The following is a 60,948-nucleotide window of genomic DNA, read 5'->3' on the forward strand; positions in this document are numbered from 1 at the left end:
GAAGTGAACATGGTTTGAATGTTATGTATCGTTCAGGAATAAATGAATTATCATACCTTCGTGAATTACGAGTTAACAGTTCTCCTGCATAGTGGAATGGCTCGGTAATAAAGACGACTCATCTTCCATCGCTCCTTGCATGTGACGAACTACTTGATCAAATTTTACAAGCATGGATCACATGATCAGATGCTGAAAGTTTTACACAACAGAACTTACAAGTTTGTTGGATGGGACGTTATTTGCATTGCTGATGTAACAATTTTATGATTTGTTTAACTTTTGAGGAACGCACAATGTGTACACTTCCTTCTAAATGTAATACAATGGAGTTTAAATTACGGATATTCCATGTTGTGACAAAGAAACCACAAGCATTATGCATAGATTTTCTGGTGCACTATTCTAAATTGGCTTCGCAAGTTTGGCTAATTGTATCAAAAATATTCTTGCCAAATGCAGATTTTATTCGCATTTTGCGATTTGGCGAGTGGGCAGCAGAAACACTAACAAATACTGTGTTGTAAATTAGAACAATGCGCATACATTTGTAAATGGATAATCATAGGGCAACTGTTCTTTCAACATACATGTATGGCACATTTCCTACTTTATTGGCCATGGTGAATATCATTGAAATTTTATGATAGTCAACGCCACAGAGGCTCATACGAACAGAGGTTACAGACATGACACTGACAGAAGTTCTAAGTATCTGTCAACACTTCATAGCAATGGATCGCGTACACCAAGGGTGGTTGTGTATAGAAATGGATGTGTAATGATGGTACAACGTTGTAACATGTTATAAATTGTGCAGTCAAAGTTTAGAATGTCAGTCTGAACTTGCAGTCAGGATGAGTAAGATGTCAATTATCATCACCGAAGATCAGAGAGAGGCGGTCGAGGCGTTTTTCGCCCATTCTGATTGGGATTGGTCGTTGTGCAAGACACAGAGAATATTCGGATTTGCCAAGTTGATCTGTACCATTTTCAATTTTTTACGATTGTTTTCAAAAAATGATATTTTCATCATCTCCTCAAATCCTACTTGTCAGATTGCTTTGATATCTGGTGTGTTGATGAACAGAGGGTAGCTTACTTAGATTTGTTAATTTCAAGTCAGCACATCATCTTTTCTATTTTTTATGATTTTTTTTTTGTAATTTAACAAAAAAATTAATATGTTAATGAGCATTGTGACCAACGCCACATTTGGAAATCAGTCCGCGAGACTTTAGGTAAAGTGCAACTTTTCAAAAGACACTATTGACGTCAAACAAGCAATGTAATATGTGCTATAGTCTTAATTCTACGCATTGTGCGCCCAAATGACAAATATTTGTTCGAAAAAGGGTTGTAAACTTCAAATCCAATTCTCTCTCCACCCCTCCTACAGAATGGTTCATTCCAGAGTATGCACCTCATGATCATTGTGAGAAGTCTTCCACACATCGTCCGAGAAATCGCAGCGTTCAGAGTGTCATTATTCACAGAATTGTTGTTTTCGAGTGAAACCCCGTCTTGAATTGTATAACTCTAACAAATGAAGACATGTCAAGTTATATTTTGAAAGTTGTATCGCTAGTTTGAGACGATTTTCTCACGTACTATCGGGGCTTACTTGGACTTGGACCTTACTCCAGTTCATCGGGAAGTTTAGCCAGCTCGATAATTCTTTCTGGTTTAGTTTACAACACTTTTGATCGCGCAGATTTTATTGTTGTGATGAAAAGAAATTAAAAAAAAGATCACTTCAACCATTTCGTTGTGTTTTCTTTATGAAAGGTAATCGAACATGAACGAGTGTTACCACTGTAACCAGGAGGGTCTATGCTGTAACATATGGCAAGGGTTCGACGACATACACGCTGGTCCGCTATCCCGCGACTAGTAACTTTCTGTAAGGACCTAAAATGCCCATTCCAGGTAGTCCGACGGGATAGTGACTTTTCGATAGGTATATCAGGGAGCTCAGAATTCAAACCACCGGCTATATGATGAATTCACGGTCATAGTAAAATTCATTTGATTTTTAATTTGCTATTTTGACCAACTCCGGTTGTCTATTCGCGATAAAATTACGATTAGTTTGGAAACGGGGTAGATTTTCTATGATTCCGTGTCATAAAAGCATGTGTTGTGTAGTTTTCGAAAAGCACACCCGGTGGGAAAGTCGCCCAACAGGCGATCTCGCGCCATTGCTGTACTACGTGGCACTTTATTCTGGCGGGGTGTCTCTTGAAAACGGGAATAGCGAAGGATGAGCCAATCAAGTGAGACCTTTCAAATGTAGCTAATATTATAGCCAATAAAATTAGTTGTACGATGATATGTGTATAATAAGGCCTCTACACTGTAACAAGTAAATAGTAAAGTTGAAATCTTTAGTCACATGAATTCGTATTTATGTACGGATGCGTAGTCTTTCTGAACAGTAATTTTTAGATCAGTTAGTATTTAAACTACGTTTCTGAGTTAATTATTCGGTAGGTTATTGACGAGCTCCCTTTGTAAAAACGCTGTACAAATTGGATGTCGGCGTTCGCCCGGCCACGTTCAACGGAACTAGTGAAGCTCAATCCTAACAATGGTGGCTGTCAAAATCGAAGACGCAATTTGACCGTGTTGTTATTTCAGTGAGTTTATTCAGCAAGAAAACAACGTGTTCTATGTTTTTGTACTTCCTACATGATGTGATGATCGTTGTTTTACCGGTACAACTTGCAGCCTACAATGAAACTGCTAACTTACTTAGTAACACTGACCATGCACATCACACGATTCCGTGTTCCGTACGCGTGTTCATGTTTTGGGGCACATTTCTAAATACGCGAAACCAGTTATTGAATGTGTAGTGGATATTGATATTCAGTTTGAAAAATTAAAATCCTGAACTTTATTTTGCGAACGGTTTTGTCATTTCTTAGTAATTATAGGGCCGACTGTACTATCACGTTTAACGTTTATGTCAACCCGGAAGTACATAGACACAAAAATAGACGAAGTGACTTGTACATGTAATTAGTAACAAAATTTTGCTGTAACTGCTGGTAACCTTCAAATTTATTTATTTTTATGTTGTAAATACATTCTAATATGCACTAAGGACAACACTATAAAGACTTGCTCTATGGGAAGGTAATTTTTTGTCTTTTAAAAATGCAATAGTTAGATCAATGTGTATCAGAAATGTTATGTAGTATTTAAGTTAGAAATAAGACCACATAACATCTTATTACTCCTCCCCCCCCCCCCAATTAAGACAAACTACTCACAGAAAGCAACAAAAAAAGAGAAGAAGCTCCAAAACATAAAAAAGAGAATAAAATTACAGTAAGGAGTTGATGATGCACAAACAACTACAAAGATATAGACAGTTCAATTACAACACACGGTTTGAAATAAATATGGGGTTTGGAAAAGTGAATTAGAAGTAGAGCAAAAACTAAGAGAGATGAAGAGCCTAAGTGAACAAGCGAAAGCACTTAAAGATAGGACCACCAAATTTTTTGCAGGACTACTACGTTATCAATTTTACTAGTCCTGTGGGATAGTGCCAAGTACCCGAAAGCGAGAGTCATTCTCAGCCATTATGGCTGAGAATGACTCTCAGCCATTATGGCTGAGAATGACTCTCTTTCGGGTACTTGGGGATTGTCGCCGTACGGAAATTAAGATGGCGATTAATACATTTCTTCCCTATATATATATATCTACTACAACTAGTACAAGTTGAATGTTGTTGACTTGGTAAATTTGTTAGAAAATTGAAATTGAAATTGCCTCAAAATTATTTTAGATCCCTAGTTTATTTCATTCATCATTAAAATTTTCCAGGGTTAAAGCTGTAAGACACTTGAATTATTTATAGCCAACCTCAAAATCCTCTTTTTTTTTCTTTTTCTTGTGTGCATTTCCCAGTCATTTTTTTTCTGAGATTTTGTGCAATTTTTCATAACAGTAGATTGTTGTTATAAAATGGTGACTATGGTATAAAAGTACAATACATTACCAACTTCTGTGTAAAATGTGTTTTATAGTGAGACATCATATATATGAAACCACTAACCACTTTATTGCATCGCTAAAACAAAACTGCATAGTAAAGAGCTGAAGAACTGAACCACTTCTACATGTCACCAAAATAAAAAATAAAATTAAAAAAAAAACAGCGGAGCTATTCTGACCGATAGGTCGCTTGTTTGTGTGTGTGCATTTCTCAGTCATTCTTTTTCTGAGATCGCTAAAACAAAACTGCATAGTGAAGAGCTGAACAACTGAACCACTTCTACATCTTACCAAAATAAAAAATATTAAAAAAACAGCAGAGCTATTCTGACCGATAGGTCGCTTGTTTTTTCATTCTGGAGTTAAACGCAAAAGTAGCTTTTGAGGGCAAACCCCAGAATGATAAGGAGTTAACAATAAACCCCTCACCCAAATCAAAACTCAAAATCAATTAACTATTAAAGGCAGGTAGACCTTACCAAGGAGATTTATGAGAAAACATCCTTGACCTTCGTAGTCAAGGTGACTGCAAATGTCTGTAGACATGCATGTACAGTAAGGATTTACAGACACCCCACCATGCCTATAGCAATATTGAACCTTATCAGTTCAGTTGTGTTCAAAACTGTACAGTTGTGCTACAATGCCATTGGCGCTATTTTTTGTGTTTGTTTTTGAACTTTTAATCCTTGCAGGTTTGCACTCAAAACTAATTTAAAAGTAAACCATGGAACGATAAATACATGTAGCACAAAAGCAAAAATGTCAACATCAAAGTCATAAGGTATTGCAAATGTATGTACAAAATGTACCACATTATATTGAATTTGAAGCGTGCATTCTTGAGATATAGCCTAATTTACCGAAAACCATTAATTACGTAAATTACTCATTAATATTTATGGGATGTTTACCAAAACCTAAACAGTTCTTGCCACTCCCCCACGGAACACATGTACTAAATTTACTTTGAATTGAGCCAGTCGTTTTTTAGAAAATGGTGATACTGTCGCACCACTTTAGATAACATTTCCTGACCAGAAACAATTTTTTTCTTTTGATGGCCTACAGAAATTATGCCAATATCTTATCAAAACTAAAGGCTACATCGATAATATTTTCAGGACAGATGCGCTTAGGTATCTCAAATGTACAGTGTATGTACTAAGTTATAATGTAATGCTACCATTAGTGCAGCTCAGGAACTTAAAGAATACTACATTTGTACTTACCATTCTGTCAGTCCCAATCAGCCTCATCCACTTTTCTTGCAGATATCAACTCTTGAAGAAATCACCAACAGAATGAAACAAGTTGACATGGCAACTGTAGAAGAAGATGCAACTCAGGTGATGAATATGGTGCAAAATTATGCAGATACTGGTAAACAACTACAAGATGTTGGTGACAGTCTATGTAGGCTAGCCTTAGATAACTTCAGCTTTGGATTGGAGGCTGCGCAACTATGTAACAGACTGGCAAATATAGAAGTAGAGGGAGTGAAGTTTCGTAATATTATTTTGAAATTACTACAGGCAGAATTTGGGAGAAGAGAAAATCTAAAGAATGATGCCATTAACACTTGGTTAGGACTTGTGACATTTCTGGTTGAACTCTTTGTTGTGATGAGAACACAAAATGGAGAAATATTGAAGGCTTTGGCTAAACCAGTTTTTGTTTGTGTAACTGAGGTAAGATAGACATGAAGTAAATTTGTTGTTTAAAGGCCCATGATTTAATCCCTGCATCACTGCGATCTTATTGGTGGATCAAGCCATAAAGATTAGACAGAATCATTCTTTCAACTTTTTTTTTGTAGCTCAAAAAAGTCTCAACTGTCGTAAGGAATTCGAAGGTTTTGTATTAGAGGTTGAAATGTCTTTTGTGTGTGTGTGTGTGTGTGTGTGTGTGTGTGTGTGTGTGTGTGTGTGTGTGTGTTACCATTTTCTAAAAAACGACTGGCTCAATTCAAACTAAATTTTGTAGACATGTCCCATAGGGTAATGGCAAGAACTGAATAGGTTTTGGTAAACATCCCATTATGCTAACCATTCACCCATTATGACTCCACTTAGCATGACCGGCTTGGAATCTACAGGTTTCAGGTATGAGCCCTGCAGCTACCTGCTGTTTGATTCTGAGTGGCTAAAGTCCTTGGGCAAGATTTGAACCACAACTGTGCCTCTGTCAACCCAGCTGTATAATTGGGGACCTGGTAGGATGTAGGTTGCAATGTGAAGGCTTTGATCCTATGCGCTTAAATGGCTGCAATGGATTGTATGCTCCCCGGGGAGGTGAGGAAGACTAAAGAGCCATTGTGCCGTTCTGATCTGAGCCAGGGGTAATAATTGTAAAGCGCTTTGAGCACGGCATGGGAAAACGCTATATACAGTGTTAATGAATAATTTGCATAATCAATGAGTTTCGGTAATTAGGCTATATCTTCAAGGGAAAGGATACACTGTGATTGAATGACTTTAAATAAAAATAGGAATGTTAAACATGATAAAATGTGTTGGTTTCATTCACTTTCACTTATTGGTATGGAAGAAGACGTCGATCAAGACGACTTCATACTTCAATTTCAATACAATTTAGTACATACGTTAAACATAACAGAGTGCATATCGCCTACAAAAGTTGTTGATTTCGTGTGAAGATTTAGTGAATAATTTGCATAATTAATTGTTTTCGGTAATTAGGCTATATCTTAAGACTGCATACTTCAATTTCAAGATAATTTACTTCATACATTAAACATAACAAACTTTACATGCCCTATAAAGTTGTAGATGTACCTTACAGTGTTAATAACTAATTTGCATGATTAATGATTTTTGGTAATTAGGACATATCATAAGAATGCATACTTGAATTTCAATATCATTTAGTACATTGTTAACCATAAGAAAGCGGATATGTCCTATAAAATTTGTTGATATAGCTTAGTTTTAATGAAAAATTTGCGTAATTAATGATTTTAGGTAACTAGGCTGTATCTTAAAAATGCAAACTTCAAATTTCGTAAAATATGGTACATATATCAACCATAATAGTGCAAGATCTGTTCATGTTAAAAAGGGAAATTTGCATATCAATGAAATCAACTAATTAAGCAATATCTGCATACTTCAATTTCAATATAATTATAATCGTTAAACATAACAACATACATATGTCCTATAAAGTTTGTTTATGTACCTTACAGTGTTAATGAATAATTTGCATAATTAATTATTTTCAGTAATTAGGCCATATCTTAAGAATACATACTTCAATTTCAATATAATTCAGTACATACCAGAGGTCGCGTTAACGTGTTATTCATGCATATTTGATGCCATATTTGACACTTGGGACGCATTATTTTGGATGTATGCGTCACTGGAGATGCGTCATGAACGGGGGACAAATGGGGCTTACTGTTGGCTTACGGTTATCATCTTTGCTTCGAAGTTGGAGAACAAGGCATCATGGATTTAGTCAGTTCTGATTGTAACTACCTTCAAGTTCTAAATCTCTATGTGTAGTGTGACCTGTGAAATTTGAATATGACCCATCATATGCAAAATGTTTCAACAGTTTCATGTTCCCCATGACCAATTCCTGACGTGGAGAGCACGTCTTGGGTAGTTTAGAAACTATGTGATATTGTCATTACTTATCCACATGATTGGTTACGTATTAACAGACATGGTTAGAATTTAGAAAGTATTTCCATCAATGACAATAGCATGGCCATTACGGCGAAGCTCTTCCCTCATGGGCAAAGCGATGATTAAATAGATTAAATAGACCACATCAGTGGACAGTAGTCTGTGCTGAAAACTTCACGTAGATGAATTCACTGCCACATCACCATTTCATTCTCACTAAAACCGAACTTTTTTTGAGCTTCGTTACGGGATCGAACGCATTATGTGAATTTACAGTTCACGCTGTCGTTCATACTTCATGTCGTGGAACTAATAGTTTGTGGATTGTGGTATTGTATCATAGTGTAATTTTATGTACTCTGTACGGTCCAACTCCAAGAACTGCCGCTCTCCCTAACATAGATTCATCTGGAGTTTGTTCTCGAGTACATAATTTTAGAGAGTGATTACCATAGAAAATTGAAATTCTGGAAAGACGAAATTAAACCACTGTATAGAGTATTGTTGCATATAAATATTTTCTTTTGGAAGGGCAAACTATGTACTTGAATACAGTGTGCGGGAGAATGACACTGATGTGTTCATGTACGTGTATTTACATTTATAACATATTTACATGTAGAGTGCATGCAAATTTGGAAGAGCCGCACCGTAATGGGATTTTGACGCTAATTTTGGCAGTAATGCATTAACCATAACAAAACGGATATGTCCTATAAAATTTGTTGATATAGCTTATAGTTTTAAAATGAAAAATTTGCATAATTAATCATTTTAGGTATTGAACGGTACTCAGTAATTAAGCAGTATCATGCACTCTTAAAATACCGGATAATTTGGCACATGCATAAACCTAAGAAGCACGCTTGTCCAAAAAAAAGCCTGTTACCATAGTTTTTTTTTAGTTTAATTTGCATAATTAGCGATTCCCTTACGGGAGATATTCAGTTTAAATCTGGTTGTAGTTATTTTAAAGAGATTTATATAGTTTTTCCAGTAATAACTAACATGCATGTAGCATGTACCTCATTTTTGAAATTTACCTGCACTGGGCAAAATTATGTGCATAGTAACACAGTGTATCTAATGTATTTTGAGCCTGGATAAGTATTATTGTGTGTTTTGTAAAAGTATGAAAACATGGTTACAAGAAGGTAAATCGATCAGGTCAAACTTGTCAAGGTTTCCATACTTTGTATGATAGTTTTTGGTTGGAAACCCACTTGGTAAAATATACATACATGTATATAGCAACTCAGGTAGGTATTGCCTATAAAACACATTCCAAGTAGTTTGTACTTCCTATAACATGTCATGGTATGCTATGTTACTAGTATGGAGGCAAAGTAATAACTAAGATGACACATTGTATATGAATTTGGTAGTGTCTTAAGGTAGGAGGTGTCAAATTCGAATTACGTCAACGACGCAACTTTTGGCGCAGACTGAAACTCACACTCTTGTCAACATTCGAACGCGAAACAGACCCGGAAGTGTTTTGAAGTGAAGTGAAGTGAAGTGAAGTGTTAGATGTTTTTCTAGCACTGTATGTACTCTTGGAGATTTAAGGGGTGAATGGAAGGTAATCTTGTATAATTGAATTTCAGAAGTCCTTGCGAAGAAAATTAACTTTAGTACCATGCATGACTTAATTTAAAGAGGAACTGTTTTATAAATTTTAGACTTGATGAAATGTATCATCAACCACACTCCCTCGGCTATATTGCCGGTATGGTCTGGAAACATGGCCCACAAACCATTCACACCTTTCATCTGTACAGAGGAAGTTATACTGTCATGAATACCGGTGACGGGTTTTGTCAGTGTGGGTTTTTTGACGTGGGAAGGTGACATATTGACCACTATAAAATTATGAAGTGACGTTGGTACATTATACATATGTGCAAAGATAAACAAGCTCATTTTAATTTTTATCAAAATTCAACAAAATTTCATAAGATATTTCTAGAATTCTAGAATTTAAACGGATGTGGTGACCCCATTTTTTCTTGTCATTGATAAATAGCTGGAATAATACAATGTACACATACAGTGTATTAAAAAAATCTATCACAGACTTTTATCCTTTTTTGCAATTTTCTTACGTTTTTCTTAAAAAATAGTAAAGCAGCTGGAGATAAAATAACATAATATTTTATGAAATAATGAATATAAATGACAAAAAAAGATGTGTCTGGACCTACTATACATTGCACTTAAATACATAAGTTCATTTGGTGTTCTGGGGATAATCTTTAACTGTCAAAAATCATGTTGTAGTTAATTGTTGTAAATCTACTTATTTTGACCCAAACATATATATGTACATGCAAGAAATGGTCATTATACTGAAAACAAAGGTGGTGACATAGTATTTTCTCTGCATTTTTTACATATTCAGATATCAATGTTTAAGTATGCAAAGTATAAGAAAATTGACTTTTTTTAATTTGACACCTCCCCCCTTAAGGTGTCAATATGACATATGACACATTGTTATATGTAAATGGTTTAAATTTGGTAGTGTCTTAAAGTGTCAGTATGACCATTTTCCTGTTTTTAAAGCAAGAAACTTTAATTTCAGGTTTGCATCATAGAAATTTTAAACAAATATTATTTTGCATTTTCAGCTTCTAGGAAACAGCACGGAAGAAGAAGTAGAACACTGTATCCATGAGGTATGGAATAATTACAAGCATTGGTTAATGTTGGGAAGGAGCCGGAGGGAGGGTGGGAGGATGTGAAAAGTCATACAAATTTGTACCAGCTAAGTGGCAAGTGTGAAATTTGTAAAGGTAGGTGGTCGTGTTTGTGGATGATTGTTATTTCCCAATATTTAGTGACCTAAGGGGCTTTGCCACTATGAGTTGATAGACGAGTAATGACAAAACTCGTATAGTGAGTATTTTCAGGCTGAATGAAGACAAATATTGAGGAATAACATAATTACACCAGTGCCAGTAATAAATATCAAAGGAAAATTAGGGAAAGTGTTGGGAATTGTGAATGTTTTGCCTCATATTTTGAACACAGCAGAACCAGTTAAGTAGATACACTTTATAATGACATAGATGCAAGTTGTCATGATGTAGAACTTCAACAACCTGAGTGTATATTCTATATTTTTTGGTCAACTGGGCTATTGCATGGTACATGTATAATAACCTGAATAGCACCCTCAATGGCAAGACAATCCTTATTCACTGCCCAAAAATATCTAGAAAAAAGCAGATCTTTGGCACAGCCCTGTCCAAACATGTACCAAAATAATCATAAAAATGGTAAGAAGTTAGCTATTTAGAAAATGGTAAGAAGTTAACTGAATAGAAAATCGTAAGAAGTTAGCTAAAAAGAAAATGGTTAAGAGTTAGCTAAAAAGAAAATGGTAAGAAGTTAGCTAAAAAGAAAATGGTATGAAGTTAGCTAAAAAGAAAATGGTAAGAAGTTAGCTAAAAAGAAAATGGTAAGTTAGCTGAAAAGAAAATGGTAAGAAGTTAGCTAAAAAGAAAATGGTAAGTTAGCTAAAAACAAATGGTAAGTTAGCTAAAAAGAAAATGGTAAGTTAGCTGAAAAGAAAATAGGAAGAAGTTAGCTAAAAAGAAAATGGTAAGAAGTTAGCTAAAAAGAAAATGGTAAGTTAGCTAAAAAGAAAATGGTAAGAAGTTACCTAAAAAGAAAATGGTAAGTTAGCTGAAAAGAAAATGGTAAGAAGTTACCTAAAAAGAAAATGGTAAGTTAGCTGAAAAGAAAATGGTAAGAAGTTACCTAAAAAGAAAATGGTAAGTTAGCTGAAAAGAAAATAGGAAGAAGTTAGCTAAAAAGAAAATGGTAAGAAGTTAGCTAAAAAGAAAATGGTAAGTTAGCTGAAAAGAAAATGGTAAGAAGTTACCTAAAAAGAAAATGGTAAGTTAGCTAAAAAGAAAATGGTAAGAAGTTACATGTAGCTGAAAAGAAAATGGTAAGTTAGCTAAAAAGAAAATGGTAAGTTAGCTAAAAAGAAAATGGTAAGTTAACTAAAAAGAAAATGGTAAGAAGTTAACCAAAAAGAAAATGGTAAGGAGTTACAATGTACATGTAGCTGAAAAGAAAATGGTAAGAAGTTTGCTATGGTTACAGGAGTGTAAAGAGTATTTACTGTGTGGTTATAGGAGTGTAAAGAGTGTTTAGTGTATGGTTACAGGAATGGAGTGTTTAGTGTATGGTTACAGGAGTGTAAAGAGTGTTTAGTGTATGGTTACAGGAGTGTAAAGAGTGTTTAGTGTATGGTTACAGGAATGGAGTGTTTAGTGTATGGTTACAGGAGTGTAAAGAGTGTTTAGTGTATGGTTATAGGAATGGAGTGTTTAGTGTATGGTTATAGGATTGTAAAGAGTGTTTCGTGTATGCGGTTACAGGAATGGAGTGTTTAGTGTATGGTTACAGGAGTGTAAAGAGTGTTTAGTATATGGTTACAGGAGTGTAAAGAGTGTTTAGTGTATGGTTACAGGAATGGAGTGTTTAGTGTATGGTTACAGGAGTGTAAAGAGTGTTTAGTGTATGGTTACAGGAGTGTAAAGAGTGTTTAGTATATGGTTACAGGAGTGTAAAGTGTGTTTAGTGTATGGTTACAGGAATGGAGTGTTTAGTGTATGGTTACAGGAGTGTAAAGAGTGTTTAGTGTATGGTTACAGGAGTGTAAAGAGTGTTTAGTATATGGTTACAGGAATGGAGTGTTTAGTGTATGGTTACAGGAGTGTAAAGAGTGTTTAGTGTATGGTTACAGGAGTGTAAAGAGTGTTTAGTGTATGGTTACAGGAATGGAGTGTTTAGTGTATGGTTACAGGAGTGTAAAGAGTATTTACTGTGTGGTTACAGGAGTGTAAAGAGTGTTTAGTGTATGGTTACAGGAATGGAGTGTTTAGTGTATGGTTACAGGAGTGTAAAGAGTGTTTAGTGTATGGTTACAGGAGTGTAAAGAGTGTTTAGTGTATGGTTACAGGAATGGAGTGTTTAGTGTATGGTTACAGGAGTGTAAAGAGTACTAGTATTTACTGTGTGGTTACAGGAGTGTAAAGAGTGTTTAGTGTATGGTTACAGGAGTGTAAAGAGTGTTTAGTGTATGGTTACAGGAATGGAGTGTTTAGTGTATGGTTACAGGAGTGTAAAGAGTGTTTAGTGTATGGTTACAGGAGTGTAAAGAGTGTTTAGTATATGGTTACAGGAGTGTAAAGTGTATTTAGTGTATGGTTACAGGAATGGAGTGTTTAGTGTATGGTTACAGGAGTGTAAAGAATGTTTAGTGTATGGTTACAGGAGTGTAAAGAATGTTTAGTATATGGTTACAGGAGTGTAAAGAGTGTTTAGCATATGGTTACAGGAGTGTAAAGAGTGTTTAGTGTATGGTTACAGGAGTGTAAACTAGTGACTAATCTTGCAGTTCTGCTCTGTATTTTTCCAACTAGTTGAAAAGAAGAGGTGGGTTTCTACAAGAACAAGATAACTGTAGCATGGAGAAAGTATTACTATCTGTACGAGACAGACTTCTGGATCCAGATACATCCACATTTGTAAGATGTCTACTATTGGAAGTATTGGAAATGAGTGCCAACGGATGGACTCTCAATGATGGTATCAAAGCATACTACAAAGAAATAATCAGTAGATATTGATTGTAACATATCTACGTATATTACTGAGGAAAGCCAGCTTTCTGTTAACTATGATAGATACAAACTGAAAGTATTGTTATTCAAAGTAGTAGATTACCCAAGTGGATGGTAGTGGTGCCTTGGTTGTTCTGAAGTCATGAAAGTGTAAACACTGGGAGTTGGACATGAGGCTGAATGATTTGGCATCGCTTGGGAAAAACCTTGAAATAAGGAACACTTTCCTCCTGTCATTGTAATCATATGAATACCTTGCGTCTATCTTTAATAGTAATCTGAAAACTGGCTCACCTACTTCGTATCTAAGAAATAAACCAAAGAAAATCCAGGAGTGGACATGGGAAAGGACTGTACTCTTTGCTGGTGTAGTTAAGTTACTATTCTGGTTAGTTGTTTCAAGTCCTGACCTTTAGGTCAAGGGTCAGGCTTCAAAAAAATTTTGCTATTTGACATTTGACATGTATGCAACCACTAGTATTGCAGGATAAGTCAACATTTTTGATATTTATTTATTTATATTATTTTATATTTGTAAGTCATTTTAACAACTCAGGTATAATACGGTTTTTCTTTATATATCAAATTTGTTATTTTCAAATATGTTACCATTATAATGATCTTACTTATACTGCCATGGTTATATTCACTATAATCTGTGTTATATTAGGGTTAGTAATATCAGAGTAGAAAGCTATATGGTGAAATATCTGTACTACTGACTGTATCCAATACAAAGTTTGATAGTATAACTAGGAATGCAGTGACTTCAAGTATAGCCTATAGACTTGTGGTTGTCATTCTAATATACCGGTAGTGATCCTACATCAATTCAAAGCCATGTTGATGAGATTTTTAGCTCTAAAATTATCATGAATTTGAAATTACCATGAACAGCTATAGGTATTAATGGCGATACATACCTTCTATAAAATTACAATTGCTTTCTGGTTTGTCCCTGCGGACGAAGTCCAAAACGGGGACTTATGGATTGGGTTCCGTGCGTGCGTCTGTCCGTCCGTCCGTCCGTCCGCAGCCGTTTCTTGAAGATGCCTGGACCGATTTTTTTCAAACTTGGTACAGGTGCAACATACTATGGCATACATATGCACGTCAATTTGTTTTATGATACGATCCAATATGGCCACCTAGCAACCATTTTGTTTGCGAATTTTCCCTGTCTAAAGCCATAACTCAGACATGCTTTAACAGATCTCATTCAAAGTTGGCATTAGGACAGTGTTCTATGACATACATGTGTATATTCATTGTTGTCATGATACGATCCAATATGGCCGCCTAGCAGCCATTTTGTTTGTGAATTTTCATGTCCAAAGCCATAACTCAGACATACTTGAACAGATCTCATTCAAAGTTGGTATTAGGACAGTGTTTTATGACATACATGTGCATATCCATTTTCATTGTGATACGATCCAATATGGCTGCCTGGTAGCCATTTTGTTTGCAAATTTTCATGTCCAAAGCCATAACTCAGACATGCTTGAACAGATCTCATTCAAAGTTGGTATTAGGACAGTGTTCTATGACATACATGTGCATATCCATTTTCGTCATAATACGATCCAATATGGCTGCCTGGCAAAAATTTTGTTTGCGAATTTTCATGTCCAAAGCCATAACTCAGACATGCTTGAACAGATCTCATTCAAAGTTGGTATTAGGACAGTATTCTATGACATATCCATGTGCATATCCATTTTCGTCATGATACGATCCAATATGGCTGCCTGGCAGCCATTGTGTTTGTGAATTTTCCATGTCCAAAGCCATAACTCAGACTCCATTTTCATCGTGATATGATCCCCCATACCCAACCAATCCTTTATTGTTGGAGGCATATTCCATGTCCAACAAGCACACACAACATATCTAAGTCTGTTTGTTTTAGGTTCACAAATGTTGTTGCGTGATCAGAGTAGTGATAATTCCTTAAAACCCAATTATAGCGGGGACTATGTCATTCTCAATGACTTGTTTTGTTAAAACAGTTGATTGCCAAGTATGGATTTCTAGACATTTTTGATACTGTTTTTATGTATAAAAAAAATTATTGTAAATATTGGATCGTTTATATGTTATTTCTGAATATCAGGTTTGAGTTCAGTTGATTACAAGTGATGGTTACGCATGATTCAGTAAGTAGTGACTTTTAAATACAGCATAAATCTCATCCAAAAATATATAAACTCAGTTTGTGGCCCTTTAAACATAGCATAAAGACTTGAATTCCACACTGGACGTGTACACAATAGGATAGCTGAAATAGTGTAGGAGTGTTAGTCCTTCAACTCTACAGGTAGGCTACAGTTAGGATAGTGGAAGTAGTGTCGTAGTGTTAGTCCTTCAAGTCTACAAGTAGGCTATAGTTAGGATAGTGGAATTAGTGTAGTAGTGTTAGTCCTTCAACTCTACAGATAGGCTATAGTTAGGATAGCTGAAATAATGTAGTAGTGTTATAGTCCTTCAACTCTACAGGTAGGCTAAAGTTAGGATAGTGGAAGTAGTGTAGTAGTGTTAGTCCTTCAAGTCTACAGGTAGGCTATAGTTAGGATAGTGGAATTAGTGTAGTAGTGTTAGTCCTTCAAGTCTACAGGTAGGCTATAGTTAGGATAGCTGAAATATTGTAGTAGTGTTAGTCCTTCAACTCTACAGGTAGGCTACAGTTAGGATAGTGGAAATAGTGTAGTAATGTTAGTCCTTCAACTCTACAGGTAGGCTACAGTTAGGATAGTGGAAGTAGTGTAGTAGTGTTAGTCCTTCAACTCTACAGGTAGGCTAAAGTTAGGATAGTGGAAGTAGTGTAGTAGTGTTAGTCCTTCAACTCTACAGGTAGGCTACAGTTAGGATAGTGGAAGTAGTGTAGTAGTGTTAGTCCTTCAACTCTACAGGTAGGCTACAGTTAGGATAGTGGAAATAGTGTAGTAATGTTAGTCCTTCAACTCTACAGGTAGGCTATAGTTAGGATAGTGGTAATAGTGTAGCAGTGTTAGTCCTTCAACTCTACAGGTAGGCTACAGTTAGGATAGTGGAAGTAGTGTAGTAGTGTTAGTCCTTCAACTCTACAGGTAGGCTACAGTTAGGATAGTGGAAATAGTGTAGTAATGTTAGTCCTTCAACTCTACAGGTAGGCTGTAGTTAGGATAGTGGTAATAGTGTAGCAGTGTTAGTCCTTCAACTCTACAGGTAGGCTGTAGTTAGGATAGTGGAAGTAGTGTAGTAGTGTTAGTCCTTCAACTCTACAGGTAGGCTACAGTTAGGATAGTGGAAATAGTGTAGTAATGTTAGTCCTTCAAGTCTACAGGTAGGCTACAGTTAGGATAGTGGAAATAGTGTAGTAGTGTTAGTCCTTCAACTCTACAGATAGGCTATAGTTAGGATAGTGGAAATAGTGTAGTAATGTTAGTCCTTCAAGTCTACAGGTAGGCTATAGTTAGGATAGTGGAAGTAGTGTAGTAGTGTTAGTCCTTCAACTCTACAGGTAGGCTACAGTTAGGATAGTGGAAATAGTGTAGTAATGTTAGTCCTTCAAGTCTACAGGTAGGCTATAGTTAGGATAGTGGAAATAGTGTAGTGGTGTTAGTCCTTCAACTCTACAGATAGGCTATAGTTAGGATAGTGGAAATAGTGTAGTAGTGTTAGTCCTTCAACTCTACAGGTAGGCTACTGTATATCAATTAAGACATTATACTATCTATCTGTGTGTGTGTGTGTGTGTGTGTGTGTGTGTGTGTGTGTCTATCTGTCCATCCATCTATCTGTCTGTCTATCCATTTATCTATCCATCTATCTCCATCTATCTATATATCTACCTGTCTATCTATCTATCTATCTATCTATCTATCTATCTATCTATCTATCTATCTATCTATCTATCTATCTATCTATCTATCTATCTATCTATCTATCTATCTATCTATCTATCTATCTATCTATCTATCTATCTATCTATCTATCTATCTATCTATCTATCTATCTATCTATCTATCTATCTATCTATCTATGACAAACTTATATAGCACCAAATATCCAAAGTTAAACAATGTTCAGTGATGCTATCTGGGTGTGTGAAGAAGGCATGTGTCTGATGTGCGAATGTTGTTGCGAATATACATGTTGTTACAGGATGCTTCAAGGAAAAATTGAAAGTAGATATGTACAACGTACTAATGGCAATTCCTAGACATTTTGATACAGTTCAGTTGCACTAAAAACCAAGACACACAATACACAAAGTGATAGAAAGAGTTATATTATTAAACTGAATGTAATGAGTCGCCATAATATGGATTTATGCTGTGTACTGACATACCCTGAATAAATTACATGTTCCATTGTTTCCAGATATATATGCACAGTTATAAAGAATAGTTTCTGATACTTGATGGTGCTGTCTTGTAAAGCATGGATTGAGTTATTGCTTGAAAGGGTCTGAATAGCCTAAAAATTGACTTTAAGAGTAAAAATCCTCCAGGGCTTCTAGAGGCAGACCCCCTTGGATCCCCCCACATGAGGTGGACATATCCCAGTCTCAAGCTCTTCCCCTCTTACTGTCAAGATGCTATCAAAGTATATTTCAAAAGTATTTCAACCCTGTGTAGTTGCTTTTTAGTCCCCGCCGGACGAAATCCGGGACGGGGACTTATGGATTGTGTTCCGTCTGTCCATGCACCGTCCGTCCGTCCGTCCGTCCGTTCATCTGTCCGCAGCCGTTTCTTGGAGATGCCTGGACCGATTTTTTTCAAACTTGGTACAGGGGCAACATACAATGGCATACATATGCACGTCAATTTGTTTCATGATACGATCCAATATGGCCGCCTGGCAGCCATTTTGTTTGCAACTTTTCCCTGTCTAAAGCCATAACTCAGACATGCTTGAACAGATCTCATTCAAAGTTGGTATTAGGACAGTGTTCTATGACATACATGTGTATATGCATTGTTGTCATGATACGATCCAATATGGCCGCCTAGCAGCCATTTTGTTTGTGAATTTTCCATGTCCAAAGCCATAACTCAGACATGCTTGAACAGATCTCATTCAAAGTTGGTATTAGGAAAGTGTTCTATGACATACATGTGCATATCCATTTTCATCGTGATACGATCCAATATGGCCACCTGGCAGCCATTTTGTTTGCAAATTTTCCATGTCCAAAGCCATAACTCAGACATGCTTGAACAGATATCATTCAAAGTTGGTATTAGGACAGTGTTTTATGACATACATGTGCATATTCATTGTTGTTGTGATACGATCCAATATGGCCGCCTGGCAGCCATTTTGTTTGCGAATTTTCCATGTCCAAAGCCATAACTCAGACATGCTTGAACAGATCTCATTCAAAGTTGGTATTAGGACAGTGTTTTATGACATACATGTGCATATCCATTTTCATCGTGATACAATCCCCCATACCCGACCCATCCATTATTGTTGTAGGCATGTTCCATGTCCAACATGCAGACACAACATATCTAAGTCTGTTTGATTTAGGTTCACAAGTGTTGTTGCGTGATCAGAGTAGTGATAATTCCTTAAAACCCAATCATAGCGGGGACTATGTCATTCTCAATGACTTGTTACATTAGTGCTGTCTTGTAAAAAACCTCCAGGACATCTAGGGACCCTAGGACCCCCCCCCCCCCACTACATGAGGTGTACACATCCCAGTCTCAAGCGCTTCCCCTACCTCTTACTGTCAAGATGCTATCAAACTTAATATTTCAAAAATATTTTTTTCTTTTTACATATTGGTGCTGTCTTGTAAAGCTTGGAAATTATTGTCTGAAAGGGCCTGAATAGTCTCAAAATTGACTTTTCAGAGTAAAAAACCTTCAGGGCTTCTAGGGGGAGACCCCATAGGACCCCCCCCCCCCCACTACATGAGGTGTACACATCCCAGTCTCAAGCTCTTCCCCTACCTCTTACTGTCAAGATGCTATCAAACTTAATATTTCAAAAATATTTTTTTCTTTTTACATGTTGGTGCTGTCTTGTAAAGCTTGGAAATTATTGTCTGAAAGAGACTGAATAGTCTCAAAATTGACTTTTCAGAGCAAAAAACCTCCAGGGCTAAGAGATATACATATTCCCTGCCCAAGCTTTCCTATACCTTTCACTGTAACGATGCTATTAAACTCCTTTTGGAATATATTTACCCTGTGTAGTCAATAATTATAATTATGATAGTGCTCATCCGGGATCTTATAAAGTAGATGCAAGACAGTCAAGCAGTACACACTGAGTCATGATCAAAAAATACCTGTCATGTGAATATTATATATATATATATGGGGGGGGGGGGGGATGGTCAACATGTTATAGAATTAAGTGATGGGGGGGGGGGGGTCAGCCTGTTTTTGGTTTTACAGATGGGGGGGGGGGGGTCAGTGACTTTTTATCGGCCCAATTTAAGAATCCACCCCACCCCCCTGGCTGAAGAAACTGACCGGTCCCTTATTTCTATGGTGTGCTAAGATCCAATCTGATTAAAATCTGATGTAGAGTAGTATGGTGTGATTTCTTTTATATTTACTGTTGTTTGTTCTTTTGTGAGTTTCTCATTACATAAATCTGACATAGTACCATAGGTTTTCCCAAGCCACATGAGAGTAATGAGTGAATTCACTCAACCAATGAAAATGCATAATATGCTGAAAGATATGGGTACATACTTCACAGTGCTCTTTTCAAACACAGTGTGCAGACAACCATGTTATTATTGTTTGGTCTGTCTCTTTTCAAACACAGTGTGCAGACAACCATGTTATTATTGTTGTTTGGTCTGTCTCTTTTCAAACACAGTGTGCAGACAACCATGTTATTATTGTTGTTTGGTCTGTCTCTTTTCAAACACAGTGTGCAGACAACCAAGTTATTATTGTTGTTTGGTCTGTCTCTTTTCAAACACAGTGTGCAGACAACCATGTTATTATTGTTGTTTGGTCTGTCTCTTTTCAAACACAGTGTGCAGACAACCATGTTATTATTGTTGTTTGGTCTGTCTCTTTCTTTCAATTTTGAATGTAGTGTTATATTGTAAGACGGATTCTGGTTGGCTACTCTTAAGTACGAGATTGGGTTTGGGAAAACCTATGGTATATAAGACGCATTCAGGATACCTTAACGTAACCAACAGCTATTGTGAAATGACATTAGGTGTATCTGAAACAGTAAATAAGGCTGTCCCACGAAATACCAAAATGGCAGTTCATTTAGAATCAAAAGTTTTGTTGTAATGTTAGAAATTCATTATTTATTGTTGACAAGGTCGAGTCAGCCAATTAGCACATACCATTGCTGTTATGTCAGGACATGAGGAAGCCACGAAAAGCTGTCTATTTATGATTCCGTGAACTATTTATCATTCTGTTAACACTATTGAAGTGATCTTTGACCTGTAACGTACCTTCAAGTGTTGGGTCAACTCACATGATGTCAAATAATTAATCTTCCTAGTATACATGTCTGCTTACATGGTTTTGCATTTACAAGTGTGGTGGTCGAAAGTAAACAATAATGACTTTGTTAACTTTCTTGGTTAAATGGATTGGAAAATGACTATGTTATAAGTACTACACTCAAAGTTGCATTTGTATGTGTACATGGCAGCCATCTTGCTTTTCGTATGGCAAGTCATATGCCAAGAATGCACGCCACAGTTTATAGCTTACCTTATTTAAAAATACCGCCAATGGCATTGTAGCACAACTGTACAGTTTTTAAAAAATGTTTATCCATGTGCTAGTACATGCTAACAATAGGTGTTCATTTGCTGAATGACTATCCAGTTGCCTATCCAACCATGTTGCTATCTTTACGATATATGCTATCATTTGGCTGTTGCTATGGGTGTGGTCATGTTGTTAGACATATTTGCATACATTTTTTAATGTTTTTGTTCACTTGTTTATGAATTCCTGATATTATCTTGCAATATACGTGATCATTTAGTAAGACACAATCTGATTCTCACTGAGCAGAATGGCGTGGGCGTGGGCGCCAGTTCAGATGTAGAGACGATCAGGATAAAAAATGTAAACATATACCACGAAGGTCAATTCAGGCAAAATAATGAAGGTAAAATAGCAATGAACGATTAGCCAACATCTACATCGGATTTTAATCAGATTGACACACACACACAGACAGACAGACGCCAGGCGATCCCTATAGCACTACTGAACCTCAGTTCAGTTGTGCTAAAAATGCTCACCGTTAGCCAGTTTCACACTGCATAGTTAATGATTTTCAGTACTTAGGCTATATCTTACGATTATTATTATTATTACAATTTATTACAATTATTGTGTACAGTGTAGGATCAAATATATAATTTAGACACTTTGCCCATATACGGAAGGTATGCAGTTTAAATGTGGTCTATCTTTAGTGATTTTTTTTGATTATTTTGGTCAAAAATGATATTTTCTACTTCTCCAAAACTGATGGTCGGTTGGAGTGCTTTGGTATTTGGTACATGCATGTGCCTTTGAGGGAGTCTATTCATAATTGTTCATGTCAAGTTGATACGAATCAGATTCTATTTTTAGCACATTTCTTTCAGTATTTTGTGATGCTTTATAGCTGATATAGTCTACTTGTGGTGATACACAGCATCTAAGACTAACTAAGGCAAATTGTACTGTACAGTAAATTGTGTATATTTAGAAACATGACAATAGAGACATGTGAACAGTAACAACATTTTATTTAATAATATCTATAGTACATATTATACAATTTAGTAGGTTTAGTAAGTTTTCATTTTTTTGAAAACTGCATGGTATGACAGAATATATATCATTCTGGTCATAAGAAGACAAATGTACATGTGTCACCTTTCCTTCAAGTTATGACTTGTTTCCCAAATCTCCTTAGATAAAACCAGTAAATGTGTATTTAGATTTGAAAGCTTTTAATACTATACACCTGTCTCCTAACAGCGCCATCTAGTGGTGATAACACCTTTCTCATAAACAGTGCCATCTGGTGGTGATAACACCTTTCTCATAAACAGTGCCATCTAGTGGTGATAACACCTTTCTCATAAACAGTGCCATCTAGTGGTGATAACACCTTTCTCATAAACAGCACCATCTAGTGGTGATAACACCTTTCTCATAAACAGTGCCATCTAGTGGTGATAATATCTTTCTCATAAACAGCACCATCTGGGGCGCATTCGATTTGCCCAAACATGATTGTCATTAATCTGACGTAATTTCTCGAAACGAGGTTGTAAACAAAACACTCAATCACGATCATGATTACTTACATGTAAACATTTTTTTAAAGTTTCGTATATTTCCGATAAATTAAATGATTTTACATCGTCAAAATGATTACAATGATAACAAATTACCAATCAGACCGAACACAATTTATTTACATAATGTTTTCCGTCATTTCTAACTTGCCATCACTGAGCCACGGGCGCGCGATCCCCCTATGATTATGTTGTCTGCCATCTTGTAATCATGGTTCGGGGCATGATTACTATGATTACCAATCATGATTGTGATTGGTATTTATCAAACGCAAAATCATGATTGTGCAAATCGAACGCGCCCCTGGTGGTGATAACACCTTTCTCATTAACAGCGCCATCTAGTGGTGATATCAACAATTCATAGGTCTAAATCAACACACCAAAAAAGCTCTGTTTGTGAGATGGTACTGAATGGCGGAAATTCATTCTGTCAGTGAATTTTGAACCTAAAAATAATAACATAGACCTTTCTAATGAACATTGCCATCTAGTGGTGATGTTTGTATTTCACACATCTTGGGTCATCCATTCACCAATCAGGAGGTTGTTTTGGGATGGTTCGGCACACTGTCCAATATATTACCTACAACTCTCCCCGATTGGTATGCTTGGAGGTTCCTTTTTTACCATAATAACTTCTTCAATAACCCATATTTCTCAAATTTTACACCTAATAATTACGTTTAATATCATCTAACAAAAGTACACTTAGGAATCTAAAATAAAGTTCTAAATGTATGAAAATGTACTAAAATCTAAATTAAACATTTACTCTAAATAAAACACTTTTCAATGTCAAAGTATCACTAATTTGGGTAGTGAGTTTGGATGAAGAGATTTAATATGTAAATTTCTTTTGTTATACCTGTTTAGTATAATCTGTATCTTTGGCAGAATCATAATATGTGCATATATTTTCCTTAGTTTCATTGCAAATATTCTGCATGTCTTTCAAGAAAATCTGTTATCTCCTACAATAAATCATTGTTATCATACCTGATGAAAATGGGTATTCAGAGACTCATCAGTGTCAATTCTACACATTGCAAATGTAAAAAATGTTTATACAAAACCCTGTACACTGGTGAGATTTGTCTGACTTTAAGAAGATGATGTCCAACAGTACAAATCAGAGTGAGTTGTGGGTAAAATATTGTACAGTGCAGCATGACTGAAATGGATTTAGAATCTCTCTTACGTAATAAACATTACAATACATAATAAGTAATAACAGATTAACAGTAAAATAAATAGTGAACATAAGTCCTAATTTAATAGTTAAGTGTTTCATTGCAATAAAGATGAACATTGTTATCACAACAAATCATAGAGCTGACTTGGAATTTACAGGAGCTTGGAAAGTACAATGTAAACAAATTTAACATTTTTAATCTGATCATCTGCAAGGGATCAGTTAGTCAGAATATGAAGTGCGCGACAAAGAGGCAAGAATCTACAACTTTTGAAAATACAAAACAAGTACAAAATATTTACATCACAGGGTAATCAGTACACATTAAAATATATCTGAAAGACAAGTACTTTTATTTTACGTCACAAAATTCACAATTTTTGACATTTTTACAGAATAACTTGTAAGTTTTGTCATAAAGACCTACAACTAGTTAAATATTCTATCCTCTACCCCTACATTCACTTTACATGTGCCTGTATGATTCTTCAAATATCAGCATAAAGTTACTTGACAATTACCTACTAAATGACCTTTGACCCAGGGTTCGGTATCACTATCGAGGTGTTTTTGTTATAGATGGCAAATCAAAACAAAGATATTGCTAATAGCTTATATTTCAAATGAAATTTCTACTCACAGAGTCAAAACATTTCTGGAAGCAAATCCCTCAAAACAGTTTTGACTGAGTTGAAATATTTATTTGATACTATGATCCGTGAACTCCACTCTTGTAAATTATATTAAATTTCCAAGTGACAAACTTGTAGAGTTTTTTTTTTTGAATATACAGTTGAACAAAAGTGACATTTCTGCAGGCCAAGTCAGTTGAACAAAAGTGACATTTCTGCAGGCCAAGTCATTTGAATAAAATGAAATAAAAGTATTAAATTGTTGTGCATTCATTCTCTCCATACTCTCTAAGTGAAATAGCTGTGAAAACTTCTAACAATTAGCTGTTTCTTTGAGGTAACATTTATTTCAATTCTCTGGTCTATCACATTCAAATGTATTTGTTGGTTTGATATAGGATATACTAGACCTCAACATCTCTGACTAGCACCAAAATCATAACATTTACATATTACCAAAAATACCAACAAATCATAAATGTCAAGGCACAAGGCAGACTCTACTTATTTCTGTGTTACTCATGACTCCACCAACCCTATATTTCTTTAATTGACCAGAGTAAAAATAGCGCCAATGGCCTTTTAGCACAACTGTACACTTTTTAAAAATGTTTACCCACATGCTGATCCATGCTAGGTATAGGGGTTCATTTGCTGAATGACTATCCAGTTGCCTATCCAACCCTGTTGTTCTCTTTGCAATATATGTGATGATTTGGCTGTTGCTATGGTCATGATGTGAGACATATTTGCATACAATTTTTGAATGTTAGTTCACTTGTCTATGAATCCCTAATGTTATCTTTGCAATATATGTGATCATTTGGCTGTTGTTATGGATGTGGTCTTGTTGCTAGGCATATTTGCATACATTTTTTGAATGTTTGTTCACTTGTCTATTAATCCCTGTTGTTATCTTTGCAATATATGTGATCATTTGGCTGTTGCTATGGCATGGTTTTGTTGCTAGGCACATTTTACATACATTTTTTTGAACTTTATTCACTTTTCTATTAATCCCTGTTATCTTTGCAATACATATGATCATTTGGCTGTTGTTATGGATGTGGTCTTGTTGCTAGACATATTTGCATACACTTTTTGAATATTTGTTCACTTGTCTAAGAATCCCTGTTGTTATCTTTGTGAAATACATTGTTTGGCTGTTGTTATGGGCGTGGTCATGGTTGCTAGGGATGTTTGCATACATTTCTTGAATGTTTATTTACTTGCCTACCAGATGATGTTGTTATTTAACCAAAATATACTGCCATTTGGTTGTTGCTAAGGGCATGGTCATGGTTGCTAGGGCTAATTATGTCAAACTGTTTTGAAGAAAATCTGCAGAATAACACTTTTAGAAACATCTCACCAAGTTTCAGTCTAATTAACGAAGTACTTTTTGAGATGAGTTTTTGACCAAAATTCACATTTCCACACCTAATTTGCATATCACTGATGAAATCACTACATGCTTAATATTCCTTCATCTATACACCCCCAGATGCAGCTCCATTAAATTTCAGCTAAATCTGAAAGATCTTTTACCAAAAAGACACATTTTTATACCTAATTTGCATATCACTGATGGGATCAGCATGTCATGTACAATTCTTAATCTAAACAAAACATCCTTAAGAATGTTCCCACCAAATTTCAGCGTGATCTAACCAGTAGTTTTTGAGTTTAAGTTTTTTTTACCCAGAATCACATTTTTTGACCCAAAACGCATATCTCTGATGTGATCATTTTCATTTGAAAAATTTCACAACTTAACTCCAAATTTAAAATAATGTCCTCATCAAATACCAAGGCAATCAGTTACACAGTTTTTGAGTTTAAGCCATCCACACACACAGAGACAGACAGACAGACACTCACCACACCATGCCTATAGCACTTGAACTTCATTAGTTCAGTTGTGCTAACTTGAGACTGAAATCAACATCCCTACCAAAATATTCTTCCCAGTGTACCATCCCCCCTAGTAGTGTGTGCACCATCCCCCCTAGTAGTGTCTGTACAATCCCCCCTAGTAGTGTGTGCACCATCACCCCTAGTAGTGTGTGCACCATCCCCCTAGTAGTGTGTGCACCATCACCCCTAGTAGTGTGTGTACCATCCCCCCTAGTAGTGTGTGCACCATCCCCCCTAGTAGTGTGTGCACCATCACCCCTAGTAGTGTGTGCACCATCACCCCTAGTAGTGTGTGTACCATCCCCCCTAGTAGTGTGTGCACCATCACCCCTAGTAGTGTGTGCACCATCCCCCTGGTAGCATGTGCACCATCACCCCTAGTAGTGTGTGTACCATCACCCCTAGTAGTGTGTGCACCATCCCCCTAGTAGTGTGTGTGCCATCACCCCTAGTAGTGTGTGCACCATCCCCCTAGTAGTGTGTGTGCCATCACCCCTAGTAGTGTGTGCACCATCACCCCTAGTAGTGTGTGTACCATCACCCCTAGTAGTGTGTGCACCATCACCCCTAGTAGTGTGTGTACCATCACCCCTAGTAGTGTGTGCACCATCACCCCTAGTAGTGTGTGTACCATCACCCCTAGTAGTGTGTGTACCATCACCCCTAGTAGTGTGTGCACCATCCCCCTAGTAGTGTGTGCACCATCACCCCTAGTAGTGTGTGCCATCACCCCTAGTAGTGTGTGCACCATCACCCCTAGTAGTGTGTGCCATCACCCCTAGTAGTGTGTGCACCATCACCCCTAGTAGTGTGTGCCATCACCCCTAGTAGTGTGTGCACCATCCCCCTGGTAGCATGTGCATATGCCTCTGTAACAACCATTCCCCTAGTAGTAGTGGTAGTAGCGTGTGCGTGTGCGTGTGCGTACAAATGACACTATAACACTGTATAGAGGGCCGCGTGATGTATCTTGGAACTGGCAACAGATCCACTGGGCTTTGGATGTGAAAGTCATGGCAAAGTTTGAATCAGAAGAGCTTGCTAAAATATTCAAACTTTATCATCAAAAAAATCAAAATCATCCACAAATATCTTACAATAAAAGTTGTCATACATGGAAGTTACTAGGAAATCATATAAAAATATGAAATATACAAAAAAAAATTATGATTATAGTATTTATGTTAGCTAATATTAGAAGGCCAATGAGAAACAGAATATTTATTTTAATACCTGATTGTACAGTCACAATATTATGTCTAAAGGCAATGAACAATACAAACAGAAGCTGAATGACTCTGAGTGTAATGAAAGCAACAGATCAAAATGAAAACAAAGAAATAAACACATGACGAGAAACAAATGAGTAGCTGGCTTGCAATCTACAAGTTACCAGTTACTGCCTTGCTGATGTCATTGGTTTCTGAATCATCAGGGTAAAGTCCTGGGTCAAGATTTGAACCACAATTGCAACCCAGTCAACCCGGCTGTATAACTGGGGACCCGATAGAATAGAGGTTGTTTATGAAGGATTTGAACCTATGTGCATAAAGATGTTGTTACTTTTATGCTCCCCAGGCAGTTGAGGAAGTTATATTGATGGCAAAATTTCTCTAAAATCCAGACATTTTTTATGTAAAGTTTGATTGTTATAAATAAATAAAAATAAAATACAACTGAGACTTAGTTTGTCAATGAATAGAAACACGACTTCAGGGTTCCTACACTTAAAGCAAAACAAAATTCCAGGGTTTTTTCATCAGTTTTCCAGGGGTATTCGTATTGATTTGGCCATTTTCAAGGGCTGTTGACCACTAAAGTATATCTTTGAATGACATCTAATTGTCTGATGTGGACGAGAAGAAATTAACAAGGGTTCCCATAATATGTCACAAAACATTAAAAAGACAATCGACACTAAGCAAGTCGTTGGTTTCAAAACCATGTTTGCACACTAAGATTAAACGGAGAAACCTCTGTCCTATCCCCTAAGTAGTCGTTTCGTCAAGCTGGTGCATTGATTGTGTAAGATTTGAGTTGCAGCATTCGTCAGTCTAAGTCAGACATATCCAGAAAAAAAAATTAAAAACTAAAGTTTGTCCTCATTATTGTACGGTTTGATATGACTAGATTTAGACGTCACCAAAAAAATATTTTCTTCAAAATTTTGAATGTCATTTACGTAACGAAATTTCGAGTTATGAATAACTGAATACGTTCAGCCCTTGCGTCTCGATGTTTATGTACGGACGCCAAGTGTTGTAGAACATCGCGATTTCTCAACTCACCATTTAGGAATGTTACTGTACTGTACTGACAAACATAAAAAAGTAGTCTATTCTTTTAGAACATGTAAAACAAATACCCATTTATCGATGACATAAAAGTCAAAACCGTACTTCCACAACCCGGAAATTCAACTGCACTTCCCAAGGCCCTAGTATTGCCATGCGTGAGCTTGTAGTATGTCGACTCGTGTGCCAAACTTGTAACAATTTCTAATCGTGGTTGGTGATGCTTTGATACTCACTACAATGTTACAATAATCTTGCTAACAGACCTACTGTTACCCCCTGGACTGTTAAAATATTATGTCGCTGAAATGACAACTGGACTCAGAGTAGCAACAGGCAAGATCAAAACAAACATTGTGGTGCCCATTCAACTACGCATAGGCACGGCCTGTGGGTAAAGTGTCTTGTGGAACGATCGGTTGTCTATCTGGGTTTAATCAGCATGATTCATCGTGGTGGCGAAAGACTTTGAATATATTTTCACCATTTCACATTTACGAGACTCAGTGCAGTGAATCATATGAATGGGTGGCTCAAGCACAGACATGTTGATCGTCAATATTAATCGATCACGATCATTTTCCAGGGTTTTCCAGGGGTAGGGAGCATTTTTCCAGGGTTTTCCGGGGGGGGGGGGGGGGGGGGGGTTGAAATTCCAAGTTGACAGTGTTTTCAGTTAGAGAGATTTTCAACAAGTTGACAGTGTTTTCAAACAGACAACTCTAGTGTTTTAAAAATAAAAGTTTAATATTTTGTTAAATTAAGTCATATTATGTAATTTAAGAACTGAGTTGTGAAGTTACTCTGTGTGGAATTTAGTACTGGATACTTGCTATGTTTACTTTGGGCAGTCATTGACACCAAAGTCAATCTTGCAGCTTTTCTGAAAAAAAAGCACTGTGGAAAACCAATTAATAATATGGATATCTCAACAAAAAATATAAAATATTGTCAATTTTTTATCACTTTTTTCTCCCTATGGGACAAATTTTACATTTTAGATATCTGTTTAAAAATTCTGCAAAAAAAATGACTTCTAGAATTGGTCACTCTATAAAATTCAACAAAAAACACAAGAAATAACATATATAACATTAGAAAATAAGTATAAATATTTGACACATACCTTGGGTATATTTTCTTTCACAAAGTCATTACATTTACTCTATTACTGCATGGTCTCCACACTTCTGAGTTTTGTGAATACATGAAACTATAACTCTAAGCATATTTATATAAGATCTATTTATGACTGTTGATAACCTACTATATATATGTTATATATTTTCTATCTACACTATCTCAGATAATTAAAACAGTAATTCACTAGTAGACTGACATTTACATATCAAAGCTATTTTCTATAACTTCCCACTCAGTGTCAATAATTTAGTAACAAAAATTGACTCTATCTTTTCATAACACCTGCACAACAATACTGTCAATGTCATTACAATTTGTACATGGTCTACATATTACCAAATTGAAAACAGAAGTCTGAGGCACTGTGAGTTGTAGTCTAAGGTACAGCTGTACAGCATACAAGTACCTTAGACTACAACTCACAGCGCTGTACAGCATACAAGTACCTTAGACTACAACTCACAGTGCTGTACAGCATACAAGTACCTTAGACTACAACTCAGTGCTGTACAGCATACAAGTACCTTAGACTACAACTCACAGCGCTGTACAGCATACAAGTACCTTAGACTACAACTCAGTGCTGTACAGCATACAAGTACCTTAGACTACAACTCACAGTGCTGTACAGCATATAAGTACCTTAGACTACAACTCACAGTGCTGTACAGCATACAAGTACCTTAGACTACAACTCACAGCGCTGTACAGCATATAAGTACCTTAGACTACAACTCACAGTACTGTTACGATAATGGAACTTTATGTTCTATGTACAACTTTACCTGATATTCTGACTATAAATAACACCATTTGTTCCATGAATTAAGATAAATTGATTTTTTTCAATGTGAGATAGTTGAGACAGGACTGGCCTCTCTATTTTTACAGAGGGATATTAAGAAGGAAGTTTGGCAGCCATATTATTATTATTTATTATTTGTTGATGTTGATCAACTGACATTGACTAGTAAAGTAAGTAAGTGGTGAAAGTAACGTGATTCAAAGACTAAGTCAATATGAATTCTACTACCCCCAACTAAGTAATTCGATTAATTAACTTTCAGTTAACTATTACATCCATGTTAGTTAACTGACACTTAGTTAACTATTACAGCCATGTAAGTTAATTAACTTTCAGTTAACTATTACAGCCATGTCAGTTAATTAACTTTCAGTTAACTATTACAGCCATGTCAGTTAATTAACTTTCAGTTAACTATTACAGCCATGTCAGTTAATTAACTTTCAGTTAACTATTACAGCCATGTCAGTTAATTAACTTTCAGTTAACTATTACAGCCATGTAAGTTAATTAACTTTCAGTTAACTATTACAGCCATGTCAGTTAATTAACTTTCAGTTAACTATTACAGCCATGTCAGTTTATTAACTTTCAGTTAACTATTACAGCCATGTAAGTTAATTAACTTTCAGTTAACTATTACAGCCATGTAAGTTAATTAACTTACAGTTAACTATTACAGCCATGTAAGTTAATTAACTTTCAGTTAACTATTACAGCCATGTCAGTTAATTAACTTTCAGTTAACTATTACAGCCATGTCAGTTAATTAACTTTCAGTTAACTATTACAGCCATGTAAGTTAATTAACTTTCAGTTAACTATTACAGCCATGTAAGTTAATTAACTTACAGTTAACTATTACAGCCATGTAAGTTAATTAACTTTCAGTTAACTATTACAGCCATGTCAGTTAATTAACTTTCAGTTAACTATTACAGCCATGTAAGTTAATTAACTTTCAGTTAACTATTACAGCCATGTAAGTTAATTAACTTTCAGTTAACTATTACAGCCATGTAAGTTAATTAACTTTCAGTTAACTATTACAGCCATGTCAGTTAATTAACTTTCAGTTAACTATTACAGCCATGTCAGTTAATTAACTTTCAGTTAACTATTACAGCCATGTCAGTTAATTAACTTTCAGTTAACTATTACAGCCATGTAAGTTAATTAACTTTCAGTTAACTATTACAGCCATGTCAGTTAATTAACTTTCAGTTAACTATTACAGCCATGTCAGTTAATTAACTTTCAGTTAACTATTACAGCCATGTCAGTTAATTAACTTTCAGTTAACTATTACAGCCATGTCAGTTAATTAACTTTCAGTTAACTATTACAGCCATGTCAGTTAATTAACTTTCAGTTAACTATTACAGCCATGTCAGTTAATTAACTTTCAGTTAACTATTACAGCCATGTAAGTTGCATATTAAGCTTTCAAAAAGGATCACAAGACAAATCCTCATGTCTTACAAGTCAGACCTCAACACCTTCATTAACATATGCATATAAGAACGTAACTTTATGCTGGCTGTACACAGTGATTGCATGGGGTCAAATTTTTCCCTATATTTCTACCTATAATGACATACAGGAAATCAAATTGACCTTTGAACTTGACCTTTGTTATAACTCATAAAATCCTTGCTGGTCTTCTTGTAGAAGTTCTTCAGCTTGGCTATCAGCTTTCATTAATTTCTTGCCACCTCCTTCCTTTCCACCAAACAGCTTCTTGGCCTTAGCAAATATTTTAGGTGATCCAGTACTAGTAATAGTAGTAGATGCAGGACTATACTTCGTCTTTGGTAAACTGTCACCTTGGTATGCGGGAGTACATTTAGTCTTGTAGTCATAGTGACCTGCACGGTTTGGTGATGGTGGTAGTTTAGATTCCAACTCTTTTATGCTGTAATTGAGCAGAAAATCATAATGTGTCAAAGATATTGTACATTTGATCAACACTATTGTTCTGTTCGAGGTAATGGAAAGTATACAATAAATTGTATATTATTAATAAATGGTTCCTTATTCAACTAAAGAAAATAGGAGTGACAGGTTGGGCTTTTTTTGAGTTTAGAAGTATATCTAGACAACAATTTTATGCTACAAATATTTTTCAACTGAATGAACTGAAATAGTGTTATATAGTAAGAATATACCGTATTCATGCAGGTTAGCACCCTGGGTGGATTTAACTCGCCCACACCCTAAACTGGTGGATGGGCAGTAACCCATGTACCCTATTTTGTTGAGGCCAAACCATGTCTAATATTTACATGTACTGTCAATGTTGCAAACGCGCAAACGTAACAGACTGATTATAAGCTCTGACGATACACAACACTTCTGGCCTAGAATAATAATAAATATAATTATAATAATTAAGAGCACAAAAAATGAAATAAATTAAATATTCTGAATGACTGACATGTCACTGCCAAGTAAATTGTAACAATTTCAGAATGTAAGGTAAATGTAGTCACATATCGCAATCGATCAGTGATCACTCAATAAAGATCGGCAATCGTTGCTTCGTAAAGTCTACATACATGTACTAGTGTGTCATGGTTCATCGTATTAAACTTTATGCTTCTCCAATATTCTGTGTTGACTGTCTCAAAAAATTGACTTTTCAATCACTAAATTTGGATTCCAAAACATCTAATGTCATCGTGTAAATGCTTCAGTCAAGCTTAATGTTGAATGAAATTTTTACACCCATCTCAAACAAGTACAGGTACAAGTACATCTACACCTGTTCAAGCATGTCTGAGTTATGGCTTTGGACATGAAAACTGCGCCAACATAATCGCTGCCAGGCAGCCATATTGGATTGTATCATGACGAAAATGGATATGCACATGTATGTCATAGAACACTATTCTAATACCAACTTTGAATGAGATCTGTTCAAGCATGTCTGTGTTATGGCTTTAGACAGGGAAAATTCGCAAACAAAATGGCTGCCAGGCAGCCATATTGGATCGTATCACGACGAAAATGGATACTGTATGCACATGTATGTCATAGAACGCTGTCTTAATACTAACTTTGAATGAAATCTGTTCAAGCATGTCTGACTTATGGCTTTGGACATGGAAAATTCGCAAACAAAATGGCTGCCAGGCAGCCATATTGGATCGTATCATGACGAAAATGGATACTGTATGCACAAGTATGTCATAGAACGCTGTCTTAATACTAACTTTGAATGAGATCTGTTCAAGCATGTCTGACTTATGGCTTTGGACATGGAAAATTCACAAACAAAATGGCTGCCAGGCAGCCATATTGAATCGTATCATGATGAAAATAGATATGCACATGTATAGTATGTCACAGAACACTGTCCTAATACCAACTTTGAATGAGATCTGTTCAAGCATGTCTGAGTTTTGGCTTTAGACAGGGAAAATTTGCAAACAAAATGGCTGCTAGGCAGCCATATTGGATCGTATCATGAAACAAATTGATGTGCATATATATGCCATTGTATGTTGCCCCTGTACCAAGTTTGAAATATATCGGTCCAGGCATCTCCAAGAAACGGCTCTGGACGGAGGGACGGACGGAACCCAATCCATAAGTCCCCTGACTAAAAAATGGCTGCCTGATGGCCATATTGGATCGTATCATGACATAAATTCACATGCATTTGTATGTAATAGAACACTCTCCTTATACCAACTCTGAATGAGATCTTTTCAGGCATGTCTGCATACATGGCTTTGAACATGAAAAATTTGTAACAAAATGGCCGTCTGGTGGCCATACTGGATTGTATCACAACATAAATTCACATGCATATATATGTATGTAATACTAATAGAACATTGCCCTTACCAGAGTTAGTGCTAGGATTTTTAAACTAATAGCCACAATCTTCATTAGTGGCGAAAAATACACATTTTTTTTTAGCCACAGAGGCATCTTATTAGCCACACAGTCTACATTTGCTATGTGAATAGCAAAAAGATTAGCATGGGCTTACTGTTAGTAAATGTTTGGTTATTGCTTTGAAGTTGTGGAACACAACATTCAGTCACAGTTCTGACATGTAATTATCAGCTAAATCTCTTAGTGCAGTGTGACCTGTAAAATTTGAATATGACCCAACGTATGGAAAACATATAAACAGTTTCATGTGCTCCATGGCCATTTCCTGACGTGGAGAGTACGTCTTGGGTAGTTTAGAAACTATGTGCTGTTATCATTATCTATCCATGTGATTGGTTACTTATTAACAGACAGGTTAAACAGGGTTGTTTGCATCAATATGACAGCCATTACGGTAAAGCCCCTTCCATTCATGGGCGAAGAGATGATCAAATAGAGTCTAAGACCACATCGGCAGACGGTCTATGCTGAAAACTTCACTCAGATAAATTCTAACGGCCATGTCACCATTTCATTCTCACTAAAACTTCAACTTTCTTTTTCAGCTTTCCTACAAGATCGATGGCATTACGTAAATTTACCAAATTCAGTACATGCTCGATCTCAAGGGTTGCGTGAGCATGGTTCACACACGTAATTTTTAAGGCATCATTGAACTTCAAGAATAAACGAATCTCTAGGTGTATACCAAGTTAACAGTTCTCTTCAGCAACATAAAATTTTATCAAATGTGTCTCTGTCAAGTTGAAAGTTAACGCTGTCATTCATGTCATGGAAGTTGGAACTTAGTTTGTGTACTTCAGTGCTGTATCCATAGTGTACTGTACTCTGTACGGCCCAACTCCGAGAAGGGCCGGGGCACATATATTTCCAGGGAGTTATTACCATGGAAAATCGAAAGCCCAGAAAGATAACATTAAATCGCTGTGTACAATATTGTTGCATATAAATGTTATTGTGACATTTTGGAAGTACAAGCTGTGTTTACGTGTATACAGTGTGCAGAAGAATGACATGTACAGCGTGCATGTAATTTGTAAACATTTGTAATGTATTTCGTGTACATCTGTACATGTCGTGTGTACCAAATTTTGATGTTAATTTTGGTGTGAACACGTTCCAGGGAATGCTTTATAAAAAGGTGACTGCTGGAATGACAGTGGAATGATACGATCGCGAATAGGGCGGGCGAGGCACCGAAAACTTCCATTGACAGCAGCAAATTATACAATCGCCACCATGGCGACAACGCTATCATTTTTTTCCGTCAATTAGGAATTTTATTCACATTTTGCGACTGTGGCGAGCGCTAGCACTAATTCTGCTTACACCAACTTTGAATGAGATCTGTTCAGACATGTCTGCGTAATGGCTTTGGACATGAAAAAATCATAACAAAATGTCCGTCTGGCGGCCATATTGAATTGTATCACAAAATAAATCCAATATGCATATGTATGCCATAGTGTGTTATCCTTGTACCAAGTTTGATAGAAATCTGTCGCACGCACGCACACACACACGGACGGATGAACGGAACCCAATCTATAAGTCCCCCTTGGACTTTGTCTGGCAGGGACTAAAAAGAGAAAACAATTTTGAACAGCAAAGCATGGATTCCTGGCAAACAGAACTATTAGACTATTGTCATTATACATGTATTGTTGAAACGACAGTACCACTATGAATAGCATATCTATGGTACATATGTTTATCTCACCTGCTATTTTCTTCTATTCTCTGTACTTCAGTCTTCATACTTCGTACTTGTCTGTCAATCCTGTTAAAAAAGTCCATAGTTTCATCCCTAGGTTCATCATGATGTTCACTATGTGTTTTAACTGGACTGGCTGCTTGTTTCATCTCACGAGATTCTTTCTTTATTTCTACTTCAACTTTAGCTGCATCTGCCTCATCTTCTGAATCTGTATCATCCTTGGTTCTCTGTATGATAGGAGTCCTATCAGATTTACAGTTGGTGCCATTTTCACTGCTAAGTGAAGCTGTTGCAGTTTCTAATAAATGTGATGGGAGTGGTTGATCTCCAACTGGGATATTTAAAACTTTCCTAAGGAATATACTGTCTGTTGTAAATAACTTGTTGGCTCTCCTGATTTGTTCTATCTGTGGAGGTAGAAAGAGAAAACAAAGAATTTAAGAGGGCAAAATCTATAACTTACAAGGTTGTCTAACAGTATTTGCTTAATGGGTTGTAGAGGGCAAAATCTATTACTTACAAGGTTGTCTAACAGTATTTGTATAATGGGTTGAAGAGGGCAAAATCTATAACTTACAAGATTGTCGAACAGTATTTGCTTAATGGGTTGTAAAGGGCAAAATTTATAACTTACAAGGTTGTCTAACAGTATTTGCTTAATGGGTTGTAGAGGGCAAAATTTATAACTTACAAGGTTGTCTAACAATATTTGCTTAATGGGTTGTAGAGGGCAAAATCTATAACTTACAAGGTTGTCTAACAGTATTTGTATAATGGGTTGAAGAGGGCAAAATCTATAACTTACAAGATTGTCTAACAATATTTGCTTAATGGGTTGTAGAGGGCAAAATATATAACTTACAAGGTTGTCTAACAGTATTTGCTTAATGGGTTTAAGAGGGCAAAATCTATAACTTACAAGGTTGTCTAACAGTATTTGCTTAATGGGTTGTAGCGGGCAAAATCTATAACTTACAAGGTTGTCTAACAGTATTTGCTTAATGGGTTGTAGAGGGCAAAATTTAAAACTTACAGGGTTGTCTAACAGAATTTGCTTAATGGGTTGTTGAGGGCAAAATTTATAACTTACAAGGTTATCTAACAATATTTGCTTAATGGGTTGAAGAGGGCAAAATATATAACTTACAAGGTTGTCTAACAATATTTGCTTAATGGGTTGAAGAGGGCAAAATCTATAACTTACAGGGTTGTCTAACAATATTTGCTTAATGGGTTGTATAGGGCAAAACTTAAAACTTACAGGGTTGTCTAACAGTATTTGCTTAATGGGTTGAAGAGGGCAAAATTTATAACTTACATGGTTGTCTAACAATATTTGCTTAATGGGTTGAAGAGGGCAAAATCTATAACTTACAAGATTGTCGAACAGTATTTGCTTAATGGGTTGTAGAGGGCAAAATTTAAAACTTACAAGGTTGTCTAACAATATTTGCTTAATGGATTGTAGAGGGCAAAATCTATAACTTACAAGGTTGTCTAACAGTATTTGCTTAATGGGTTGTAGAGGGCAAAATCTATAACTTACAAGGTTGTCTAACAATATTTGCTTAATGGGTTGAAGAGGGCAAAATCTATAACTTACAAGATTGTCTAACAGTATTTGCTTAATGGGTTGTAGAGGGCAAAATCTATAACTTACAAGGTTGTCTAACAATATTTGTATAATGGGTTGTAGAGGGCAAAATCTATAACTTACAAGGTTGTCTAACAATATTTGCTTAATGGGTTGTAGAGGGCAAAATCTATAACTTACAAGATTGTCTAACAGTATTTGCTTAATGGGTTGTAGAGGGCAAAATCTATAACTTACAAGGTTGTCTAACAATATTTGTATAATGGGTTGTAGAGGGCAAAATCTATAACTTACAAGATTGTCGAACAGTATTTGCTTAATGGGTTGTAGAGGGCAAAATCTATAACTTACAAGGTTGTCTAACAATATTTGCTTAATGGGTTAAAGAGGGCAAAATCTATAACTTACAAGGTTGTCTAACAGTATTTGTATAATGGGTTGTAGAGGACAAAATCTATTACTTACAAGGTTGTCTAACAATATTTGCTTAATGGGTTGAAGAGGGCAAAATCTATAACTTACAAGATTGTCGAACAGTATTTGCTTAATGGGTTGTGGAGGGCAAAATTTAAAACTTACAAGGTTGTCGAACAGTATTTGCTTAATGGGTTGCAGAGGGCAAAATTTAAAACTTACAAGGTTGTCTAACAATATTTGCTTAATGGGTTGAAGAGGGCAAAATCTATAACTTACAAGGTTGTCTAACAATATTTGCTTAATGGGTTGTAGCGGGCAAAATCTATAACTTACAAGGTTGTCTAACAGTATTTGCTTAATGGGTTGTAAAGGGCAAAATTTATAACTTACAAGGTTGTCTAACAGTATTTGCTTAATGGGTATAAGAGGGCAAAATTTAAAACTTACAAGGTTGTCTAACTGTATTTGTACTTTACTGGTTTGTAGAGGGCAAAACTTGGTAGCATAAACCTAACATAAATGTAGTAACTTGGTAGCATGGTCAGAGGTTATGCGTGTTTGTTCTTATATCCATTACTCCACGGCTAACTTCCTGCCTACATGGTCGAGCACTTCAATCGTTCTGTATGGCATGTATGGTTTGTGGCTTATGGGAGTTTTCATGGCTGAGCTGGTTAAAATCAGGGTAATTATGGTACTATTCTTTCTCAGTTTTAAATTTTGGTTACATGCTGGATACAAAAGAGCTGTCAATATAACTTTTTTAATGGATAAATTGCCAAACTGAACACCTCTCAATACAATGCTACTTGATAATACTAAATACTATTCTGGGTACAGTGCACATTGGCAAGCTATGTGTATTAGTATACTAAATACTGGGTATAGTGCACATTGGCAAGCTAAGTGTATTAGTATACTAAATACTGGGTACAGTGCACATTGGCAAGCTATGTGTATTAGTATACTAAATACTGGGTACAGTTCACATTGGCAAGCTATGTGTATTAGTATACTAAATACTGGGTACAGTGCACATTGGCAAACTATGTGTATTAGTATACTAAATACTGGGTACAGTGCACATTGATAAGCTAAGTGTATTAGTATACTAAATACTGGGTACAGTTCACATTGGCAAGCTATGTGTATTAGTATACTAAATACTGGGTACAGTGCACATTGGCAAACTATGTGTATTAGTATACTAAATACTGGGTACAGTGCACATTGGCAAGCTATGTGTATTAGTATACTAAATACTGGGCACAGTGCACATTGGCAAGCTATGTGTATTAGTATACTAAATACTGGGTACAGTGCACATTGGCAAGCTATGTGTATTAGTATACTAAATATTGGGTACAGTGCACATTGGCAAGCTATGTGTATTAGTATACTAAATACTGGGTACAGTGCACATTGGCAAGCTATGTGTATTAGTATACTAAATACTGGGTACAGTGCACATTGGCAAGCTATGTGTATTAGTATACTAAATACTGGGTACAGTGCACATTGGCAAGCTACATTTGTGCATGTATGTGTATTAGTATACTAAATACTAGGTACAGTGCACATTGGCAAGCTATGTGTATTAGTATACTAAATACTGGGTACAGTGCACATTGGCAAGCTAAGTGTATTAGTATACTAAATACTGGGTACAGTGCACATTGGCAAGCTAAGTGTATTAGTATACTAAATACTGGGTACAGTGCACATTGGCAATCTATGTGTATTAGTATACTAAATACTGGGTACAGTGCACATTGGCAAACTATGTGTATTAGTATACTAAATACTGGGTACAGTGCACATTGGCAAACTATGTGTATTAGTATACTAAATACTGGGTATAGTGCACATTGGCAAGCTATGTGTATTAGTATACTAAATACTGGGTACAGTGCACATTGGCAAGCTATGTGTATTAGTATACTAAATACTGGGTACAGTGCACATTGGCAAACTATGTCTATTAGTATACTAAATACTGGGTACAGTGCACATTGGCAAGCTACATGTATGTGTATTAGTATACTAAATACTGGGTACAGTGCACATTGGCAAGCTATGTGTATTAGTATACTACAAATATTGGGTACAGTGCACATTGGCAAGCTATGTGTATTAGTATACTACAAATATTGGGTACAGTGCACATTGACAAGCTATGTGTATTAGTATACTACAAATATTGGGTACAATGCACATTGGCAAGCTATGTGTATTAGTATACTAAATACTGGGTACAGTGCACATTGGCAAGCTATGTGTATTAGTATACTAAATACTGGGTACAGTGCACATTGGCAAGCTATGTATATTAGTATACTAAATACTGGGTACAGTGCACATTGGCAAGCTATGTGTATTAGTACACCAAATACTGGGTACAGTGCACATTGGCAAGCTATGTGTATTAGTACACTAAATATTGGGTACAGTGCACATTGGCAAGCTATGTGTATTAGTATACTAAATGGTACAGTGCACATTGGCAAACTATGTGTATTAGTATACTAAATACTGGGTACAGTGCACATTGGCAAGCTATGTGAATTAGTATACTAAATACTGGGTACAGTGCACATTGGCAAGCTATGTGAATTAGTATACTAAATACTGGGTACAGTGCACATTGGCAAGCTATGTGTATTAGTATACTAAATACTAGGTACAGTGCACATTGGCAAGCTATGTGTACATGTATTAGTATACTAAATATTGGGTACAGTGCACATTGGCAAGCTATGTGTATTGGTAGTATACTAAATACTGGGTACAGTGCACATTGGCAAACTATATGTATTAGTATACTAAATACTGGGTACAGTGCACATTGGCAAGCTATGTGTACATGTATTAGTATACTAAATATTGGGTACAGTGCACATTGGCAAGCTATGATAATGTGTATTAGTATACTAAATACTAGGTACAGTGCACATTGGCAAACTATGTGTATTAGTATACTAAATACTGGGTACCGTGCACATTGGCAAACTATGTGTATTAGTATACTAAATACTAGGTACAGTGCACATTGGCAAGCTATGTGTATTAGTATACTAAATCGTACAGTGCACATTGGCAAGCTATGTCAAAGTAACACAGTTGTTTGGGTTTTTTGGCCAGAGTTCTACATGTACAGTATAATGAGAAACACTACAAATTACAATGTCTCCTCTGTGTTGTTGACCTCAACTAAAGGTCCATAGACATGGTGTGCAAAGCTAAAATTCCTATTTTTCCATGTGTTGACATTTGATCAGAAACCACAGTAAACAAAACAATGATGCCAATTATAATGTAGAGATACGATTATCTGTCATTAAAAAATAAATGCAGTCATTTAAATGAATGTAAAATCTGGTGTTTGTTTCACTTGCAATTAATACAGTCACAGGACTGTAAGTGCCTATTAAAGTAACTATACAATTCATTACCGAATAATAATGCACTAAAGAATTGTATTACTATTAAATATATATCAGAAAATGTCGGAATTACTGGTATATTGTTTCTATAGCTGGCTGACATTAAATACGTCACAATATTTAAATGAAATATGAATGAAGCTATTAGTACTACCAGTATGTGTAAGCATTAATCACTAGTCTTACATTATGACATGTTATACGTGGTAAAATAAAATAAAATAAAATATAAAAAATACCATAAAACGCCAATATTCTATTTTGATTGTTATGATATCACTATATCAGTAAATAAATGACAGTTTAGATCATGATGTCCCCGGAACGTCAGTATTTCGGACGTTGAAAGTTGTATGTCCCATATTGATTTTATTTGTTCGCATCTTCAGTTTACAATGCCAGAAACTGATTACTACGCATATAAACGTTTTCTAGAATCTTTATTTGTGACGAGTTTCATCGACATCGATCAAAATGTTTGCTGTTTTGTTCAGTGTTCTCCGTTTCTAGATTTTAATTTTTTCCCCATCATCTCATCTTACCGGAAGTACAATTGTATACTCACCGAAATTCCGTATTTCAGAGCAATCCCTTGTAGTGTATCACTTTCTGAAACGATGTGTTTTATGTAGATTTCCTGTTTGGATTTTTGAAGACTTCCGTACGATTTCCCGTACGATTTCTTATTAATTCCAAGCGACTGTCGTTCCCCTTCACCACTTACAGCCATTTCGGTGAACTGATTGAATCTCGTACGGGACGAGAGTCTCATGATTAGTCGTTCGGAAAGGTCAACGTCGGGTGCAATAATCTGCCTTAGGGTCAAACACATTTATACATATCAAGCCTGGGGTAAAAGTTCCATCACAATTATTGAAAATATATCCAATAAATCCATTTAAATTTCAATTTTTGAAATTAAAATTAGCAATATCTTATCAAAATTGTATTTCCATGATTTGAATTTCTCTAAAGGTCATCCATAGAGGGCCAGCTGACACCTCAAGCAAGACAAGGGAAAGAAGCCAAAGGAAAACATGACTTACCAACTCTACCGTAATACAACCCTGGGAAACAGCCTTCAGGAAAGCTTAGACGAGCTTATACAGGTATGGCGGAAGTATTATCATAATGTTAAAATGTGTATTTTCGCCGAAAAATGTAAGCGTGACTACAAAGATCTGCTGCGCATGAGTAACTAACAGTAACACATATGTCAATGTCGTGCAGGCAGGGCTGGATCACTAAAACATGTAAAGCAACGTCTCCTGGTCACAAACGATATCCTACTCGTTTAGTAATGTACATATACACATTCAAAATGATTATTAAGGTAATTTTATTCCTATAAATGAATCCATATGGACAGAAATTTTGCTGACTAAAACTAAACCCATTGTTTTAGGTGTTTGCCATAGACCACCAAAGCAAACTTCTTTTACCACCAACTTTGAGGAAACTCTGTCTAGAATCAGATCAGATTGTGAAATTATTATTCTTGGTGACTTCAACACCTGTTCTGTTCATCCAATGTCATCTCTGTATAGAAACTATTCAAATGTTTGTGGTTTGTTTGGGCACAAACAACTCATTACAAATCCTACCAGAGTAACCATAGCTCCACAATTCTTGATCATATCTTGTGTAACAACTCTGAAAAAATAAGTAAGTCTGGGGTCATCTCCACTGGCATAAGTGATCACTTTCTCATATACTCTACCAGGAAAATTCTCAAGGGTACAATTAATTGCCACAAAAATGTTACAATTAGATCACTGAAAGAAAAATTATTCAAAGGAAGCACTGGCTGGTCAATTAGAAAGTACAAATTGGGACAGTGTTACCACCTGTGAGAATGTTAACTAAATGATGAGGCTATAAAGTCATTTTCACGGATGTTCTGAACGATGTTGCACCTGTTAAAGAAGTAAGGCTGAAACAACGCTCAACCGTGGATGACAGGAGAAATCCTTGAATGTATTTCAGAAAGAGATGCAGTATTACTTCAGTTCAAGAAAACAAAAAACGAGGTACTTAATTTGTAAAGAATATTGCAAAATCAGAAATAGATTACAGCGGACAATTAAGAATGCCAAAAGTGATTATCTGTCCTATAAAATTGAGGAGCATAAAAACAACGCCAAAAAGCTATGGCAACAGTTTAAGAATTTTTAAGCTATAACATTAAGTCCAAAGATAAGTGTAATGTCATTCTAAATATATCGACGGGGGGGACTGTGTTTTGATAGCAAATCAATTGCCAACCATATCAATAAGTTTCACACTACAATATCAATTATCATCTACCCTTGTAAGCAAGCTTCCTAGGGTAACAGGTGTTTATAATGTTAATTCAGACACTGTCAAAGACTACTACAAACACAAAGGTGTTCTTCCTAATTCATTTTCCCTGCAACCAGTACCCATGGAATTCATACGGACTGACCTGGACAATCTGAATGTGTGCAAAAGCACAGGTTTAGATGGTATTCCAGCAAGGTTTTTAAAAGACAGTTCTGATGCTACAATGGTCCCAATAACATATATTGTGAATTTATCTATTACCAGTCAAACTGTACAAGATGAATTTGAATTTGCCATTTGCCATGCAGGGTTAAGCCTCTGTTTAAAAAGAATTTAACAGTCGCTTGGAAGTTGGCAATTACAGGCCTGTCCATGTAACAAAGAATTCAAAATCAGAACAGTTGCGGGGCAAAGTGCTAGATCTAGTACTTCGCCACTTTTTGACAAAGTGCTAGATCTAGCACTGAGATCTAGCACTTCGTCAAAAAGTGGCAAAGTGCTAGATCTAGTACTTCAAAAAGAGTGGCAAAGTGCTAGGTCATTGGTAAATATGTCATGTTATACCTAATGGACATGTTATTGCTCTCAGTGTAAAATGTTACTTCCCATGTTTAACGACCTTAGAGTTTGATTTCCGTATGTTTTTCATCTGTTTTGCCAATGCACAACCATGTTTCTTTCATTCTTTTTCTTTCCCTCATAGAGGCAAGTGTTCTCTGTTGTTCTAAATGAAGGATTGCTCCCTTTAATATCTCTTTCTTGACACACAGTTTCTTGCTCAATTCGTCAAGTTTCTCAACATTTTTACTTGACACTAACCCTTTACTATACAGGTGTTTTAGTTGTGCACGGGGTTGGAAGTCATCTGGTGGTCTTTCACTACCATCATCTCTTGTTAATGGTGTTGAGAATACATCCATATAGTGTCAAAATTTATTTATTTATCTTTATATTTACAAGTAATAGTATATTCATGCAAAGTTGAAAAGTGTGTGCAAAAAACTTATTTTACTTTTTCTCTGTTAACTCAGCTTGTGAGATATTGTCTTCTGTTTCACATGTAGCAGACGTTGCCAATATGCTAATTTTAGGAAATATTAGAATGTGTTATTAAAAGTTTGTGTTGAAAATTATAGTCATATCTATAGGATGAACAAATACCTTGCACAGAGGTTTTTGATACTTGTCAAGTATGTTTTAGTGCAGGTGCATCTTTTACATTTTGATGGCAGGCTGAGATGAACCTTTTCCAACTCTTTTTTTTTTTAACTTCCAAGAGCTGCAAATGTAAAATGTTGTCTGTCATATTTGTCTGTCATTTAATACTAGTAAGAATTTACATGAAAAAGTTACATATCATTGTGATAACCACAAACCAAAACACAGTCATGTCACAAAGAATATTTTCAGTACAGTGTAAAGGTAATTTCACACATTAAATGAACCAAATTTCAGTAGATAGTAGTGTACATGAAAGACACTGGTATTTTCAGACAAAAAAACAATCTGTACCACTCAATTCGCCCATTTCAATTTATCATTACATTTATACGTTTATTAAAAGAAAATTAAAATTTGACTGTTTTTGTTTTCATTTTACTAACTTGTGAGCAACTTTTGTTTGTAGCTACTGTTTTGTTGTTGTTGTTGTTGTTGTTGTTGTTGTTGTTGAAAAAGGAAGCCCAACATTTTAAAAGCTTATTTTCCCATGTTTGAAAAGTCATGATGTCAATTTATTTTCAGGTACCCCCCCCCCCCCCCCCTACAACCCATAACATTTTTTCAGGTACCACCCCCCTCCCCCCCACAAGTTTTTGTGAAAGCAGCCTTAATGGCAGTGACATTTGTAACATTGCATGACAAAGAAATAATATAAAGGAAAACTGAATTTCTTGGTGTGTGTGTGTGGGGGGGGGGGGGGTTAGTGTGTGTCTAGATGCGAGAGCGAAGATTTTTCTTGATCGTTGAACACGAAAATAAAGTCTGGGTGTAAGTTTATATCATGTTCACTATATTTCTATTGAATAGATTCACTTCTTTCAGTATTATCAGATCGTTAATAGATGACAAAAAATATTGCTATCGAAAACATAAGTGTGAATTTAACATTCGTGTGAACAATTTTAATTTCAGCCCTTCATTGCTGTTAATATATTGATAGAAATCTATAAATAACCCATTACTACTGTTTTGTAAATTCCATATACTTGGTACTGCCAACTTCTTGACTGAAAACAACGACAAGAAATAATCCATAACTTCGCCAGATCTCAAGTAAACCATCACTACATTACTGTTTACTGATATTTTGCATTCCTAGACAATCACCAATTTCAACATCGTCCCTTATGCAATTTCTGTTCGCTCAGAAATTATATCCAATGTGGGAAATAATAATAATAGCCATCGGTTATAGTTTGGTTCGGGGTAGAGGAAGTGACTTCATAATGCTATAATTAGCGTAGTGTGACGCCGAGGTTCGTGGAGCAATAATAACCGTCTCTTCGTGAACTGGATTGCATATCATTAACAACAGTAAGAAATACAGATGACGACCGTTCGGGAAATAGCGATAGGAAATGATTTATACTCATGTCTTAAAAGCACATCGCAAGTTAACATGGAATCCCGAAAATAAAGTGCATATTGTGAAACTTATTTTTTTAGAATCCAGCATGGCTGCCAAATCCTGTGTTAACCATATAGGATCCGGGGGAAAGAAAGGTGTGTCGGTTTGTTTAAAAACAAGCACAATGACCCCCACATTTATTTTGTCATTTCAGAGAGATCAACAAAATAAAACTATCCGTTCAAAAAGTTTGGAGAAATTTTAAAAGATTTTTATATAATAAATGTGTCCCCGGAGGGGCTCTACCTCGTGTAAGTCACCAGAGTTATGACATGATTTTGCACAATATTCTTTTTCTACTACTTCATGGATTAGAATGAAAATAAGCACACAGGTGATTATACTGAAAGATGGATACTTGATAAGATTTCAGTGATTTTCAAATTTATTTCAAGACGTTACTACTGTATTGATATATCTTTCCCGCTCTAAAATAGACATAGTACAAGAAATACTGAGTGGCTAGTCCTTGTTTACAGAGTAGATTGCAGATTCTGAAGTACAGTCCCGCCCACAGGCACTAGTTTCTCGAGATATGTATCAGAATGTTTCTATCAGAATACAATACAATGTCGATAATATCGATGATATTCTCGTGTTTTAGCCAATTGTATATGAAAGGGGTAAAATAATAACACTTGTTTCTGTGATCGCGCAAGTCCACCCACCGCGAGATATTGACAAGGCAGAACACACAACCCCCGGGACACAACCATACGGCAACGTGAACTTTCAACCGGCCGTTTTACTTGGCAAACATTTAACAAACTTCACATAAATCGTGTCGTTGTTACAATCAGCCAAAGATAAGTTTTGGAGTCAATCATGCGCCACACGACCACGTACATGGACTACTGACATGACGCATGTATGTGACGTTTATCGATGCGAACGACCACGTTATATCAAGCCGTTGGAGGCGCTTCGTTGTTTACAGTCCCGCACTTCGTTGTTTTCTGGCGAAGTGCTAGATCTAGCACTTCGGCGAAAACTGACAAAGTGCTAGATATAGCACTTTGTCAAAAAGTGGCGAAGTGCTAGATCTAGCACTTTGCCCCGCAACTGTTCAATTTTGGACCATTTAGCTACCTCCATAATACAACCATAGAGGTAGCTATATGTATATCCATAATACAACCATAGAGGTAGCTATATGTATATCCATAATACAACCATAGAGGTAGCTACATGTATATCCATAATACAACCATAGAGGTAGCTATATGTATATCCATAATACAACCATAGAGGTAGCTATATGTATATCCGTAATACAACCATAGAGGTAGCTACATGTATATCCATAATACAACCATAGAGGTAGCTACATGTACATCCATAATACAGCCATAGAGGTAGCTACATGTATATCCATAATACAACCATAGAGGTAGCTATATGTATATCCATAATACAACCATAGAGGTAGCTACATGTACATGTATATCCATAATACAACCATAGAGGTAGCTACATTTACATCCATAATACAACCATAGAGGTAGCTACATGTATATCCATAATACAACCATAGAGGTAGCTACATGTATATCCATAATACAACCATAGAGGTAGCTATATGTGTATCCATAATACAACCATAGAGGTAGCTACATGTACATCCATAATACAGCCATAGAGGTAGCTACATGTATATCCATAATACAACCATAGAGGTAGCTATATGTATATCCATAATACAACCATAGAGGTAGCTACATGTATATCCATAATACAACCATAGAGGTAGCTATATGTATATCCATAATACAACCATAGAGGTAGCTACATGTATATCCATAATTCAACCATAGAGGTAGCTATACATGTATGTACATCCATATTTCAACCATAGAGTTTGGAGAGAGGACCCCTATGACTGAAGTGACTAATGGTTTTGTCACTATTTGTCTTTGCCTCATAAGAATAAATTCTCTTAAGTTACTAATATTTTCCTGGGCTGAATGAAGACAAATATCTATGACAGACCAAAACCAAGCTTTGACTGACATGTTATATCTGTATTTTTTTGTTTCAGTCCCAACAAATCAGTCCACAGTTAGCACTACAAGTACTTCTACAATTTGATAGAGCTATCAACAATGCATTATCTACCAGAGTTAGAAATAGGATAAACTTTAAGGTAAGCTACAATGTATGCTTTTTATGTGTTCAGAATGCCATTTCCTTCTACAGATAATACATGAAGTGGTTTTTTAGACTCCCAAAGGGGAGACTATTATGATGGGTTCTGTCCATCCATTGTCTGTGCGTCTGTCCATAATACGTCATTTCTCAGACATGCAATATCTGATTTCTTTCAAACATGGCACATAGGGACATGTGCACATTATTTTGTTTTGCAATGTATGTAAATTTAACCAAATGGTGAATATTTTGTAATTAAAATTAATATTTATGGCATAACTCAAAAACTGTACAACATAGAGACTCCTTTCAAGTGTATATGGATCCCCATATTATCAGGTGCAAGCTATCTTTAGAAACTTTGACCTGTGACCGTCAGGATCAATCATCTAATTAAGCAATTTGTTGCCTATCACAGACACTTTGTAGTATTTATTTATTGCCAATTCCTTTTAAATCATGTTTACAGGTAATATAGAAAGAAAGAAAAATACACAAGCAGTACTTTTGATGCTCAAATCACTTACTGAATGGTGACCATATTTTTAGTAAAACAGCCAATATAATACTGAATAATTCAAAAATTTTAATACAGAGACTCCATTCAAGTGTCTAACCCCAGATAATCACAAAAGCTTCCTTATCAGACAGTAACTTTTGACCTTTACCTTGACCTTCAGGGTAGACTATCAAAATTAAGATATTTGTTGCATATAGCAGACACTTTGTAGCAATTATGTTTGGCCAGTGTCTTTTAGATCATGTTTAAAATTAACACAGAATAAGAGAAATATGCAATTTGCTTTTGGTGCTCATATCACGTTTCACTGAATGGCATCTATATTTGTATCAAACAATCACAATGTAATACATAACTCACAAATACACAGATTTCATTCAAGTGTCTATTCCCTATTATCAGGTTCAAGCTTTCTTTTGGGATGCTGACCTTTGACCCTGACCTTGGCCTTCAGGGTCAATTATCAACAGGGTTCGCACGGTACTGGAAAACCAAACCCTCCCTGGAAAACCCTGGAAAAATGCTCCCTACCCCTGGAAAACCCTGGAAAATGATCGTGATAGATTAATATTGACGATCGACATGTCTGTGCTTGAGCCACCCATTCATATGATTCACTGCACTGAGACTCGTAAATGTGAAATGGCGAAAATATATTCAAAGTCTTTCGCCACCACGGTGAATCACGCTGATTAAACCCAGACAGTCAACCGATCGTTCCACAAGACACTTTGCCCACAGACCGTGCCTATGCGTAGTTGAATGGGCGCTGCAATGTTTGTTTCGATATTGCCTATTGCTACTCTGAGTCCAGTTGTCATTTCGGCGACATAATACTGTAACAGTCCCAGGGGTAACAGTAGGTCTGTTAGCAAGATTATCGTAACATTGTTGCGAGTATCAAAGCATCACCAGCCCGATCACCAACCACGATTAGAAATTGTTACAAGTTTGGCGCACAAGTCGACATACTACAAGCTCATGCATGGCAATACTAGGGCCTTGGGAAGTGCAGTTGAATTTCCGGGTCGTGGAAGTACGGTTTTGACTTTTATGTGTCGATAAATGGGTATTTGTTTTACATGTTCTAATAGAATAAACTACTTTTTTATGTTTGTCAGTACAGTACAGTAACATTTCTAAATTCCAATTTTGAAGAAAAAAATTATTTTTGGTGACGTCTAAATCTAGTCACATCAAACCATACATGTACAATAATTAGGACAAACTTTAGTTTTTAATTTTTTTTTTCTGGATATGTCTGAATTAGACTTGCGAATGCTGCGACTCAAATCATACACGATCAATGCACCAGCTTGACGAAACAACTACTTAGGGGTTAGGAGTCATGATGGGTGAATGGTTAGCGTGACCGGCTTGGAATCTACAGGTTGCAGGTTCGAGCCCTGTCGCTGCCTGCTATTTGTTTCTGAGTGGCTAAAGTCCTTGGGCAAGATTTGAACCACGACTGTGCTTCAGTCAACCCAGCTGTATAATTGGGGACCTGGTAGGATGTAGGTTGCAATGTGAAGGCTTTAATCCTATGCGCTGAAATGGCTGCAATGGATTGTATGCTCCCTGGGGAGTTGAGGAAGACTAAAGGGCCGTTGTGCCATTCTGATCCAAGCCAGTGGTAATAATTGTAAAGCGCTTTGAGCACGGTGTGGGAAAGCGCTATATAAGAACCCAACATTATTATTATTATAGGACAGAGGTTTCTCTTAATCTTAGCGTGTAAACGTGGTTTTGAAACCAACGTCTTGCTTAGTGTCGATTGTCTTTTAAATATTATGTGACATATTGTGGGAACCCTTGTTAATTTCTTCTCGTCCACATCAGACAATTAGATGTCATTCAAAGATATACTTCAGTGGTCAACAGCCCTGGAAAATGGCCAAAATCAATATGAATACCCCTGGAAAACTGACGAAAAAACCCTGGAAAATCCTGGAATTTTGTTTTGATTTAAGTGTAGGAACCCTGATCAGAGTCAAGCCGTGTTCTGCATTATCACAGTCACTTTGTAGTATTTATTTGTTGCCACCAATTTCTTTTCAATCATGTCTCCATTCAGTCACATTCAAATACATAGCTAAACAATTTAAGGTGATTGTGACTTCTACAAAGATTTGTTTTCTTGTCAATATGAAAATAACTTGAAAATAACCAGTCCTTATAAACTACAGGTAGGCAAACATTAGCTATGGAAATATACGAGACAGGGTTTCGACACGTCTTATCCTCGCTATCTCTAACAACAAGACTGCGAACAGATTTCATTCACACGGTTTTTGGGGAATAAAAACTACCCTTACCCTTGCTAATGACTATTATTATAAAATAAATGAACTTTAAATTGCTAAATTCAACATACGTGTTGTCTATTCTGTCAATTCTTTTGTAAAGTTTGCTTGAGCTTCAAAACAGACAACGGTGAGTCATGCAAACAGATTACATGTAGCTCAATATTGCACATGTGTACAACCTTGCACACGTTTTGCAGCTGTATGGACAATCGGTGCCGCGGTGGTGCACATGCATGGCGTAATGCATATCATGCTAGGCACAACATTAGTCAAGTTACGTGTACACCCAGCATGCGAAATTAACGCCGGTCCTTCGGTCTGAGACCAACAGATTTCCGTTCGGACTGACAGTTTTTCAGAATTACAACAACTTATCGGTCCTTATGACCAATTCGAATTTGGAGTAAATAATAACATTTATTCAAAGATATATCCAATTTCACGTACATGATCTTGTGTTACCTATTTTACTCTCGACATCTCGTTCAAGGCCTTAAGTCAAGAGACAGAGCTAGCTCGCTACATGTGTTGTTGTCAATGTTGATATCATGTCTACATATGACGTAGCATACAGCATTTACTTTATGAAATTATGATAGCAAACACATGATTGGTTGAATTTCTCTAATTATTTGTGTCTTGACTAATCAGAACGTCTTGGACATTCAGACTCATTTTACACATTCGGTGCATGCGTCTTTTTCCGCCATATAATACTAGTAATCACTGTTGTAAAGTTCACTGTTCGAAGTATATGAAACTTTTAACGTGTTTGAGACAGTTCCACATTGTATTTATAAGTATACATGTATGGCGATATTTAGAAGGCGGCAATGAGCTTCCGAAGAAGAAGACACAGACAGACACTGTGTTTTTTTAAAGGCTGGTATTAAAGCCGGTAAATGTTAGCGGGTTTCCCGATCAATTTACCGGAGTTCCCCATATGTGTGGCCATGATCACAGCAAAATGACGGAAAATATATAAACTACTCTGAAAATGGCATTTTAACTAATAAAGAAGGCAGGCACACTTCGTAAAATATCAGTATGATAGGTTTTTGTTTTTTGTGTAAAAACAGTAAAAAAAATGAGTAGTCTGATTTTTTTCAATTTGATGCATATGATAATGTACGTCTTGTCATGTCGTAATCAACGTATAAAATTAGAAATGTTGCAATTTTTGTTGCCATTGTTGTATCTGGAAAATTACTACATCATGCCTAACACGGGTTCATTGTGGATGACACAAGACATTCGTAGAGTGAACACATCATGCTCCCACGCCAAAAAAACTCGAAAACTGTAAGACATGTTTAGCCATAGTTCTCTTCATCATGTTCAGATTTTTTTACACAAACAGTCAGGGATGATACTCAATGTACCATGGTAGGGTATACGGGTAGGGCTTCAGTACATTTGTGTAAACACTGAAAGAAGACGAAACCGCTCCGTGTCACTGTGTGGATGGAAATTGAAATAAAGCGAATACACAGTTCTCAAGAGGAATAGTTATCAGACAAAACTTTCTGCTATGATGAATTTGTTGGTCTACGTTCGCTAAGAGTGGGAAAGCTACATCAGCTGTTGACACAGATGATGAATCTGACTTTGGATTATGTGATTCAGAATTTAGTGAATCGTACAGTGAGGAATGAGAGGACTGTGATCTCTTTGAGATTGCAGATAATGTAGATTTAATGATTCATCACCCATATTATCTACAATCTATGGATCTGTATTTCTATGGATTGAATACATTCATAGTTACAAATGAAAGTCTCTACTCACTGAGTCAAAAATTTGCTTCCAAGTTATTTTTTGACTCTGTAAATGAAAGTTTTCAATTGTAAGAACAGATTGATGAAATAAAAGTGGATAGTAAACAATTCGTCGCACTATCTTTTACTTTAGTATATCAAAAGATATGTTGTATCATATTAAAGTTCATAATCATTTGATCTGTAGGAGGGGGGGGGGGGGGTGATGTAGATACAGGTCTTGAACGTGAACTGCATTGAGTATGGACCAGCAGTTTTCCTTAAGGACCAGATTATATTTGCTACATATCGGTCCTTATGACCAGTAGTCATTTTCCCTTAAGTTCACACACTGTGTACACCGTATGCTTGTAATGCTGTCACTCGGTAAATTGAATCATGTACAATGTACTAATATTATATTCTGGCCTTTGAGTTAGAAATGAGACAAATAAAATTTATAACTAAGTAAATGTATGTACTTGTACTATATTTAATATTGTGATTGTGGGATGGCTGGGTTGTGAAACATTGTGAATTTTCAAAAACGAATGATAAAAAGTTGATAATAGAATGACCTAGTACCTTTCGCTTGACACATATATGATGTACAGTTGGAAGACGCTAGCGCTCTGCATCTCTGTCATTGAGATTGAAAAATTTTCAAACAAGACCTTTTCAGTTATGATTAGCGAAATATTTATTTTTGCCGAGATTAGTATACAGTAGACCCTCGCTAACTCGCGGGTGTCCGGGTCCATCAAGAAACCCGCGACTTAGCGAGGGCCGCGACTTAGCGAGGTGCTCATTATATATTCATAACCACACATTAACACGCGTCACACATCATTAACATATATTGTCGAACTCTCTTTAATGTAAACAACATGGAAATGTTCAAAATATCAGAAGTGAATATAATACATGTAGATTGCAAACTTTCGATTTTGAAAGTAAAAAAAAATACCAAAAATTATCAAAAAGCTTTGTTGATTACGGGGAAGAAGGCAAAGAAAAAAAATCGTATTTGGAATGATTGAAAGTCATGTTGTGGTTTTAAACACACTTGCAAATGTTCTATCGTAAAAACTGAGTGATATCATAAAAACTGAGTGATACTTGTCTGACGCTGCTTTTTCTTCTGGATACTGCGACAGTTCTCGATGAGTCCCTTGATTTGAAGCAGTTTAAGTTCGTTGACATCACTTGAATTTGCTGATTCGAAGAACGAAAGTGCTGTTTCAAGTCCTTTGATGGCTTCGGTGACGGTAGCGGGTGCAGGCGGGGTTGGTTGTGGTGGCATGTTTTCCTTCTCTACTATGTCACTCGGACTGGCATCATCTTCGGTGGCATCGTCACTGTCTAAGTTTGCAAACAACGACACAATACCGTCATCGGACAACATTTCAAAAGTAGGCACACAGTCATCGACGTCGATGCATTCCTTCCGTGTATTCACCATCTAAACCATGTTCTGTCGCTGTGTTGAGAAGGGCCGCGATTGGCTCTGCTTCCGTGTCCGATAAAACATTGGGTTCTGTTTGGTGCTCATCAGTGAAAGCTTTGCCTAGTCCTTTCATCCAACAGTTCTCAATTGAAGCTGGCCTAATCTGTCTCCAAGACTTGGAAATTATGTAGCACATGTCTTTGATGGTGTATGTCTTTAAACTGGAAACTGCTGAAGTAATTCCCGGTTGGCTTTGAACGATCGTATGATGCCTTGATCCATTGGTTGTAGTTTGCTGGTTGTGTTTTTCGGCAAGTAGACTGCTCTGATTTTTCCGTCGCGAGTCTTGAGGTCTTCTTGACGTGGATGAGCTGGACAGTGATCGAGGAGTAACACCGCTTTGTTTTCAAGTCCCTGTGCTGTCAAATGGTATCGGACACTCGGTACAAAATGTTCGAAAAACCACTGCTTGAAAAGAAACTGGGTCATCCATGCATTTGGTGAAGCCATGTATACAATTGGTAAACTGTCCATGTTGGTGTGATGAAAACAGCGTGGTTTTACACTTCTACCTATGACGAGTAGCTTGACTTTGTGGTTACCGGACTTATTCGCTGCAAACATAACGGTGATTCGTTGCTTGTTTTCTTTGTTCCCCACATTCTGCAGATCATTTCTTGAAGCCTGTGTTTTCGACGGCAACATCTTCCAAAATAAGCCAGCTTCATCAACGTTGTAGACTTGCTCGTCGCTATAACCCTCTTTTCTTATGAGTTCTCTTAATTTTGGTTGAAAAGTTTCAACAGCATCCATATCAGCTGACCTCGCTTCACCTTGAACTGAGACTTCCTTGATTGCGTGTCGCTTCTGCCATCTCCAAAACCACCCAGCGCTGGCCTCAAAGTCTACCTCGTATTTGCTGGGCTAGGATGAGTGCCTTCACACGTATGATGGGGCCAGAGAGAGGACTGCCCTTTGCCCGTTCCTGTAGAAACCATGTGTGCACTGCCTTGTCGATGTCTTCATTATTTGATAACTTTGCTCTCTTTCTCTTCAACCCTTCATCTTGATCGACTTCAAACACGAACTGTTTCAGCTTTTCTTCATTCTTAACCCACCCTCGAATAGTGGACTCGCCTACATGTACACCAATGTCACGTGCTATCTTCGCCTTCGTTTCACCTCTCTTTATACGTTCGATCGCTGACAGCTTTTCACGTACAGAAACACAAGATAACTTTCGCTTAGACATGTTGTACTGCTCAGTATGAAACTTGAGATCAGAATGATGATTTCCTTCATTTCAGTGGCTTTTTATAGTGTACTGTCAAAGTGGAGCCGGTCGATAGCAGTGTGATTTTGCATTGTGAACGCAACATTCTTTGAACTTGGCTAAAATATGCGTTATCAATGCCGTACTTCAATTCAAAGCCGCTGCAACACCGTGCACACGCCAATCAAAGTCTGTTTAAGCTTTGTCGAAGGTGATTGCTTACATCAAAGTCAAACCGCGACACCTCTTCTTCGAAACACCAACGAGTTTGAAATTAGCAGGCGTGCCATTTGTTTAAAAAAATATGGGCATGAGCAGGTATTTTTCCAAGTGATTTCTGTAGTTCGGTGATATAAGTAGAATCAGTTGATGGAGGTCTGTAAAATGCACCAATATATAATGGTTTTAGTCCCTTTATCTGAATAGTAACCCAGATAATCTCACAATCAGTTGCTAAATCTGGTCTCTCTGTAGCAATTAATGTATTACTGGTCGCGATAAACACACCTCCATGTGTGTCATGGACACGGTCCCTCCTGAATGCTTGGTAGTCGTCTGGAAATATTTCTCCATTTGTTATATTCTTGTTGAGCCATGATTCAGTTCCTATAATGATGTCTGGTTTTTCTGAATCAATGAGTGATAAGAAATTAGGTAATTTTGCCCTTACACTCTGGCAATTCAGATTCAGAAACTTCAGTGATTTAGGTGTTGGGCATTTACTTGTTTGTTTATGATGCCTATTGTCTTGCTTATGACTCCTGTTGGTACTGGCAGATGTTTTCCTTTTACACTTGTTTAGAGTTGGTCCTTGAGGACTTGATGACATTAATGGTGACATATATTGAGAGGTGTTGTCAGTCTCATAATGTGAAGACAGGACATCGAACGAATTTGATATATCAAGATCAGAGATAGAGAAAAGGGAGTTTGAAAAGTTTGGTAAACCACAGGTGCAACAAATCCAAGTATATGAGAGATGCTTTGCATGACAATTAAAAATGTTGTCACTCATACCAATACAGTTCTTATGCACCCACTGAAAACACTCTTCACATTCCAATGCATCATCCTCTAACTTGGTTTCCAGATGGCAATACATACATGGGTCTGTGATTGTTGAATTGCTGTGATTTGGTGATGGTCCAGGATTTAGGTTTACATCATTTGCTAATATTAGAAGTAGCAAAAAGTGTTTCTTTGAATTTGGATTTGTCGACATAATAATCTTGGTGAACTGACTTGATTTATCCAGAGAATGGAACAAACTCACCCAGAGAGTTGACACTCTGACGTTGTTATGATTATGATCAGTCATTAAAGTAGTCCAAGTACCCGAAAATTGGAAAGGAGGATTGTGAAATTGTTGGTTCCTTGTAGTGATGTTGATGTTGTATCGATGGATTGATAGCACATGTTAATTAGGGAAATTTGCATATCAATGAAATCAACTAATTAAGCAATATCTGAAGACTGCATACTTCAATTTCAATATAAGTTAGTGTATTCGTTAAACATAATAACATACATTTGTCCTATAAAATTTGCTGATGTACCTTACAGTGTTAATGAATAATTTGCGTAATTATAGATTTTTGGCAATTAGGCTATATCTTAAGATACATTCTTCAATTTCAATATAATTCAGTACACACGTTAACCATAACAATTGAATATGTCCTGTAAAGCTTGCTTATGTACCTTTCTTTGTTAATGAATAATTTGCATAATTAATTTATTTTGGTAATTAGGCTATATCTTAAGACTGCATACTTTAATTTCAATACAATTTAGTACATAATTTAAACATAACAGTGCATATCTCCTATAAAAGTTGTTGATTTCACTTGAGTAATAATAATTGAATAATTTGCATAATTAATTATTTTGGGTAATTAGGCTATATCTTAAGACTGCATACTTCAATTTCAATATAATTTACTTCATAAACTAAACATAACAAAGCGGATATGTCCTATAAAATTTGTTGTCAATATAGCTTAGTTTTCATGAAAAATTTGCACAATTAATGATTTTAGGTAACTAGGCTGTATCTTAAAAATGCAAGCTTCAAATTTCGTATAATATGGTACATGTATCAACCACAATAATACGCACCTGTCCTATGAAGTTTGTTGCTACAACGTTTACCTTTAATGAGTATTTTGAATAATGAACGATATTCAGTAATTAAGCAGTATCATGCACTCTTCAAATTCCGTGTAATTTGGCACATACATTAACCTAAGAAAGCACGCTTGTCCAAAAAAAGCCTGTTACCATAGTTTTTTTTAGTTTAATGAGTTATTTGCATAATTAGTGATTCCCTTACGGGAGGCATTCAGTTTAAATCTGGTTTATGTTATCAATTCATTTTATAAAATTTTAATATTAGAACTGTGCGTTGTCACTGTATCTTGTGTGATGTCAACATATCATAGTTCGCCATGGCCTCAGCTACGTGATGCATGCAAACAACTCTGGTATTTATGTTATTTGCAAAAGGCCTGATGAAGTTCTCGTGTGATATAGAGGCACGTGTTGACAATATTCATTGCTGGATGATGTCCAATATGTTTGTAACTCAATGACGATAAAACTGCAGTTTCTCATAGCAGAGAGATCACTCTGTCTCTTCAGTTCGGAATCTAGGAGTCATTCTAAATATCCATGGCTCTGTGTCTAATCAAATGTCAGATATATGTAGAAATAGTTACTTCATGTTGCACAGAATTGGAAAGATTTGGAGACTTTTGGACAAAGCAACCACAGAAAAATTAATCCATGCATTTGTAATGTCTGCCTCGATTATTGTAACAGTCTCTTGTACGGAATTAAACTAAAAGATCAAATTAGCTGTCTACAGACTCTTCAAAATGCGGCCGCACACCTTTTCAGTTGGTCACGCAAGTTTGATCACATCACTCCAGTCAGTTGGTCACGCAAGTTTGATCACATCACTCCAGTACTTGTTGACTTGCACGGCTTCCACTTGAATCAAGGATCAAAATCAAAATTCTATTAACTACTTTCAAAATCATCAATCATGCTGCACTCCTTTATCTGATTGAACTAATTTGATTCCAACTAAAGATCTTAGATCAGCTTGGAAGAGCTCTGTGTTTGATTCAACGGAGTGGCAACTTTAACAAGAGGTATGGACCTAAAAGAGCCTTCTCAGTTTGCACACCTTCATTGTGGAACGAACTACCATTTGATACTCGTAATAAATATTGTTCACATGTTCAAAAGTGGGTTGAAGACGCATCTTTTAGACAGTATCTGATTTAATGATTTTGAGTTGCCAGGGTCCCTGCATGCAGGACAGCTGATGCTCTGTTGTAATGTGTGATGCTCTGAATGAGTATATTTTGTTATCTGAATTTTTATCCTTCACATTTGAAAGAACTTTTAACCAGCAACCAATTTTATACATCATTTGTACCCTTTCTTCTAAGACATTTTATTGGTGTTCATTTAGACTTAGTGTATCGCGTTTCTTTGAGAATTAAAATATATGTATAAACAACACTGTCCTGTACTTACTGAGTCAGTATTTTGTCCTACATGTTTGATTACAAACAATTGAAAATCGATTTTGAAGGGAATATTACATGCCAAAGGGCCCTACTCAAGATATTTTGATGTGTCATCTGAGTTTTTTGGGGGATTTGCTGCAAGGGCACAGCCTTGGCAGAACACTAGTTTAGTAGTTAAGCATTTTTCATGAAGTGGTGCCAATGCGTGGAATGCCCAGACGGATGTATTCTGTTGTAAATTTTATGAAATACACTTGGAAATAATTCGTAAATTTCCACAAACCATTGTAAATTTACAAAAAAATGAGCAACATTGGAAATATAGTCTAACTGTATACTGTAACCTAGTAATAAACTAAAATACAAAAGCTTTACTTTACCCTTGATAGTAATAGAAAATTTATGTTTGTTTTGCAGGGCCACTTGAATGTTTACAGGTTTTGTGACAATGTATGGACATTTGTTCTCAACGATGTTGAATTCAGGGAAGTGACAGAACTGGTCAAAGTTGACAAAGTCAAGATAGTAGCAGTTGATGGCAAAAGTTCAAGTGCCCTCACTGGTGACTAGTGCAGAGGATTGTCTCCCTTCATGCTCACTTTGGAAGAAAAAAGCTGAATCTTTGAAAAGGGAAACCGTGTTGGGTAGTGTGGATATCTAAAGACATGTTTTAAGATTAGTGATTAAACATGATTGAAAGCTGTTCAAAATACCTATAATTTTACTGACAACTCTCTTTGCTTTATTGAACTTCTGGGTTAAGGATGAAGGACTTTGTTGAACTGCTGGGGAGGGGGCTTTATTGAATTGATGGGGGTAGGAGAGGAGCTTTGTTCAGCTGCTGGGATGAGGGCTTTGTTCCACTGCTGGGGGTAGGGAAAGGCTTTGTTGAGCCACTGGGGGTAGGGGAGGGGCTTTGTTCAACTGCTGTGGTATGGGAGGCATTGTTCAACTGCTGGGGAAGGGGAGGGCTTTGTTAAACCACTGAGGTAGGGGAGGGGCTTTGTTCCACTGCAAGGACTTTGTTCAACTGCTTGGGGTATGGGAAAACCTTTGTTGAACTGCTTGGGGTAGGCGGAAGAGTTTTGTTGAACTGCTAGGGGTAGGGAAGAGCTTTGTTGATCTGCTTCGGGTAGGGTGGGGGGGGGGGGGGGCCTTGGGAGCTAAAGTAATGCTACTTAAAATAACTAGTGTTGGTATAATTGCTGTAGGATTACCTCTATTTCTTTTCAAGTGATTAAAATGCCAGTTTATATATTGTTAGTGAACAGTATTAAAAGTTATTAGTTCACTGCAATACAAGGATTACCAGGATTTCTTGGATACTAAAATGCTAGGAAAAGATAGTTTTTAATTGC

At 36.3% G+C, this 60,948-nt stretch overlaps 3 protein-coding genes across 3 annotated transcripts in view; 2 read left to right on the forward strand and 1 right to left on the reverse strand.

Annotated features, from left to right (window-relative positions):
• The window catches only part of LOC144447583 (CBP80/20-dependent translation initiation factor-like), an 18,441-nt gene extending 3,100 nt beyond the window's left edge, over positions 1-15,341 (forward strand). The window contains exons 2-4 of the mRNA XM_078137658.1: positions 5,286-5,702; positions 10,298-10,345; positions 13,109-15,341. Coding sequence (XP_077993784.1) covers positions 5,286-5,702; positions 10,298-10,345; positions 13,109-13,315 — 672 coding nt within the window. The 3' untranslated portion in view covers positions 13,316-15,341. The remainder of the gene's footprint in view (positions 1-5,285; positions 5,703-10,297; positions 10,346-13,108) is intronic.
• Positions 15,342-31,831: 16,490 nt separating this feature from the next.
• On the reverse strand, positions 31,832-42,414 carry LOC144447600 (lysM and putative peptidoglycan-binding domain-containing protein 1-like). Its single transcript, XM_078137676.1, has 3 exons — positions 42,233-42,414; positions 36,217-36,620; positions 31,832-32,505 (listed from the first exon to the last, which is right to left on the reverse strand). Exons 1-3 carry the CDS (start codon positions 42,395-42,397, stop codon positions 32,226-32,228), a joined length of 849 nt encoding a protein of 282 aa, XP_077993802.1. The 5' UTR covers positions 42,398-42,414; the 3' UTR covers positions 31,832-32,225.
• Positions 42,415-42,644: 230 nt separating this feature from the next.
• Positions 42,645-60,462, forward strand: LOC144447535 (transcription initiation factor IIA subunit 2-like). The gene is made up of 3 exons (XM_078137582.1): positions 42,645-42,776; positions 48,639-48,743; positions 60,008-60,462. Exons 1-3 carry the CDS (start codon positions 42,705-42,707, stop codon positions 60,158-60,160), a joined length of 330 nt encoding a protein of 109 aa, XP_077993708.1. The 5' UTR covers positions 42,645-42,704; the 3' UTR covers positions 60,161-60,462.
• Positions 60,463-60,948: the final 486 nt, after the last annotated feature.

This window comes from Glandiceps talaboti, chromosome 16, assembly GCF_964340395.1.
Source record: "Glandiceps talaboti chromosome 16, keGlaTala1.1, whole genome shotgun sequence".
NCBI lineage: Eukaryota > Metazoa > Hemichordata > Enteropneusta > Spengelidae > Glandiceps > Glandiceps talaboti.

What these genes read in the sequence shown, in the direction of transcription:
- LOC144447535 (XM_078137582.1), top strand. Translation starts at nt 42,705, where the DNA reads ATGACTTACCAACTCTACCGTAATACAACCCTGGGAAACAGCCTTCAG. An exon ending in GCTTAGACGAGCTTATACAG is followed by an intron (nt 42,777 to 48,638) that starts GTATGGCGGAAG and finishes TTTTTGTTTCAG; the next exon opens with TCCCAACAAATCAGTCCACA. An exon ending in GAAATAGGATAAACTTTAAG is followed by an intron (nt 48,744 to 60,007) that starts GTAAGCTACAAT and finishes TTTGTTTTGCAG; the next exon opens with GGCCACTTGAATGTTTACAG.
- LOC144447600 (XM_078137676.1), bottom strand. Translation starts at nt 42,397, where the DNA reads ATGGCTGTAAGTGGTGAAGGGGAACGACAGTCGCTTGGAATTAATAAG. An exon ending in CTCTGAAATACGGAATTTCG is followed by an intron (nt 36,621 to 42,232) that starts GTGAGTATACAA and finishes CTACCTCCACAG; the next exon opens with ATAGAACAAATCAGGAGAGC. An exon ending in AGAATAGAAGAAAATAGCAG is followed by an intron (nt 32,506 to 36,216) that starts GTGAGATAAACA and finishes GCTCAATTACAG; the next exon opens with CATAAAAGAGTTGGAATCTA.